Source organism: Quercus lobata, chromosome 12 (genome assembly GCF_001633185.2).
Source record: "Quercus lobata isolate SW786 chromosome 12, ValleyOak3.0 Primary Assembly, whole genome shotgun sequence".
NCBI lineage: Eukaryota > Viridiplantae > Streptophyta > Magnoliopsida > Fagales > Fagaceae > Quercus > Quercus lobata.
Genome location: NC_044915.1, coordinates 19,898,346 through 19,970,434, shown reverse-complemented (window position 1 = coordinate 19,970,434; position 72,089 = coordinate 19,898,346). Strand labels below are relative to the sequence as shown.

At 35.1% G+C, this 72,089-nt stretch overlaps 3 protein-coding genes and 2 pseudogenes across 4 annotated transcripts in view; 2 read left to right on the top strand and 3 right to left on the bottom strand.

Annotated features, from left to right (window-relative positions):
* The window catches only part of LOC115971223 (vacuolar protein sorting-associated protein 51 homolog), a 12,415-nt gene extending 1,834 nt beyond the window's left edge, over window positions 1-10,581 (bottom strand). Inside the window, exons 1-19 of the mRNA XM_031090993.1 lie at window positions 10,238-10,581; window positions 9,942-10,081; window positions 9,743-9,797; window positions 9,552-9,659; window positions 8,907-9,005; window positions 8,680-8,757; window positions 6,795-6,872; window positions 5,598-5,753; window positions 5,159-5,259; window positions 4,961-5,028; window positions 4,195-4,268; window positions 3,986-4,052; window positions 3,600-3,715; window positions 1,524-1,790; window positions 1,289-1,405; window positions 786-857; window positions 653-703; window positions 192-419; window positions 1-106 (exon numbers count right to left, since the gene is read on the bottom strand). The exon at window positions 1-106 is cut by the window's left edge and continues 71 nt beyond it. Of these exons, the coding sequence (XP_030946853.1) occupies window positions 1-106; window positions 192-419; window positions 653-703; window positions 786-857; window positions 1,289-1,405; window positions 1,524-1,790; window positions 3,600-3,715; window positions 3,986-4,052; window positions 4,195-4,268; window positions 4,961-5,028; window positions 5,159-5,259; window positions 5,598-5,753; window positions 6,795-6,872; window positions 8,680-8,757; window positions 8,907-9,005; window positions 9,552-9,659; window positions 9,743-9,797; window positions 9,942-10,081; window positions 10,238-10,423 (2,167 nt within the window). The 5' untranslated portion in view covers window positions 10,424-10,581. The remainder of the gene's footprint in view (window positions 107-191; window positions 420-652; window positions 704-785; window positions 858-1,288; window positions 1,406-1,523; window positions 1,791-3,599; window positions 3,716-3,985; window positions 4,053-4,194; window positions 4,269-4,960; window positions 5,029-5,158; window positions 5,260-5,597; window positions 5,754-6,794; window positions 6,873-8,679; window positions 8,758-8,906; window positions 9,006-9,551; window positions 9,660-9,742; window positions 9,798-9,941; window positions 10,082-10,237) is intronic.
* Window positions 10,582-20,779: 10,198 nt separating this feature from the next.
* Window positions 20,780-21,933, top strand: LOC115969813 (annotated as a pseudogene).
* Window positions 21,934-35,877: 13,944 nt separating this feature from the next.
* LOC115970057 (calvin cycle protein CP12-1, chloroplastic) lies at window positions 35,878-36,554 on the bottom strand. Its single transcript, XM_031089724.1, has one exon. It carries the CDS (start codon window positions 36,461-36,463, stop codon window positions 36,071-36,073), a length of 393 nt encoding a protein of 130 aa, XP_030945584.1. The 5' UTR covers window positions 36,464-36,554; the 3' UTR covers window positions 35,878-36,070.
* A 12,827-nt stretch (window positions 36,555-49,381) lies between these two features.
* LOC115969990 (probable glutamyl endopeptidase, chloroplastic) lies at window positions 49,382-56,777 on the top strand. Of its 2 annotated transcripts, XM_031089634.1 has the most exons (11): window positions 49,383-49,716; window positions 50,605-51,592; window positions 51,844-51,972; window positions 52,584-52,886; window positions 52,972-53,430; window positions 53,575-53,640; window positions 54,387-54,447; window positions 54,544-54,693; window positions 54,857-54,994; window positions 55,251-55,564; window positions 56,414-56,777. In XM_031089634.1, coding segments are annotated over exons 1-11 (2,877 nt in total). In that variant the 5' UTR covers window positions 49,383-49,448; the 3' UTR covers window positions 56,415-56,777. The 2 variants fall into 2 exon arrangements, with proteins under 2 accessions (XP_030945493.1, XP_030945494.1); XM_031089633.1 differs by lacking the exon at window positions 56,414-56,777 and having other exon boundaries at window positions 49,382-49,716; window positions 55,251-55,568.
* A 1,050-nt stretch (window positions 56,778-57,827) lies between these two features.
* Window positions 57,828-63,245, bottom strand: LOC115970362 (annotated as a pseudogene).
* Window positions 63,246-72,089: the final 8,844 nt, after the last annotated feature.

Here is a 72,089-nt window from a genome sequence, read left to right as displayed (position 1 = left end):
TATCCAACTGAATTTGCTGGAATCCACTCCGATTGAAAGTCTGGAGTCGGACAAATTCTTGCAAACTTTTAAGGGACAGTTTTACTATTGTTGATACCACGGACTCCTGCAGTTTACAAGCAAGCACAGTTCATGTTGTTCATATACCACAACGAAAACTTTTTCCCACCAACCCTAAGAGAATTCATTACCTGTGTGTATTCAACTTTTGTGAAAATTTCAACTTTTTGCTTGAACAACTTTGCTAGATGGGTTTCCAAAAGCTGGCTCCTGGCCCTTTGGGTATTGGACTGAGTCAACTTTTCCTCTCGTAATGGATTGCTCCTTGATGAGGCAGTGCTCCCATTGCTGTCATTGCGACGATGCCTTCGCAGCCCTTGAGGCAAAATCTGCTTTACTTCACGTCCTATTGCTCCAAGCTAGTAAAGGAATCAAAGTTAAAGATGTGTCTTTATTTTGCTCTCAATTAATTGGTATGAACAGGTTCATGCAATTCAAATACAAGTGGAAATAATTAGTATTTGTAGGATAGTAACATTTAACAGAAACAGGCGATAAAAGTCTACCAATACATGCTCAGATATCTTAACATTTAATTGGAAAGATATGAACCACAGATGAATAGATGATAAAAGTCTACCAACGTACTGACCTCTTGGAGAAATAAATCAACAAACATATGAACCTCTCTGGGCTCCTTATGCTGTGCAAATCATACAAATATCAGATAGTTCTTATGCTGGTTATTTTCTATAAAATTAATACATAGCAAAAAACAAACACACCTTGATCCAATTTGGTGTTGTAAACCTCTTTTTCAGAAGAAGTGATATCCTCTGAGTTCTCATTTTTATATACTGAAAAGAGAAAATAAGATTATCATATTGCGCAAGAATTTTGGGCAACTGGATATAATATTCAAAACAAACCAAAAAATGACATCACAAGGGAAACATTCTTTGCAAGCTCTTATCAACCCAATTGGAGATAAAGACACATTTACAGTTCCAAAGTGGATTTGCACAGAGGCAGGCTAACATAAAGCGATTTTGCAATCCACCATCTGGGAACTGTCTTTTATTTTCAAAGAGAAACAAAAGGTAATTAAAGTCTAAGTTTCCAAAAAGAGGCTTGTTATTCCTACTTAACAAAATAAATTGAGGAACACAGAAACATGACGAAAAAGAATAAGATGTCATCTACCACATGGCCAAAACCTATTTCTTTGTTCCCTAATCTACTAGCCTAAATGAAAATAGTAACAACTGCAGAAGTCTTTAATTCATACAAGGTTCAGAAACTTCTCTCCAGCTGAACGAAAAATTCGACAAATTTCTCCAGGAACAAAGGCAGGCCCATTTTCATAGCCCCTAACACCACCACCAGAAAAAGAAGCTGCTATTTCCTGAAAAGTAGAAGATGAAACTTCAACACAAGCCCCTGAGGATAAAGAGGGAAATATAATTGCAGTAATTGATGCTTCTAAAAAAAAATTTATATAAAACAATCAGGTGGCTCCTTGCCTCAGTGATTCTTGGGATGGCAGTTTGTTCGATGAAAACAGAAAGTTGAGCAAGCACCAGGACAAGGCCAGCAAAAGCTTTGTCACCTTGTGTTCCCTCTATCAAACCTTGATCTTGACTGGGTGAAATATTTCTTCCTGAAAGCAGAAGGAAGTGATCATCAAGTGCCCTGAAGAAATCTTGAAATCCTTCTTGAACCAAATCAATAATCAAATCTTTCAGGTTGACTAGTAGCTCCAAGTTGTCTTCAAGAATTTGGCGGAAGTCCTGGACAAAAACAAACAGATAAGAGTACAACACCTAAATGGAGTATGCATTTGCAATAAAAGATGAGCTTAACAATAAAAGACGAGCTTATCTAGTCTTCCCACTTATTATTTATCCCTTTTTACCATTCCTATGCATGTGGCCAATAAAATTGAGAGGCTACAAGGGATTTCTTGTGGGGGACTCCAAGACTCATTTGGTGGGATGGGACAAGGTGTGTGCACCTTTGAAAAACGGTGGGTTAGGAGTAAGAAAATTAACTACTTTTAACAAAACCTTACTAGGGAAGTGGTTATGGCGGTATGGGATTGAGGAGACAAGGCTTTGGAGAAGGGTTGTAGCTCTCAAGTTTGCGGAAGAATGGGGGGGATGGACTTCCAAGCTAGGTAGAGGGGTTCATGGGAGTGGCCTGTGGAGAAGTATCCGCATGGGATGGGAGGATTTTAACAAGAATATTCGCTTTGAGGTAGGGGTGGGAGATGGAGTGAATCTTTGGATAGATCAATGGTGTGGGAATTCTCCACTTAAATCGACTTTTTTGAGTGTGTATGGGATTGCATCCAATAAAGAGGCATCGGTGGCCTCTTCTCTCAAACAGTTGGGGATAGAGGATCGGAAAAGCTGGGATGTTCATTTTACTCGGAGACCAAATGATTGGGAAATGGGTGGTGTGGATGATTTTCTTCATACCTTGGGCTCAAATCTACCTCCTACTGAGAACGGAGATTGTATGCGATGAAAGTTGACAAAGAATGGGGATTTTGATGTCCGATCATTCTACAATAAGTTGAGAAGCCCCTTGCCAATCATTTTTCCTTGGAAAGGTGTTTGGAAGGTTAAGGCTCCGCGACGTGTTTCCTTCTTTGTGTGGACTGCTGTATGGGATAGGATCCTTACAGGTGATAATTTGAGGGGTAGAGGGATGGATTTTGTTGACCAATGTATCTTGTGCCGTAGTAATGGGGAGACGGTGGATCATTTGTTACTACATTGTGGTAAGGCTTATCGGTTGTGGAGTTTAGTGTTTAGATCTTTTGGGTTTTCTTGGGTCTTGCCAAGATCGGTTGCGGCTACTCTATTTGGTTGGTGGAATTGGCCTGGAAAGCATTTTTCTAGCATTTGGAATTTAGCTCTTTTATGCTTGATGTGGTGTCTTTGGAGGGAGCGAAATAGGAGGACATTTGAGGACATGGAGAGTTCAGATGACCAGCTTTTGGCTTTTTTCAGTGGCTCTCTGTTTGACTGGTCTAGGGCTTGGGGACTCACCTCTAGTGATTCTATCCCTATGTTCCTTAGCTCTCTCCTGTGTATTTAGCATCTTTTCCTTTCTTTTTCTTTTTTCTCTTTCTTTTCCCTTTGTATTTTTCTCTCTGCCTTATGCTTTTCTGCATAAGGTAGTTTTCTTCAATATATATCTTTTTATTTATCAAAAAAAAAAAAACAATGATGATGTATAAAAAAGTGAAGGTACTCAATAATAAGCCTCACAAAGTTAACATGAACCAAAAACGGGGGAAATTTTCAAGTCACCAAATAGTTAAAACTTAAAATCAATGTTAAAATCCCATAAGGTGCATCATGCACTTCAAATCCACAAATGTTGAAGAAACACTTGCCAAAATAATTTAGGAAGAGAGAGAGACACACACACAACCAAGCACAGACTACATTTTAAAGAAGTACATCTAATAGAAAAAAATCTAAGGTACATGGACATTAATTTGAAATGATATCCTTCACAAGTGGAATAGAAGTACCAATGACAGCTGCTTTCATAAACAGATACATTTTTAAAAGCATATGAATTACCAGTAAGACATCCATGCTGCCTTGAAGCACTGCCTTTTTGCTGGTCTCCAGAACAACCTGCAAGGAATACTCTTTTCCTCCATCCTTTTGTCTAACATGTACTTTTGTAAGGGCATCTGCTAGATTGAACAGAATTTATCTAAGAACTTTGAGCCTCTCTGAGGATAAGATTGAACTCAAGTAACATCTGATGTTCAACATAACATGAAATATGCCAACTCATTATAAACCAGCTGCCAACTAATTGGAAACAGTTTTTTTTTTTTTTTTGCATAACTTGTTGAACACAAATCAATCTATATTCTATGTTTTCCAATTTACTTCCTTTTTGGGTTAAAATGGAACTATAAAGTAAGAACTTGTTGGAAAATGACAGTATAAATAACCTGAGATATCATGTAGAAGATGGGAAAATTTACTGGCAACATACTGTTTGACAGCAACCTTGGCAGCCTGAAACCATGTAGGGGTAGTCAGTGTACTAAAATCAATCCTCAACATGAAATTATAAAGAAAATATGGTAATTAGGGATGTAGATGAAATGCAGCTACATATTAAAATAAATCAATATTCAAATAATTGTCAAAGAAAAACCTCCAAAGAATAATCAGGGAGTGCAGCCTCATGCAACACTTCATCCATCAGAAGCACATCTTTCCAAATAACTCCTGCATGCATTCGTAGGTATTGCAAGAAGTTGCATTCAGGTTGCAAAATGAGAAGGAAATGACTTCTAAATCAAACCCAATATCAAATCATTTTCATTAAAGCTTCAATAAAATTGATAAGAAAGGCTGGGTTGAATTCTTTTGATACTATTTTTTAATAAGTAATGTTCTAAAGCATCATCCTACTTTTCATGGACCATTATTAGGAGGAAACTAAAGAAACTCTCTAATATCCCTAGTGGACTACAAAAGCCAATAGGAAAAAACTACACCTAACATCAAAAGGGAATGACACAAACCCAAACTCCAGTTGGTAGGTATAGCAAATTTGCCCAAAGATGTTTGTAATGCTAACACAAATGGAGCTTCTAGGTAAATATTTTGCAATAATGCTCTTCTCTAGAGCTATGCTGGCAGCTATTGTGCATCAGCAAGGACTTTCAATGGTTGTTCCCTGGTAAGGCAGTCTTACACATACTGCAACAATGGGCATTTGATGTAACTTAGCCTTGACTACATTATTACAGATAAAAAAGAATCAGAAGAGAATTGACTGTATAATTAAAGAACTTGTGCAGCAAGTTTATTAGAAGGATGGATTGCATGGGCAGGCTTAAAAAATTGTTCTAGTATAAGGGCACCAGAGTTATGTAGGGTAAAAGACGATGCAAAAGCACAATTATTCTACTTACGAAGAACACGCAATAGCTCAGCAGAACAAATCCGCTCCTTTACGTATTCTCCAGTTGTTTCAAAATGCCTATGAAACAAAACCCCATTACAGTCCGTGAGCAAAATTCTGCATGCTTCTATGTATTTCAATAAACCAAAAGAAATAATAAGCAGATAACATAAACTAATTGGAAAATTTGATGAAGATACTCACTTACTTGGTAACCAGATCTTGTGCAAGTTTAACTAGTTGGTTTTCTGAATCAGGAAATATCACACAATAAGCACGGAGAGCCTCTGCAAACTCACGAACAGATGCCTACATTTAGAAAATTAATACAAGTGTGGCCTCATTAGTCCAATAATACAGGCAGCTAGGAAAATTAAGACGTAACTACAAGCAAAGAGTCATCATAAACTGCATTAAACAAAGAAGAAAACCTGAAAAATAATATATCAAAAATTATATACACACAAAAAAACACACACCCCTAGATGCTTCAATTAAACAAAGGTAAGAGTTCCTATTCAATGCCCATAAAGTAAGGTCTTTTCCTTTTTCGTTTGGCAAGAGGGAAAGGAAGGAGGAATATGAATCTTCTCATCCCACCTGCCAAAATTAAGAGACAAAAAGGATTCTACTTTTTCACAACTTACCTCATGAGCAGCAGCAGGTTCTGAACAAGGAATGCTTTCTTCTTTAGAAGAATCCTTAGAATCTACTGAAGCATTGCTTAGTTCTTTAGTCTTAAGCTGAAGATCTTCAAGAGATTGTGCCAATTTTTCCAGTAGTCTAGCCTTTAAGCTTTCCACCTGCCAGTATAGGGAAAATTTATCATATGACATTAATATATCAGAAGAATCATGATAAGATATTTGCTTGAAGTAGAATCCACTAGAGCAAATGAAATTTCACATTTATGCAGCACATGCTACAAAATGTAGGCATTATGAGAATAACAGTAATAACAAATGAGGAGAGTCCTCATTTTTTCTTTGATAAGTACCATAACTTTACAAAGGAAAAAAGAAGCCCAAGTACAGAAGAAGTATAATATGGGCAATCAAGCTCTCAAAGCACAATGATCAATCATATTGAAGAGGAGAGTCCTCATTTTTTCACCAATATAATTAGAAAATATGTGTCCTAGGTTCAAATCCAGGAATTAGCCCTCCAAAATTGGAGGTAAGGCTGCATACCAATCACTTCTCCCAGATCCCGCATAAGTGGAATCTTTGTGCAATGCATACTATTTTTTTTCCCTAGCAAATATCCATGCATCAAATATTTTCAATTATTATTATTATTATTTTTTTGATAAATAACGAAAGTTCATTAATCTAAATACCCAGGTACACCGGAAGTGTAAGCTCGTAAATTACAATGATCAAGCATATCTAAAAGATTAGAACATGAAAAAGAATTAAAAACAGCACTCCAATCCAATAAAGAGTAGAGGAGGAAAGATTTAATCTCGAGAATCAAATGTTCCTTTCCCTCAAAGCATCTAGTGTTCCTTTCTCACCAAATACACCATAAAACACAATACGGGGCAGCCCTCCACAAATCTATGTTACAATGTCTACCAAAAGGGCCTTGCCAAGCTGTAAATAAATTTGTAACACTTTGTGGAATAACCCAAATCACACCAAAAAAACCATAGACCATAGCTCAAAAGCAATGGGACAATGAAGAAGAAGAAGATTTACCGATTCCCCACTCCTTTTACACATATAACACTCAAATATTTTCAATGATATATTCAGCACTGTTCCTTTACATAAGTGTAACATGTTAACCCTGTTATGCATAATATGAACCCAAAAAAATCTGTGAACAAGTGCAGTACAAACCGGAAAATCTAACTGCTTAAGAAGCACTGCAGCTTCAGCTCTTGCTTGTATGGATTCAGAATCTGAGAATAGCTTTCCCTAATTTGAAAAATAAATAAATAAATTAGGAGACAAGTTTTGGATATAGCAATGACTGTCAGAAAGTTATACAACATGAAATAGACTTCTATTCATCCATCATCATTTTTTGAGCATTCTATGGCTCCCAACAGAATGAAATGGTTATTTGTGTGGTCCTGTAGTACACAAGTATTCATAAATGTCAATTCTCGAATTTTATTCAACCATCATCATTTTATGCACATTCTATGGCTCCCAACAGAATTAAATAGTTATCTGTGTGGTCCTGTAGTACACAAGTATTCATAAATGTAAATTCTCGGATATTGCAGACTCCAAATTCTATGAAATTTGTCCATAGGTCCTAAAGAACAAGTTGTGGGGAGTAAACATGACATAATGTGAAATTCCTTGGAGGCTCACTTTCAACAGATTCCAAGAGCCCTACATGAGTTTGATGCTACTTAATCATGAAGAGATTCTCAACCTTAAGGCTCAGATTTGAATGTTAAAATGTACATGTGGAATAAATACTCATTCCATGTTTGAAGTACAGGTATCATTATCAATATCTAGCGTAAAAAGCTAAGACTCGTTTCCCCATCATAGTCACTTTATGCTAAAACTTTTTTTTTTATATACTCTTACTGACAATATGGATCAGTGTATGGATTAACAGATGCATGTATGTTTCATATACAGTAGAAATAGAAAGTGGTGATCGTATGAGATGGAAGTTAACGAACAATGGGGATTTTAATATCCACTCGTTTTATCATAAGTTACGTGGTTCCTCTTCCATTGTTTTTTCCTGGATAGGTATTTAGAAGGTCAAGGCATCTAGGCGTGTCTCTTTTTTTGTTTGGATAGTCGCTTGGGATAGGATTCTCACGGGTGATAATTTGCGGAGTAGGGGTTTTGATTTTGTTGACTAGTGCATCATGTGTCGTTTTTGTGGGGAGACATTAGATCATTTGTTGCTTCATTGTGGGAAGGCTCATCGTTTGTGGAGTTCTGTTTTTAGAACTTTTGGGATTCCGTGGGTTCTCTCAAGATCGGTTGCAGATTTCCTTTTTGGTTGGTGGAATTGGTTGGGGAAGCACTCATCTAACATTTGGAATTTAGTTTCGTTGTGTTTGATGTGGTGTATTTGGAAGGAACACAACCGACAGACTTTTGAGGACTTGGATAGATCTGATGACCAGTTGCTTGCTTCCTTTACTGGTTCTTTTTTTGATTGGTTTAGGGTTTGGGGACTCACATCTAGTTTATCTCTCCCTTTGTTCCTTAGCTCTCTTTTTCTTTGTAATTAGTTTCTCTTATCCGTTTTTGCTTTTCTCTCTTTCTTGCAATCTTTGATATGCTTTGTGCTTCTTTGCATAAAGCAGTTTTTTGAATATACATCTTTCGTACTAATTAAAAAAAAAAAAAAATCGAAAACTCACAAGTATATGATACAATCCATATATAGAGTGCATAAACACAATTGAAAATAATTTTACGACAATCCATTACTTAAAATGGGACAGCAGAGTATCATCATAAAACTGTTAAATTAGACGCTAAATAGTGAATTGTTTAATTACCGGTAAAATAAAATAACAATTAATGCAAGTTTGAACAGTAATCCATTTTGATAGTCACAGGTGAGTTTAAATCCAGATATTTTATTTCTGATACCAGAAATCATGGCACCAAGGTGATGTTGCAATGGCATGTAAAGAAGATAATGCCACCAGTCTCCTTTTATAGGGTTTAATTTCACACTTTGACTTGGCATCTCCACCAAGCCAACTTGACTGGTGTAAAATGAAAGGAAATATACCTGCAAGTTCTTTATAATTATAGCCATTGCTTCTTCAGAAGCTTGCTTACAGTCCTGGAATGATGAGTCTCCATATGCCTAATACAGGAAAAATGGAAAAACAATTCACTAATAATGGAGATATTTCAAAGTGACAATAAACGAATGCCCCAATAACAAAATAAACAACAGAGTTGGTAGAAAAATTGACCCAGAAATCAGAACACCGTAATAAAGAAACAAGTAACCTTAAAAATTGGCATAGCTCCAATGTAGAACCTGACTGCATCAGCATAGGCCTCGGATTTGATACACTTTCCAAGTCTCATGGGTAGATCAAAAATGAACTGCTCTTAATAAAAAAGATGAAATCTGTGTAATTCATAAATGACAAACTCCAAAATTTACATATAAGTATCATACATTTATCAGAAATGAATCATGGCCGTCCTGTGAACATAGAGAAAACAATTTTTACCCTTTTACTAAATTAATTTTGGCACAAACCCCCTAAATGAGTAAAAGAACTGCAACTTGATCGCTGAGTGGTAAATAGTTACCCCCCCTCTCCCCCCCCACCAAAAAAAAGAAGAAATTTATATCTACTCTAAATGCACTAACATTGATCAATAAGGTTTACTGCACTTCATCACTGGAGAGCCCACAAGTTCACTACTCAAAAAGCTTGTATGATGCTGGTACAAGGAGTATAATAACTTATATCTACATTTACTTGGCACTAGATGCCGTGGAAGCTTAGGTTCACCTTAAGTGACAGACTCAACTCTCGTTGAGAAAAAACTGGGAGCAACAGACCTTAAGATTCCATTGTTAATAATGCTTCAATACCTGAACTTTTAAAAAAAAAATTTATTTGATAGGTAATTTAATACCTGAACTTTACGAAGAAGGTTATACGTGCGATGCAATTTCTCTATGTGTTCTCTCTTTTCAAATAGTGAAGTGTTCACCCCATCACTTCTAGATTGCACAGACATTATCTGCATCCAAAGGCAACATGAATATAATCTCTACTCCACTCTTCTTTTCCAACAAGATACAAATAAAGCAAAATCCCACATACCTTCTCAAGAAGCCCTTCCATGTTTGACTCCATGCCTACAATGTTAGTTTTCATCCTGTACCCAAAAAAACAACAACAACAACAACATTATACGCCATGATTCTATTCTCGAAAGCATTCAGAAACAGACAACAAAATGCACTAGAAAGATCCACAACAAGCGCGTAAAGAAAGTTCTTCAAAGGTGTTAAATAATTACCTCTTAATCGTATCGGTAGCACTAATAAACTTGTTATAATTTTCATAAACCAACATTTGCAAGTCAGTATCGAGATTCTTAATCTCGGCTGCCATTTCTACATGCCTTTGCAGCAGCCCTTCTAAATTCGACTTTTCCACCTGAACATTCCAAACCAACACAAACATACAAAGAACCAAAAATTTTAATTTTAATTCTCACATCAACTCCAATCTATATAGAATTCAAGTATGCTGCTAAATCGCAATGAGATTTTAAAGGTTTTGATCAAAATTGAAGAAGATAGGGCGGCGTACCAGGAAATTCATGTAGTGATCAGGATCGAAGGAGGTGGAGTTGATGTCGTCGAGGGTGATTTGTTGAGGTCTAGACGACGGCGAATCGGGAGAGGGAGATATTGAAGGATCGGGAGAGTAGAAACTTGAGAGCAGATCTCTCATTCGCTTCGCCTTGTCGTCCATTGGGAGATCGTCGACTCCCATTTTCGCCGATTCGATCTCTTCGGATTCCTTTGCTCTGAACTGAGACTCTTCTCAGTTTTGGACTATTGGAGTTGGAGATGATCATGAAACGGTGGGGACTTTGGGAGAGACACGGTACTCTGAAACGATGTCGTTGAGTGTCTCGTTGGCTCGACGAGTTTAACTACTTGTCGTTGAACAATATCGTTGATTTTCTTCTTTTTCATTTTCAGATTTTCTTTTTTCTTTTTATATAACTACTACTACCACTGCCACTACCATTAAGATGCAACTTATACAATCGCATGCATCTAAAATTAAACATGATTTTTATTATAAAAATATAAATAATTAGTCAAATTATTAAAAAAAATATATGTAACACGTGCATACCGTAAGATACATTTAAAATTAAATAAAATTTTATCATAAAAATATAAATAATTAGTTAAATTTTTTTAAGTAAACGTAATTAGTCATATATTAAAATTCTTACCTAAATTTAATACTACTTATGAGCATTTTTTATTCTTCTAATTTTTAATAAGGTAAAACGTGTGGTGATCTTTGTTGTGCAGTGATTTTTATTGAGTATATGTAATTGGTTTTTTTTTTTTTTTTTAAAAAAAATTACTTCATTAATATTAGATTCTTACTAATTTGCTTTCATTAACTCACTTGACACAAAGATTAAAAAACTTAAGTAGACATATTAAAACTTAAGTGGATAATTATGGAGTGGTCCACACATAAATTTAGATACAAGGCGCAAAATTGGATTCTAATTTCAAATTCTAATTGAACTTTCTCTAAATTTTGCACATATACATATATATATATATATATACACACATAGAGAGAGAGAGAGAGAGAGAGAAATTACAACTTACCTACTTGTGGTTTGATTAAAATTTAAGTTGTCTACATTTGGTTTGAAATTTGATACTTTACCCACTAAGGTTTGACCAAAATTTAAATTACCTATCTGTGGTTTAAAATCTCATGATGCAAGTGTTCCTTTGGATTCTTTTTTATCTTATTTGATCTTATATTTTTTTTATTTTTTGTGTTTTTGGAAGAGAGGGACATAAAAATTGAGTAAATTACATATTTAGCCTTATTTTTAACAGATATGAGTTATGGAAATCTAATTGAGCTAACTTTAAGTAGGTAAAGTGTCAAATTTTAAATCACAGGTAAGCAATTAAAATTTCTACCAAACTACAGGTAGGTAAGTTGTAATTTGCCCTATATATATTGAATTTTCTTTTAATAAGAATATAGTAGTAGATAAGGAGAATGAGAGGCTATCACAAACATTATACACCATAAAAGTATGTAATTACCATTGGACGACCACTATGGTGGTTGTAAATAAACCCCACATCATGGTCATATATAATGAATTAAAAAGACAAAAGTTCCTTGAAAAAAGTACTTATAAAAGTTGTCTTTTCCTTCTATTGATGCCCACTTTAAACAAAAGGACCCAAAAACGGCAGAATAAGCCCAACAATATGAAAAAGATGGAGAGAGAAAATAGTAAAATAAAGATCAGCAAGCTAAAATGGCTGGAATAATGGTCAACATGCCCACAAAAATAATAAGTGGCTTGGAAGAAGCAAATGGGCCGAGGAAATCTGAGGAATGAAATAGTAAACGTATGGGAATAATAAGAGATGGAGAAAAAGTAAAATAGGTTGGGGAAGCCCAAGAAATGAATTAGTAAATTCATAGAGTTGGCATAAAGGCCAATAAACTTGAAAGATAATAAAAGGTAAATATGTGATAATTGGGCCAGGAAAGCCCAAAGGATTTAGCAAAAGCCCGTGAGAGTGAAAGAGGTAAAGAAGAAGAAAATGGGCTGAGGAAGCCTGGGGAATGAAACGGGTCAAGGAAGCCCAAGGAATGAAATGGGCCGAGGAAGCCCAAGGAATGGAATGGGCTGGCCCAGCAGGGGCGTTGGTCAGTAAAACCCAAAAGAAGAAAATATGTAAGAAATTGACTAGCAAAAGCCTCAGTCCGTAAGGCCAGAGGTAACAAGGAAGTAAAAAAACGAGTGATATCATAGTAGGAACAATGCAATGGCTTGGCAAGATTATCAGCTAGCCGACAGATATGGAAAAGAAGAGGACATGGGCTAGGTAGGGGGGAGAGGGCCTGCACTTAAGCAATGCCCAGTCCAAAAAGGAGATGAATGTAGAGAACGAAAGCCCAAAAGCTCATGTATCTTTCACGCCGCAAGAGTTAAGTAGATACCAAAACGTGTAGCAGAATCAAACAAATGCGGAGGCAATGACAAATGTGTGAAGGCCAGAAAAAGTAATGGATTCAGACGAAAGTGGAGCATGCACACAGGGCTCAAACACCACCTACTTGTACCCAGCCAATACAGGGGAGGTGGGCCATGGGTCAAAAGTATGAGAGGGTGTGGTCTGGCAGTGGAGAGATGGGGGAGCCTATTTTGGGGTTCTTGCTCAAACTCTTTTAGGGAGAAATGTCCTACTGGAATGACATCTCACCCAAAAGAAGTAAACATGAGCTAGAATCAGTAGATGCATATCATAGAGGTAGGTAAGGGAGAGGTTTAACCTTTATCCGGGTGAGAGTATTGAAATAAAAGACAAAACAAAAACTATTTTTGTTTCGGAATAAGGTGTGGTGTAGCCAACACAGTGTAATGGTAGTGGCTGGGCAGCTAGCAGACCAGTGGGCAATCTTGGAAGGACGCCCACAATAAGCCAAAAGCGGTTGAAGGGTAAAAATGGTAAATCCTGTAACGATAGACAGTATAAAAGGCCATAGCCGTGAATAGTGAAAAAAGGGGGAAGAAAGAAGAAGAAAAACAATGGCAAGAAACAGAGGTAGTAAGAAAGAAAGAAAAGAAAGTAGAGTAAAAAAAGAAAAAAAGAAAGAAAATATACAGAAATCCCAAAGAAAGAAAGAAACATGAAGGATAGGAATAGAAGCATGCATCAATAGGCTACCAACTTCTCTCCTTCTTAATAAACCCACTCTCTGATAAGCTAAGAATTCAAGTTTAAACCATCTAGGTCCTTTTTTCAAAGTGTGTAATCTCTACAATAGGAGTTCCCTCTGAGGTTACCCATTTTGGAGATCGGCTCCCTTTTTGGGCTTATGTTTGTTGAAGAGCTAAACCCATTTCTTTAGCAAACAAATCCTCATTTTTTGGTTGATAAATGACTAACTCGTTATCTTACTGCTAAACTGTTTGTCGTAATCTTATTATTCGTGATTGTATTACTCTATTCTCCCTTGCTGTGTTATTCATGTATTATTGTTATTAGTAGAAATGTTTTAGTTATCTTGTTGGCTCACTACCAACGAACAGTGAAAGTCTTAAACACTATTCTCAACGGACTCTCTCTCTCTCTCTCTCTCTCTCTCTCTCTCTCTCTCTCGTAACTTTATTCACAAATCACAACTCACTTCTCATTATCTCGGACACTCAGCAACTACAAAAACAAATAACACAGAATCTTATGGTGGCCTTTTTGTTTTGTTAGGCTTTGATCTCTCCTATTGCACTACGACTCCTAGATCAGAGGTAAGGGAGCTGAGATTGGCCTAAATGGGGCTACACTTTAGGCCAGCTTGTGAATAAGTCAAGCCATCCCAATATAGATGCATTCTGACAAGAACATCGCAAGCTGGGTGTATGTCATGGTCTTAGCAGGAATAACTGTTACAAATGTTATAGCAGGAATACAGTACAACAAAATAACTAAAATACTAAACAAAATGAATAATACTAGCACCAATAAGGAAGGTAGCTAATAAAGTTACAATAGAATTATACAACAAATGGAAATAACGCTACAACAAACAACTTAATAACTGAACGGTAAGCTAATCACTCAATAAGCAAAAAAGCAAAAAGAAAACTTGTCTGCCAGAAAAGTAAGCCCAGCTTTTCAGCAGAAGCGAGTCCAAGAAGGGAGCCAATCCCCAACGTAAGTAACCTCAAGGAAGGCTTCTGGTATAGAAGTTACACACTTTGGAAAAATGACCTAAATGGTTTAAACTTCAATTCTCAATCCCTAAGAGAATGGGTCTATCAAGAGAGAAAGAAAGAGTGATCCATTATGCATGCCTCTATTCCTACCACTTATATCTCTCTGGTTTTCTGTATGTTCTTTCTTTTCTTTCTTTCTAACTCTTCTTCCTTTCTTTCCTCCCCCATTTCACTATTCATAGCTACCCCTTTTTATACCATCTGCCATGGTGAGATTTACCATTTTTGCCCCTCAACTACTTTGACTCCTTATGGGTGTCCTTCCAAGACTGCCCATTGGCCTGTCGGCTGTCGAGCCACTACCTCTACTCAGAATGTATTGGTTGCACCACTATCCATTCCCAGACAAAATTGCTTGTCTTGTTTTTTACCTCTCTTCGTTTTCACTTCACTCATCCAGATAAAGATTAAGTTTTCTCATCACCTACCTCTATAGCATGCATTAAGTAGTCCCAGCCCATATTTACCTCTTTTGAGTGAGATGACATCCCAGCAGAACATTGCTCCCCAAAGAAACTTGAGCGGGAACCCTAGAATAGACCCCTTTTTCTCCCACCGCCAAACCACACCCTCTGAAAGCCTTAACCTGTGGCCTACCTCTCATGTATTGGCTGGATACAAGTAGGTGGTGCCCTGACCCTTTATGCATGCTTCACTCCGTCTGAATTTGTTTCTTTCTGGCCTTCACACCATTTTTGCTGCTTCCGTGTTTGTTTGATTCTGCTATATGTGCTGGTTGGTGTTTATCCTTTGTGGTGTGAAGGATGTGTGGGCTTTTGGGCTCATATTCTTTGTCTTTCACTCCTTGGACTAGGTGTTACTTGGACAAAAGCCTTCATTTTCTTGCCGAACTTATGCTTTCCTTTTCTATGTTCGTAGGCCTTTTGGCTACTGATCCTGCCATATCACTTCATCGTGCTTGCTCTAACTTTACCTTTCTTTTTATTTCTTGTTACCCCGTGAGCTTACGGGCTGATGCTCCTGCTGTGCTAGCCCACCTCTTCCTCAATCTTTTGCTCAGGGCTTCCTTAGCCCACTTTCCACATCTTTACCTCTTTTAGGCTTGGTTGGCCAACATTCCTACTATACTAGCCTATTTCACTACTTCATTCCTCAAGCTTCCTCGGCCCATTTACTTCTTCTCTACCTCTTTTACTCCCATGGGCTTTTTGCTAGATTCTTTGGGCTTCCTTGAGTCGATTACCACATCTTTACCTCTTGTTACTATTCGGGCTTATTGGCCTTTAAGCCAACCTATTGAGTTTACTAATTCATTTCCTGGGCTTCCCTAGCCCATTTACTTCCTCTTTACCTCTTATTATTCTCATAGGCTTACTACTTCATTCATTAGGCTTCCTCAGCCCATTTACTTCTTCTTTACCTTTTTTTTTTTTTTTTTTTTTGTGGGCTTGTTAACCATCAATCCTGCCATTTTAGCCTACTAGGCTTATTTTCTTATTCTTGTATCATTTTCTCCTTCTCACCTTCTCTATTGTTGGGCTTCTTTGCTGTTGGGCCCTTTGTCAAAAATGGGCATCAACAACTCTCAAATACAATCACAAATTCACATATTCAATTTCAATTCACAATCACCCTTAACCAAAAAAACAAAAAACAAAAAACAAAAAACACCACAATCATAAACGATAGATTCACAAACGTTATAATTGTATAGAGTGGAGAGAGAAATATCATATCAAGATTCAAAACCAATGTTAGGTTTTGAAGTTGAAGGGAAAAAAATAATACTTGAAGCAGATTGGAGGTTGGAGGTTGTAGCGGCCGACATCGGAGGTTGGGTGGGCAGATTAAGTAGGGTAGCTGCGGTGACTGGAGTTGCATGAACTCTAGGTTAGTCTCTACCTTAGTAGGTTGATCGACTGGTCAGTGGGTGTGGGTCAATGGTAGTGAGGTAAGTCTTGCATGGGTGGACAACAGCTATGGTGGTAGTGGCTTGGATGGCAGAGGCGTGGTTGGCAGAGTCATTTACTCACATCACTCTCTTCTTTACTCTCTCTCTCTCTAAATCCTGTCTTTTTTTTTTTTTTTTTTGAATTAGTTAAGTTGTAATTGTGGGTTTGAATTGGGCTTTAAATTTTTTTGAGTTGGGCTAGCTAGGATGTCTAAGCTGTTAGGGGAGGAGGGGTTAAGGTTTTGGAAAAGAGGGACCCAATCCTAAAAAAGTCTAAAAATACCTAACAAATTTTTTATTTTAGGCCGGGGGGCCTGGCCCCCCCCTAGGTTCATCCCTATGTTTATCATCATAATTAGGTACTATAGGTTTAAATCATGTCTTATCTAAAGAATTCAGATGCTAAATAATAGTGAGGGTTAAATACTTTGTCTCTAAAAAAATACTACTTCTTATAAAATAAAAAATAAAAAAAATACTTGGACAATATAGACTATTGTAATCTATACTAGTATTTAAGGGGCTTCCCTTGTTTGAGATCCTAATTTTTTTTTTTGCTCAAAAGTGCTTCTATACCCCTATGTTTAAGTAGAGACAACACTAAAAGACAATATGGTAAAAATACAACTCTAACTTTCACTAAAATATTGTTTAAAAAATAGGGTCACTTTCCTCTTGATTTTCAAATTACTTTATCTACTTATAATCTCAAAATAAAAAATCATATATTTATTTATTTATTTATGTTGGTATTTGAATTGTTTTCTCTACACATCTGTTTGTATTGCCCTTTTTTTTTTTTTTTTTTTTTTTTTCATTTTAATGAATGTATTTTCATGATATCTCTGCCGTTCTAACTTCTATTTTGACCCATGAATATTCGTTGGAACGAGAATTTGATAATCTCTGCGATGGCGCTAGTTTCAACCCGTTCTGACAGCCGGATCAAAATTAGAGTTTTTAGGCCCATCCAAGATCGACTTCGGGTCAAACTTGGTCAAAGTTGTCAAAATTCTCTGAGGAGCTTAGGTTTGACATAAAACTAAGAAAAATGTTGTTTTGTGAGGGTTTTGACCTTGACCAAGGGCATTTTGGTCATTTTAGTTGAAAAAGTCACTTTGGGTACTCTGGTGCCCTAATGGGTTATGCCACATTATTCTGGATGTTTCTGCGGCCCCACGGAGAGAAAATGATATTTTTGAATTTTTCGAAGTTCGGCACGCAAATCGAAGGTAGACAAAATACGGTATCAACAATAAACCCATTTTTTTTCAAGAATACTGTATACTATAGTGCCCTATCTCAAGGTTGGTGTATGATATTATAAAAAACGACTATGTGTCGGGTGGTTTTTAATTTAACAAACAAATACAAAAGGGGTTAAATAATATTTTTTCAAACCTAAACCCATTAAATATTTTACATATCATATCCATATTTTTTTTAGGGACGTATCATATCCATATTGAACATAATTAAAATCTTATCAATTCTATCATCATCACATCCCATATATATTTTAAAAATCAAAACTATTCTCAAACCTGTGCTAATAATCTTATCATGGATCGATTTGAACAAATTGTCAAATTGAATCAAGATGTGGTATCATAAAATTGAATATCCAAAATACTATTATGCGCGCAGGAAATTAGGCTATTGGGCTTAACCTTACTTGGGCTCACAACTTATTTATAAGGTGGGATTAGGATTTCCTACTTTGGGTCGTTCTCGGCATAGCGACTCAAAGTAATATTTTCTCTCTCTTACTGAATAGCTGTTTTTCTCCCCTTTTTTCTGAACCCCCATTTCTTTCCTAACTTCTCCTATTTCTAGCTCTAAGTTAGTGGGGAGATCATGCTTACTACCATTGTTAGTGCAATTGAAGGTCCAATATTATCTGTTGTAAGTGGATGTTTAGGTGAGAGTGGAGTGTAGCGATTATGGCTTTGGAACTTGGTTCCAACTCAAGCAAATATGCCCGGTAGTGATGTTTCCAGGAAACTGCCGAGTATCCTATGGTATGTTTGGATTTTAGTATTTCTTTATTGTTCGGGCATTTTACGTCGAGCATTGGTTAGGTGACGAGATTTGGACTTGTAGTTTATGAGGGTAGAATAAAAAGGGATTGAAAAACTGGGCCGTGCTATTGGGCTTGAATCTAAGGCCCAATTGGATCTGGGCACCTCGGTGCCGTACAACTATTTAATAGAATTTAAGAATTACTAAGCATTTTTATAAAAAGAAAAAGAAATACACTTACCTTCTTTTATTATAAATTAGTGTGTAACTCCATGCATATGCACGAGTACATTTAAGAACAATCACAATTATATATATATATATATATATAAATTTAAAATCTAATTGGATCTAAATTCTTCGGTTTTTGCACCCAATAATTTACTTACTACAAAAATTAAAAAAAAAATTAGATGGGACATATGGCGCAAAATTGGACTCCAATTAAAATTCAATTTAGAATCTAATTGAATTTAGACTCTTTGATTTTTGCACCAAATAATTCACTTGACACACAAACATGTGGTAAAAAATTAGACTCTGATTTAGAATTTAATTGGATTTTCTCTCAGTTTTTGCTATTAATATATATTAGCATATAACTCATGCAAATGCATGGATGCATTTAAAATTAAACACAATTTTTATTATAGAAATATAAATAATTAACCAAATTATTAAAAAAAAAAAACATGTAACACAAGCATATGTATGGATACATTTAAAATTAAATACAATTTTTATCATAAAAATATAAATAATTAGTCAAATTATATTTTTAAAAAGTAAACGTAATTAGTCACATATTAAAATTTTTACCCAAATTTAATACTACTTATGATTTTTTTTTTTAATTTTTAATACGATAAAAATGTGTGGTGATCTCTGTTGTGTGATGATTTTTATTGAGTATATGTGATTTTTATTATTTTTTTAAAAATTTCATAGTTCATTAATATTAGATTCTTAGTATTTTGTTCTCAAAAAACTCACTTGGCACAAAGATTAAAAAATTTAAATGGACACATGGTACAAACTTAAGTGGATAATTGTTGTGTGTTCTCTACAAACATTTAGACACATGGCGCAAAATTGGATTTTAATTTCAAATTTTAATTAAACTTTCTCTGAGTCTTACCTTCTTTTTTTTTGGAAGGCTCTTTGAGTTTTACCTATTGATATACATCAATATGCATAGTATAATTCTTACACATATAATTTAAATATTATTGATAATCATTCTTATATATTTTTTTAACTCTTTAAAAATTCTTGTAAGAATATCGAGGTAGAAAATGTAAATTGTCAATTTTTTTTTTAAATTTTTGTTAAAATATTTTATGTTCATTAATTCTAAACTCATTACTTTTTGTAAATAATAATTCACTTTGATGGATATTTATAATGTAGTCTCACATTTGACTCAAAAATTAAGAAATAAAATTCTCTCTAAAAATAAATACTTTAAGACATATGATGCAAATTTGGACTTCAATTGTAGAATCTAATTAGATTTTCTCTTAGTTTTACCGATTAATATATATATACACACATACATAGCTTTTGCTTTTGCTAATAAAATATATATAATACAAGTATTTTAGTAATATGTATGTGCATTTTGTTTAATTAATTATTTTCATCTACTCAATTTGTGTGTTTAGTTTATTTATTTATTTAGAGATGTGTGTTTAGAATTTAGATAAACTTTAAATCTAGTTTATTTTTATAAAAAAATTGAATGTATAATTTTTAAAACTTTTGTAATTACAACTGTAATTTTTTATTTATATTTTCAAAATAAAAATAAACACAAAAATTGAGATAAACACATAAATTTCTAGCTTATTTTCTAAATAAGATCATCGCTATCATTATTATTTCTCTATTTAACCTCTCTTAAATTGACAACATTTCTATCTCATAATAGATAATATCGTTGTAATGTTTTTTCAATTAAAAAAAAAAGTAATGATTTGATTTTTTAATGATTAAATTATAATATATAAACAAAAGTAAATAACAAAACTAGATTTGAATCATTCTAAAACCTCACTTAGAAATTTTTTTTTTTTTTTTGAATAGAAAAAAAGAATTTTCATGTATTTGAAAATAACAAAAAGTATTTTTAGTAGAAAGTAAAACTTTATCCAAGGTGAGTTTAAATGCAAAGTTTGACCGAGCAAAAGAATATTCGAACCATAAAAAGCATAAAAAAGAGCTGTCCCGAAGTAAGAAGTGCCTTAAACGTTGCAGCTGGCGTCACCTAGCACGCCAGCCTTGACACCGACACCAATAACCTCAAAATCCGCTCAAACCCACCGTATAAAAACCCCACAAAATTTTATAAAATAATAATACCCACAATAACCCCAACACGTTTTTTTTTTTTCCTCTATAAAACCACAATTCCACGCGTATGTTTATCTTCTTTGCTTTCACTTTTCAACCACTAGTATTCTCCGCCTCCATTGTTATCGTTTTTATCTCTATCTTCAAAAACCCAAAAGCCCTATCAGTTCTAAGCTTTTCAATTTGAAATCTAGGGTATTCGATTCCGATTTTCTCAATGAATTTAGTTTTTCTATGACACACACCATCCTCATGCGTCGAATTCGATTGCTTCATTCGTTTTCCGTTGTATTTCTCTACTGGTTCTACGTGTTTTCATGAACTAGATCTAAATCCCTAAATCTTTGATTTTGATTTTATTTCTCTTTAAGCCTGATCTTTGTTTTTAATTTTGTAGTCTAACTCTTTAGAAACCCTAATTTTCATAGATTTTGACAAATTCGTTCGGAAGAAAAAAAGAATTTGTAATTAATGGCTTCGATTCAACGACCTGCGAGTTCGGGATCCTGGATCTGGATCTGGATCTGGATCGGATGTGGCGATTGACGAGAGGAAGAGGAAGAGGATGTTGTCGAATCGCGAATCGGCGAGGCGATCTCGGATGAGGAAGCAGAAGCAGCTGGAGGATCTGACGGACGAGGTGACTCGGTTGCAGCTCTCGAATCGCGATCTGATGCAGAAGATCAACGCCAAGGAGCAGAACTACGGGGCGATCGAATCCGCCAACAACGTTCTCAGAGCTCAGCATGCGGAACTCACAGATCGCTTGCGATCCTTGAACTCGGTGCTTCAGATGATGGAAGAAATGAGTGGATTCTCCGTGGATATTCCGGAGATTCCTGATTCTATGATGAACCCATGGCAGCTCAACCGTCCGATCCAGCCGATCATGGCTGATATGTTCATGCCTTGATCAATCCATCGGTCTCTGATCTTTCATTGTTAGTAGAAGTCGGTTTTGTGGTGATGAGTCATTGTAATGGTGTTTAATAATTTGGGGTTGTGCTATGTAGAAAAGGCTTGATATGTTAAAATTGTTATGGAAGGTCGTTTGGATTTCTCATTGGGTTTGTATTTTGTAGATGATGTAGTAGTAGTAGTAGTAGTAGTAGTAGTTTGTTTTATCATTTTAATGAATGTGTTTTTATGTTTTATGTACTCCAGTTATTATTATGGATTGTTGGGTTGTGGATGCGTTTTGGATTTCAATCTCTAAAAGCTTTGTATGTTGTTGTTTCAATTTGGTTCGCTTAGCATTTTATTCCTAATGTTTTTTTTTTTATTGTTTTGGAATCTAGGAATGCCCTAAACTGGATTAGGAAGAAAGGGATGAACAAGATCAATGTCATATAAGCTCTTGTAAATCCAATTAGTGATCACAGTGATGGTTATCATGTTCCTGGATTTTCTCTCTTTACTATGTTTTAGGAAACACGTACACTTTTTATTTGGGGTTCTGGTTCTGTGCTTCTTCTTCTTAGATTATGTTCGAATCCGTGCTTCTTAGATTGCAATGCAATTCCTATTCAGTTGGTTGGAGCTTGTAATAATAATACTTTAGTTGATGGGTTTGTTTCTGTTTAACAAAATATGCTCTTCATTCTGAGATTCCCATTTTTGGGGTTGGATGACATTGTCAGGTTTTCTTGTTTCATTAGAGCTATTTTCACTAATTTTGATATACAAGACCCTCAAATTTGGAACCCTCCTCGTAGATCTTGAAATTCTCAAGTAAATGTTTGATGAATGTAATAAATATTTAAGCTTGGAATTTGATAAGGAAATATGGTTTATTGACTTAGTTTCATTCGTCAGTCTTCCTGCTTGATAGGATTCCCCACCTAAAAGTTTTTGACTGCGTTTCAAGTGGATTCAATGTGAGAAAAATGAGACACGGAAAGAATCTTTCTTCCAGGTGTTTATCCGAGAAAATGCGATTATCAAACGCAAGCAAGAAAATTTGGAAAATTCAGCTATTTCGTGATAAGCAATTGCGTAAGCAACCTTCACTTCTAGCTGTAATGTTTCTAGTCTAGTCTATAAAACATATTAACGTCATGATCTCCACCGAAGCCAATTGGAAAATGGCTCATCATCATAATTGAATATTCTCCACAAATCAAATTAAAATATGAATTTCATAGGCAGCCATTGTCGGAGGTGGGAGTGGAATGGATATACCTAACACCTTTCGCATCTTTTCTTAAACATAGAACCATGGTCCGTGACCTATGCCACAGTCTCAACATATTTTGGCAACTTTTAAACATAATTCTGTTGAAGTGTCAAAGTAAACCTTTACTGATGGGTGTGCAATTTGGCGCAAATTCTAGTGGCAACATCTTTTTTCTATGTGCGTGTGCAATTTGGCGCTTTTTTTATAATCCATCTTTTTTTTTTTTTTTTTTTTTTTTTTTTTTTTTTTTTTGTGTGTGTGTGTGTGTGGGGGGGGGGGGGGGGGGGCTGAATAGGCTCTTACAATCTCCTCATACCATACCCCAATCTCCTCCACTCATTTATGAATGAAAATCCTCCGTCCTATATTAAGGATCCGTTTGAATACAACTTATTTTTATTGAAACTAAAAACTGAAAACACGGTAGCAAAATAATTTTTAAATGTGTGAATAGTACCGTGAGACCCATTTTTAATATATATATATATATATATATTTTTTTTTTTCTGATGAACAGTGCACAAACAGTAGTGAACAATGCACAAACAGTACATGAACAGTGCCACTGATGCGCATTGTTGGATCTAGAATGGTCAACAACTGCGGCTGGGAAAAAAGAAAAAAGAGGAAAACGCAAAATAAGAAAACGTAGACGCGCAAACGTGGATCCAAACACACAATAAGAGTTCAATTTTATACTTCAATTATTATAATTTCTCTTTTTCTTTTCTTATAAGATAATTAAAATTTAAAAAAAAAAAATCAAACACACACGAAACTATAACTTATGGAATATAAATTAGAGCACAAAAAATTTGGACATGATTTTTAATCATAACTTTTAATTCTAATTGAAAATTTCAGATATATGATTTATGCTTTAAAAAAAAAAAAAATTGAAACCACACATGTCTATATATTTAGAAATTATACTTCATATTTGTTAGGATATGTGCCCTTTAAATCCTATTGTATAATGTTATGTATGTTATTATGTTGTGATTAATAAAGTTGTTTTATTATTATCTAAAATAATGGTAACATCAATATTTGGACATTATCATATAGTCCATAAGATGTATAGTATGTGATTTAGTCACAGAAGATATAAATCACAAATTCTTTGTAAATTCAGAATTTTAGTTCATAGTCGGGGATGAAATTGGGCATTTCATTTGCGAAAACTATAACATATCAACTAAGATAATTTGTCTTAATCATGAAAGTGGAGATTTCTAGTTGATATGTTTTAAGTGTTAAGACATATTGAACTGGACCGTTGTGAGATTTATTATTCTACTAATGATTGTCAAATGAATAATAAATCTCACAACTTATATTTACATGAACTCTCAATCCTGAGAGAATAATGAACCAGATCATGAAGTGTAGGCTGCTTTGATATATCAGGAGTGAGATTTAAAGTCACGATCAAAACCTCAGTATGTTTGGTAGTCACATTTAATATTGAAGGAACATATATTTTTAAGATGAAATTCATAATCTCTTAATGGAGATATAAAATATTTCCTTGAGATAAGTTTAATGGGTTTGGTTATTTAGAGTGTTAGGTCTAACCACTTAGTAAGAAGTTACTAAAATATATATTTATGAAATTGGATTTCATAAATATATGATGAATAACTTAAAAGATTAAATCGGGTACTCAAGGATTAAGATGTAGTAATCTTTAAAATGACAATCAACATTCATGACTTTGTATTACTACGAATATTTTAATGAAGGGATTGAATGTATAATAAAGTCTTGGGATATAATTTATTAATAAGGCGTAGAGTGCAATTATATTTATATAGTGGTATTAAATATAATTAATGGTAATTTTGGGCTTGTTGAGAGTTGATAAAAAGGCCTAAAACCCATTGGAGTCAGTGTCTTATTTGTCCATTTTGGTTCCACTCCAAGCTACATATTAAAACCCAATTGGAATGACCTAAAAGGTTAGCCAAATTAGATAATCAGTTATATATAATGAGAGAAATATACAGAATTTTGTAATGCATAATAATATATGAAATTGTGTGTATGTGAGTGTAAGCCACTCTCTTATTCTCCCTTGAACACATACGTATAAACTGATTGAGAGACCACACTTCTTGGGTACAAGTGGAATTGGAGTGAAGATTAAAAGTGTTCCTAAGTACTTCTAATCTTTGGTTTTGAATTTCACTGCACCAAGATACGTTCTCTTGTTCTTAAATTCTGAAATTTACGTAGTATATGTTATCAATTGCGAATGAAGTAAATCCATTAATTTTCCACTGTGTATGTTTTGTATGAGATACAAAACTGTATTTTCATGTATTTTTTCAATAATTGGTATCGGAGTGGTCTTCTATTTCAAATTTGTATAACATGTTTTGTGAGTTTTGGAATCAAAGACAGTAATTTCATAATGTTAGAAGATTCTACAATCAATTTTCTGCATGATTATTGAAATTATTGTCTGATAAAATTTGATATTGATGTTATGATGTTGTTTAAGTTTGATATTAAGTATGTTAGATTGAACTTTAAGACTATAGCATCAATGAAATTCAGTTTCAATCTCAATCTCATTCTAATGTGATCAAGAAACTATGTTTTGTTCATGTGAAACGTCAAAAACGATTACCAAAAAAATTTGAAAAATTTTCAGTTTCATGAGTTTTGACTGATCGAGAATTCCCTTCGATCAATCGAATGTTCCTTTTGATCGATCGAACAGGAATCGAGAATCGATCGAGTCAACCCGAGACTTTGTGATAATTTTCTTCAATTTTTCTACCGATTGAAAATTCCTTTCGATTGATCAAATTTGCCTTTCGATCGATCGAATAGGAATTGAGAGTCGATTGAGTCATCCAAAAACTTCGAAATGAATTTGTTGAACATTTTGATCGATCGGGAAATACCTTCGATCGATCGAATGAACTATTTTTTGAAATTTCACTAAGTGTTAAAACATAGATGAAGTGCAAGGCTATGTGTGATAAGATTACACATGATTTCTAATTAAAAAACTTTCTTTTAAAATATCTAGTGGGAGAGAGATACAAGGGTTAGATCTCATGACCTCCATTATCGGTTCATAGTAGTGTGGGTAAGTACCTCGTCTTGCGTATATGCCTCGCGATCCCAAAGGAGGGTGTTTACTTCATAGTACTACAAGATCGAACTTACATGTTTAAAGTAATGTAAACAAGCATCTCGTCTTGGCGTATATGCCTCATGATCCCAAAGGAGGGTGTTTTGTTAAATGGTACTACAAGTTTAAACACAATAAGGTAGATGAAATGTGACTACACATGATTTTAGATAATGGTGTACACTAAACTAAGTGTAATGTTAACCTCCCAAAGGAGCTATGTCATTATTTACTTAGAGGCTAAAGTTAGTACGGCATATTATTAGTGTTTGATAAGAGTTATCATGATAGCACTAATAATGAGAATAGTTCTCAGTCAATCATGATATTTATAATATACTTACTACCAAGGAATTATAGACATGGATTGGGTTGTCGTTGCATATTTTATGTTATGGTTTTATTAAGGTTCCATACTATATGTTTATATGCTAAATTGATAATGTCCGGTTTACTTATTGTTGATGCCCACTTTGGCAAGGAGGCCCAATAACAGGAAGAAGCCTAACAATATGGGAGGAAAAGAGTTAGTAAATTGAGAAGAAAACCTTTAAGCCCAAATGACAGGAATAATAAACCATAGGCCTAAAAATAGCAAAAGGACCTCAAAGAAAGCAGATGAGCCCTCAGGTCATGGCAAACGCATGAACAGTAGACAAGCCATGGACACACATGAAAGTGGAACACGCACAAGGTTTAGGCACCACCAACTTACACCCAGCCAATATAGGAGTGGTGGGCCATGGGTTAGAGGTAAGATAGGGTATGGTCTGGTGGTGGGGAGAAGGGGAGAGCCTATTCTGGGATTCCCACTCAAACTCTTTTGGGGAAAATGTCCTGCTGAGATGACATGCCACCCAAAAAAGGGAAAAATGAGTTGGAATAACTAGGTACATGCCATAAGGGATAGTGAGAGAGAATACCCATTCTTATTCGGATAGGAATGCCATGGTGAACAAGAAAACAAATAAGACTCTTTGTCTGGGAATGGGATATGGCATGGCCAGCACAGGTAAGTGGTGATGGCTGAGCAGTTGACAGACCAGTGGGCGGTCTGGAAAGGACACCCACACCAAGACAAAAGCGGTTAAGGGGTAATATAGTAAAAATTCGACACAGCAGGCAGTATAAAAGGTACCTCAGCCGTGCACAGGGGGATAGAAGGAGGGAACAAGAGAGTGAAAGATAAAGCAGAAAACTTAGAAAGGAAAAAAGGAATTAGAAAGAAAAGAAAAACAGAGAGTAAGCAAGAGTGTGACAGTGGGCATGCACCAATAGGCTATTCTCTTCTCTCCCTCTAAAAGCCTACCTTCTAGTAAGGATTGAGGAATCTAAGGATAAGCCATTTAGGCTCATTCTCTCAAAGTGGGTAATTTCCGTGGTAGGATTTTCCTGTGAGATTGCCCACATTGAAGAGTGGTTCCCTTCCTGGACTTAACTCCGTAGAGAAATCAAGCATGGCAAATTGACCATTTTTACTTTGTTTTATTGATTAAGCATTAATGTGATTTCCTTTCTTTATTGTTATCATTTTATTTATGTTGCATTTATATTATTGCATTGCTTCTTCCTTTATTAAGATCATCATTTAGTATTATTTTTTGTGTTCAGACTGACAGTGAGCATATTCTTTTTATTGCTCATATTACACCTACTTGCCATGACTCTTTTGTAATAGTTTCCTCTGCTATGGGCATGTGACCAAGGTTTTAGCGAAGAGGCTTTAGTTTGTGCACAAGTTGGCTTGGGGTGTGTCGCAGTCAAGCCAGTCCTGACTCTCCTACCCTGAACCATTGGTCCATAGTGTGGCAGAAGGTAGTCTAGCCTGCAGTTGCAAAAAAGGCCCACCACACTTATTATATTCATGTTTGTTATTTTCAGATTTAAATCATGGCATCTTTTAGCCCACTTGTTTCTATTCTTAATCAAAACAAACTGATTGGATCCAACTATGTTGACTGGAAAAGAAACTTGGACATTGTTCTCATTGCTGAAGAGCACAAATTCGTGCTTTATGAACCTTATCCTAACTTCCCATCATTAGATGCTCTTCTTGAGGAAAAACAACGATATAATCGTTGGCAGAAATCTAATGAGATGGCCAAGTGCTATATCCTAGCATCTATCTCAAATGTTTTACAGTATCAAATGCAGGATGTAGAACTAGCTTCAGACATAATGCTAAGTCTAAAGGAGATGTTTGATGAGCAAGACTGTTCTACAAGGCAAGAAATTATGAGGCAGATTTATAATACCAAAATGGCTGAAGGTACTTCAGTAAGGGAGCATTGTCTTAGTATGACCTCTCATCTAAATACATTGGAGGTTTTAGGTGCCGACATTGATGGAGAATCCCAAGCAGATATGATACTCCAATCACTGCCAGAATCATTCAAGGAATTCAGACTTAATTATAACACGAACAAAAAGATTTATACATTGTCTGAATTAATGAATGAGTTGGTGGCAGCAAAAGGCATTCTTGGTACAGCCAGTGTTAATGCTAATATGGTTGAAGTTTCTTCTTCTCAACCTAAGTCGAAAGGCAAGGGTAAAAAGAAGAAGAAGAAGAAGGACTTCACCAAGCAAGATGGTAAACAAATTGCCTTAGGAGTTGCCAACAAGGGAAAGAAAAAGGACTATGCCAAAGGAAAGTGTTTCTATTGTAGCGAGAAAGGTCATTGGAAGAGGAATTGTCCAAAATTCAGAGTTGCCAAGAATAAGGGCATGAAAAGTTCATTCCTTCTTGAAATATGTTTAGTACAAAATCCCACGGATTCCTGGTGTGTGGATTTAGGTTGTACTAATCACATCTACAATTCTTTGCAAGGGTTCTAAGAGACCAGAAAGCTGAATGAGGGGGAAATGTTTATTACTTTGGCTGATGGGAGCAGAATTCCAGTTGTAGCTGTTGGAGTGTTTAATTTATGTTTTGGTTTTAGAGTTTTAATATTGGAAGACTGTTTATATGTACCTAATGTTCGTAGAAATTTAATTTCTGCAATTTATTTAGGTAAACATGGATATTGTGTTATTTTGAAACACAATGTTGTAATAAAGAAGGATAAAATGTTTATTTGTTCTGGTAATGTTGTTGATGGTCTTTATATTATAACTCTTGATAAGCATAAATTATACAATTATGAATTAGATAATAATTCACATGTGAAATCATTAAAGAGAAAGTTTTCTTTTACTAGTGATGCATATCTTTGGCATTTACGTTTAGGTCATATTAATTCAAACTAGATCCAAAGACTGGTTAAAGATGGGCTTTTAGAACCATTAGATTTTAATGAATTTCCAGTTTGCGAATCCTGCTTGGAAGGTAAAATGACTAAAAGGCCTTTTAATGCAAAAGGAAATAGAGCCAAAGATTTCCTAGAACTAGTATATTCAAATGTATGTGGTCCAATGTCTATCCAAGCAAGAGGTGGCTATGAGTATTTCATTACTTTTATTGGTGATTACTCTAGATTTGGTTATGTGTACCTAATGAAACGGAAGTCCGAAGCCTTTGAAAAGTTCAAAGAGTTTAGGATTGAAGTTGAGAATCAATTAGGTAAACGCATAAAGGTCATTCGATCTGATTGTGGTGGCGAATACCTTCTTGGGGATTTCAAGGATTACTTAACTCAAAATGGGATTGTATCCCAATTGACTGCACCTGGAACTCCTCAACAAAATGGTGTAGTAGAGAGAAGGAAAAAGACTCTTTTAGAAATTGTTAGGTCCATGATGAGTTATTCAACTTTACCAATTTCCTTTTGGGGATATGCATTAAAAACTGCAATGCATATTTTAAATTTAGTTCCATCAAAATCAGTTCCTAACACACCTAAGGAATTGTGGAGTGGGCGCAAGCCTAGTATGAAATACCTCCACATTTGGGGATGTCTAACACTTGTGTTGAAAGGGAAGTTTGATAAGTTGGAAGCAAAAACAGAAGTATGCATGTTTTTAGGGTATTCAAAGGAAACTAATGGTTATTTATTCTATAATCATAAAGATAACAAAGTGTTTGTTAGCACCAATGCCAAATTTTTGGAAGATGATTATGTGAATAATTTTAATCCTAGAAGTAAAGTTGTATTGACTGAATAGATGAACCAGTAATTAAACAACCAATGGATGAAACTAGGGATGATGTGGCTGTATTAGATATACCACAAGATTCTACTCATGAGATGATTAGTACACAAGAGCCTCGTTGTAGTGGGAGGATTATAAGGCCACCTGTAAGATTTATAGGTCTGGGAGAAACTTATGAATCTATCTTAGAAGAGGCTGAATTTGATCCTTACACTTATGAAGAGGCAATGAAAAATATAGATGTACATCATTGGATCAAAACTATGAAATCTGAATTGGATTCAATGTATTCCAATCAAGTTTGGGATCTAGTAAAGGTGCCTAACGGCATTAAACGTGTTGGTTGCAAATGGGTTTACAAGAGGAAGAGAGGGATAGATGGAAATGTTGAAACCTTTAGGGCAAAACTAGTGGCGAAAGGGTATACACAAAAAGAAGGTATTGATTATAAAGAAACGTTTTTGCCAGTAGCTATGCTTAAATCTATCAGAATTCTCTTATCCATTGCTACTTATTATGATTATGAGATTTGGCAAATGGATGTCAAGACTGCAATTCTTAATGGCAATCTTGAAGAAGAAATCTATATGATGAAACCAGAAAGTTTCATAGCAAAGAACCAAGAGCATATGGTATGCAAATTGAAAAGGTCCATTTATGGACTTAAGCAAGCATCTAAATCATGGAACATCAGATTTGATCAAGCAATCAAGTCATTTAGTTTTGAACAAAATCTTGATGAACCATGTGTGTATAAAAGACATTAAGATAAAGTAATAATGTTCCTAGTGTTTTATGTTGATAATATTCTACTCTTTGAAAATGATGTAGGGGTAATGTTATTAGTAAAGATTTGGTAGTCAAGCCAATTTGATATGAAGGACCTAGGCGAAGCTAACTTTATTCTAGGGATCAAGTTTTGGCGAGATCGAAAGAATAGAATGATAGGCTTGTCACAAGTTGGATATATAGATAAGGTTTTAGAACAGTTTAGCATGCAAAATTCCAAAAGAGGATTACTCCCTTTCAGACATGGACTTCTTTTATCTGATAATCAAAGGCCTAAGACTCTTGAGAAAGAAAATATGATGAGACAAATTCCCTATGCTTCTGTAGTGGGAAGTCTCATGTATGCCATGCTTTGTACTAGACTAGATATCTGTTATTCAATTGGCATAGTTAGCCGATATCAATCAAATCCAGGACCTAAACATTGGGAGGCTGTAAAGCATATTCTCAAGTATCTAAGGAGAATGAGAGATTATATGTTTGTATATCGGTGTGGGGATTTGATACCTATTGGTTATACAGATTTTGATACCAGTCAGATCTTGATTTCAGAAAGTCCACTTCAGGTTGTGTGTTCACCTTAGGAGTGTTGGAAAATTTGGTTTTGCATCTTATACAAAGCACACAGCGGAAGCAACAAACACATATCTACTTTATTTATGAGAGATAACATGTACTCTTGAATTCTAGAACAAAGAATAGAAAGCATACCTTGATACAGTGAAATTCAAAATCAAGACTTGAGAATACTTCTAATCATCATCTCAATTCCACATGGTGCCCAAGAATTGTGGTCTGTCAATCAGTTTACACGTATGTGTTCAAGAGAGAATAAGAGAGTGGTTTACACTCACATACACACCATTTCCATGATCTACCTTCTAAAAATTCTGCATGTTTCTCTCTTTATACATAACTGTTTATCTAATTGGGCTAGCCTTTTGGGCCTGCCTAATTGGGCTTTAGTTTGTGGCTTGAGATGTGACTAAAGAGAATAAATAAGACTCTAGTTCCAATGAGCCTCGGGCTTTTCTGTCAACTTTTGACAAGTCCAAAGTTACCATTAATTATATTTAATACCACTATATAAATATAATTGCACTCTAGGTCTTATTAATAAATCATATCCCAAGACTCTAATGATATCATTTGACCTCTCCATGAAATATCCATAGTGAACAAAGTCATAATGAACTATCACTTTGTAAACAACTATTTTATCCTTAAGTACCCGGTTTAATCTTTTAGTTATTCACATTTATTGAAATCTGATTTCAATAAATATAAGCTTAAGTAACTCTTTACTAAAGTGGGCGCTTTGAATAACCAGTTCCCACTAAACTTATCTTAAGGGGATATTTCGTGTCTCTATAAAAGAGATTATGGATTCCATCTTGAGAATATGTGTTTTCTCAACACTACGTATGGTTACCCAACATATTAAGATTTTGACCGTGAATATTAGATCTCACTCTTGATATATCAAAGTAACCTAAATTTCATGATTGGGTTCACTATCCTCTTAGGATTGAGAGTCTATGAAATTAGAAGTCGTGAGATTAATTATTCAGGGGACAGTTGTTGATTGAATAATTAATCTCACAGCGGTCCAGTTCAATATGTCTTAACACTTAAGACACATCAACACATCAACTAGAAGTCTCCACTTCCATGATCAAGATAAACCATCTTAGTTGATGTGTTATAGTCTTCACAGATGAAACGCCCAATTTCATCAATGACTACGAACTATATTTTGAGTTTACAAGGAACTTTTAATTTATACCTTCTATGACTAAATCACATACAATGCATCTCAAAGACTATGATAATGTCCCATTAGTTCATTTATAAATAATCTCATATAATTAAACAATTTAATTATTTATGACATGCCAATAAATTGGATTTTATGGCATAAACCCCAACAGGAAGGTGGAGCCAAAAGTTGGAGTGTTAAGCAATCTTGTATTGCCGACTCCACTATGAAAGTTGAATATGTTGCTGCTTGTGAAGCGACAAAGGAAGTTATTTGGCTTAAGAAATTCCTTTTTGATCTTGGTGTTGTGAGAATGGAGCAAGTTCCTATCACATTGTTATGCGACAATAGAGGAGCGGTTGCACAATCCAAGGATCCAAGAAATCACAAGAAAGGAAAGCATATTGAAAGAAAGTACCACATCATTCAAGACATTATTGCTCGAAGAGATGTAATAGTAGCAAAGATTGATAGTGCAAATAATCTAGCAGATCCCTTTACCAAAACCTTGCCCCAAAGGACTTTTAAGTCACATTTAGAGGGAATGGGAGTTAGATTAGTGCACAATAGTCTTTAGGGCAAGTGGGAGATTGTTAGGATATGTGCCCTTTAAATCCTATTGTATGATGTTATGTATGACATTATGTATGTTATTATGTTGTGATTAATAAAGTTGTTTTATTATTATCTAAAATAATGGTAACATGAATATTTAGACATTATCATATAGTCCATGAGATGCATAGTATGTGATTTAGTCACAGAAGATATAAATCATAAGTTCTTTGTAAACCCAGAATTTTAGTTCATAGTCGGTGATGAAATTGGGCATTTCATATGCGAAGACTATATAACATATCAATTAAGATGATTTGTTTTAATCATGGAAGTGAAGACTTTTAGTTGATATGCTGATATGTTTTAAGTGTTAAAACATATTGAACTGGACCCCTGTAAGATTTATTATTTTACTAACGACTGTCAAATGAATAATAAATCTCACGACTTCTATTTACATAAACTCTCAATCTTGAGAGAATAATGAACCTAATCATGAACTGTAAGTTGCTTTAATATATCAGAAGTGAGATCTAAAGTCACGATCAAAACCTTAGTATGTTGGGCAGCCACATTTAATGTTGAAGGAACTTATATTCTCAAGATGAAATTCATAATCTCTTAACAGAGATATAAAATATTCCATTGAGATAAATTTAATGGGTTTGGTTATTCAGAGTGTTAGGTCTAACCACTTTAGTAAGAAGTTACTAAAGTATATATTTATGAAATTGGATTTCATAAATATATGATGAATAACTTAAAGAATTAAACTGAGTACTCAAGAATTAAGATGTAGTAATCTTCAAAGTGGCAATCAATATTCATCACTTTGCATTACTATAAATATTTTAATGAAGGGGTTGAATGTATAATAAAATCTTGGGATATAATTTATTAATAAGGCCTAAAGTGTAATTATATTTATATAGTTGTATTAAATATAATTAATGATAATTTTGGACTTGTCAAGAGTTGATAGAAAGGCCCAAAACGCATTGGAGCTAATGTCCTATTTGTCCCTTTTGGTCCCACTCCATGCCACATACTAAAACCCAATTGGAATGACTCAAAAAGTTAACCCAATTAAATAATCAATTATATATAAGGAGAGAAATATACATAATTTTGTAATGCATAATAATATATTAAATGGTGTGTATGTGAGTGTAAGCCACTCTCTTATTCTCCCTTAAACACATACGTATAAACTGATTGAGAAACTACACTTTTTGGGTATAAGTGGAATTGGAGTGAAGATTAAAAGTTTTCCCAAGTACTTCTAATCTTATGTTTTGAATTTCATTGCACCAAGGTACGCTCTCTTGTTCTTAAATTCTGAAATTTACATAGTACATGTTATCAATTGTAAATGAAATAGGTCCGTTAATTTTCTGTTGCATATGTTTTGTATGAGATACAAAATTGTATTTTCATATGTTTTTTCAACAATATTAGCTCCTACCTTGTCATATTCTTCTCCATGACTATATTTATTTACATGGTTTTCTGCCTCTTACTATCCAAAGTTGTCAAAATCAGGATCCTACGTAAGATCGTTGAAGGTAGGTGAGATCGTAAATCGTAGGATCGAATCGTGAATCGTGAATTGTAAGATTTGCATGATATGATGTAATTTGCATGTCATACATCGCTAAGTCTATACTAATAAAATAAATATATTTAAGCTTTGACCCAATATATCTAAAAAGTTTAATAAATGTTTAATTAGCAACCAAATACCAAAATATTTATCAAAACATATGGAAAACATTTTCCAAGTTCTAAGTTCCAAGTTTGAAATCCAAAATAAGTTAGCAAATGGAAATTAGCTAACTACAATATGAAATCCAAAAGTAAGATGAATATTAAGGTGAAGTGAATATTTAATTATTCTCATTCTAAAGTTTTTATAACAATCGTTCTAAATTCCAAATCATCATCATCCATTTCATCATCTATGTAGACATTATATATTTGTATACTAGAACTGCAAAAGACATCAAAATAGAATTCCACACTCAACTATTCAAGTTATACCACTCAGTAACAATTAAAAAGCATGCTAAAAAAAATCAATCAATCAATATACAAATACAAGCATAGCTGATAAAATTATATATAAAAAAAATATTTTAGTAGTATTAGAACATAAATTAGTATTTAATCAATCAAATTTAACAACAATATAGCTTAAAAGGCAACAAAGCCAACATCAAATTCTTCATTTAGAAATGATGAAGCATTCCTTCATTTTGATTACAAGTGAACTAGAAATTAGAAAACATTTGCTTAGATTAACATAATTAAAAAAAAAAAAAAGTCATAATACCATTACAACATGAAAAATTGAAAACTCTCAAAACTTCATCAAAACCAAAAAATTATCCCGTAAAAAAAAAAATAATAATGTTTTTGGTAGGATCGATAAGATCTCATACGATCCTACACATGATCTTAACACTTTTACAATCCTAATGCGATCTTAAACATTTTGATAAGGTAAAATTGTAAAATCGTATGTTCTTACTATCCAAATTGCAATTTTGACAACCAGACTCCCACCTCATTAAATGATTTGCTACTATTAAGTATCTAACTTCTAAAGCACAAATACTAGAGATAAAGCAATTTAAATTTATAAATCTTTCAAGATAGTATGGTATTAATTAATTAAAAAGGTAAGCAAAGCAATACAAAGTTCCATCATAAACCAGGTTCTAATTAATAATCCCATTCACAGCAAAGGCCAAAGCATTAAAATTAATTAAAACATCTAAAATCTTCATCATCTTCTAAAATAAAGTTAACCCACTTTGAGTCTTCAATCTTCATAGGTGCGGCACTCATCTTTCTCCATGTTATCCTTACAGAACTCCTCCAATGGGTCTGACCCTTTCTTCTTGTCACGTGCATGGCTAGCTGCTGCACTCAGCTCCTCCACACCATCCCATGCTGCAACACACTCACCACTTGCTGGGTCATCAGCACAAGTCTCTTGCGCCTCCTTGATGCTCTCAGCTACCTTGTCTGTTATCTTTTCTGGGGCTGCACTCACTGGTCTAACTTGCATGCGACCAGACCCGAGCTGGGTGTGCCTCTTCCATGGGTGGCTCAGCCAAGGGGACTTGATGGTCTGAGCCTTTGGTGAGTCTGCTCCCTTGGCCATGACTCTAGGGGTTGTGAGGTTTAAACTAGCTGCTGCTATTGTTGCCATTGTTGTTGTTTCTTAGTCTGGTTTGGTTTGGTAATTGGCGATGTAGCTGGATTGTTTGGGAGATATGGTAATGTGAAGCTATATGGTAATGTGAAGCTATATTATTGGGATCCGTAATGTTTTATGTGCACACACTTCTTATCATTTCTGAGCCAATCTTAAACCTCCACGTCTGACCAACTTTGAGATATTTCACGAGAAAATATCACTTTTATGTGTTGTAGAAGAAAAGATCACATTTTTCAAAGTCACAATGAGTTCATGGATAATACGTCGCCTGTTATTCTAATAATGTTGTTTGTATTTTTTAGAGATATGTATGAGTGAAAAAAATATAAAAATATGTGTAATGTTGTTTAAAAATTTAAAAGTATTGCTCAAATAACCATACCAAACAGCCCGGTCTTTAAATTTTGGTATTAGAGAATAATCAAGCCCTTGCAAACTGGTGCTTATTTTGGAGCATGTCTAGAAGTTGAACATTTTCATATCACTGGTACGTTTTTTATCTTTGATTAGTAAATTTCGTAGTCCAAATTATTACAACCGGCAAATAGATCTGATGTTATGGAAGTTACAAGAAAACAACACGTTACTTTTTGAAAGGAAAAAGAAATTAAATACATTAACTTTTGAATGAAAACCTTGAATTCACGAGGGATTCCTTAAATTTACAAGGTGATAGGGTTCTGGAATCCACCAGAGAAAAATAGATAAAGTCTGTACTTTTATAAATATGAAAAACTCTATAAAGTTTGTTTTTATCTTTGTTGGTAGATGATTGCATCTTAATGTATTTAGAAACAATAATTTTGTTTAATTTTTTAATACTATATGGATGCTTAGATTTTTTTTTTCTTTATACTTTAACCCCCGCTAACTTAAAACCCTGAGTCCATCCCTATATGTATTAGTCACTTAACTAACTACTACTCTAATTCCAAAAAAAAAAAAAAAAAAAAAAAAAAAAAAAGCCTTTTCGTCCTTATTATATAGATTGTGTGGTGAGAAAATTGTTCAAATCGATATTAAGGGACTTTCTTCGTTTTAGAGGTTTTGACTGCTTGCCTGTCTGTCTCGTTCAACGCCATTAAAAAAGTCTTTTAACCAGTTATCTTCACGCTAGTCGCTAGCTAAAAGTTAAGAACACCTCCAATGCAAGCCAGCCAAATGCTAATTTAATTGGCCACAAAATATTAAGATGAATAATAAATCAAACGTGCTTTTCATGATAAATACCCTCTCGTCTCTTTTAAGTTATTTCTTAAAGACTTAAACGATTACGTAAACTCTTTTTATAAAACAACGTGTGGCGCAATCTCCTCAACATGTCTCGAGGATATTTTTACAGCCCCCATACAATCTGGCGAGACATACATATTAGAAGTTGAAATCAGCTAGCTTTTGACTGAAAACCCTATCTAACTGCTGCCACTACGTTTTCTTTGGAATTGGGAGGTAGCGTCTAGCATCGCTGATGATTCTCTTGCTAAACTATAAAATAGTTTCAATAGGAGGGTGTTAGGTACGCTCGCAAGAATATGAATTTTCAATAAGGGGGTGTTGTGGCGAAAACTCTTGTATGCGCTGGGCACATAAGATACCTTCTCATATTGTAGCTTTGTAGGCCTTATGCCAGCAAGAATATTGATGGATAGAAGGGCTTTGATCGTCTCACACTCTTTTTATATATTATTAGTACAAAAATTATCTCAATAATGAAAATATATGAATTTTGGGATTAAATTACAAATTACACTCGCTACAAGATATAATTTGTAGTGAATTGGAATCGTATTAACTTATTTTTTGAGAAGAAGATACTTGCATTTAAAGAAAAAAAGCAAAACTAGCCAAAATCTGCTACAAGAATAGAGTTGATTGGTGGTGGAACATCCTCCATCTAACATGTTTAGCATGTTTCGCAAGGTTATGAGTAACATAATGACTCTTTTTATGAATATGAGAAAAACAACAAAAAAAAAAAAGAAAAAAAGAAAAAAAAGAATTAGAACAAACTTTAGGCCTGGTAATAAGGTGACCATATGAGGAGAAAGATTCATCTTGATTACAAAGAGCTTTGATGACTTGATAGTTAATTAAATAATTAGTTAAAATGAAAATAAATAAATAAATTTTTATAAAAATTAGCAATCTTGACTAAAATAATATCTAGAAAGGTTTCACAATTTATTATATATAGAGGTTAGATATACATTTTATTATTACTTCAAATATTTGGTCAAATTTGTAGTTCTGTACAATGCTCAAGAACCCCGAAACTTATGTAATCAAACTTTTTTTTTTTTTTTTGAGAGATGTAATCAAACTTTATTAATATGATATAATCAATATAATAAGACAAAATTCTCACCTGTTATAAGATAATATATTTAAATGTTTATTGAAATAAAAAACCAATATATATTGGTCAAAATTTATGTTTAGGTCCTATATTTTAGGTTTTCAATTTAATATAACCTTGTCCTTATGATTATATTGACCAATAAATTATATGGTTGAATTTAATTATTATTTAAAAATATAAATTTTTATAATATTAATTAATTTAATTAATACAATTATGGCTTAAATTCATTAACAAAAAAAATGTGCTAAAGATTAAAGTATACTTGTATTTTGAATGAGTGATGTTATAAAATAAAAAAATTAAAAAAAAAAAAAAAAAAAAAAAACTAGTCCCAAAACACACATATAGTATTTAGCTTTCTTTTTTGATTGACAATATATGACCGCATCTAGGCCCAATACCATAGTCCCAAAGCTAGTCCCATTCATTAACAATACCGCATCTAAGCCCAATCCCATAGTTTAATAGGCTGATATTTCACTCAACTAAATTTTTTTAGTATCCTTCCTTCCTTTCAAAAAAAAAAAAAAAATTTTAGTATTAGCTAAAACCGGAAATCCTTTAAAAAAAATATAAATAAATAAAAGAAAGAAGGAAAATAAAGGAAGCTAAAGACGAAAATAGCCCAGGTGAAAATACAGCCCAAATCAGAAATAATGGACCATCGTTGGCAACTTTTAGGTTGCCTGACTAGCCTGGTGCGGCCTACTCAAGTACCCAACATGTTGAGTCATGTTAACCGGGTAACCCTTTTGCTCTAAATTTTGGTTTGCTCTCAAAGTGCATAGAACTAATGACATAACTGCCTAAAGATTGCCCAAGGGGATGCTTCTTAGGGATGAAAAAAGGTTTCTGTGCCGCTTAATCCATGCTCCACTCTATCTCAAATAAGTAATGAGACGAGGACGAGTTTTGCTCACTCCATGGTTCACTCTAGCTATTTCACCCTTACCTTACCTAAAATGAGTATATATATGTTTTAATTTAATATATATTTAAATTATTTTATATATATAATTTAATATTTTTCTTAGGTAGATAATAACGAGGCTGCCTAAAATTGTCTTTTTAGGGATGATAAAATTTGTATATCTCATGTAATTCATCTTGCTCTGTCTCATATGATTTTTTTTCCTTGTCTTGAACAGGTGACAAGACAGGGATGAGTTTTGCTCACTCCACCCTATCTCACCCCACCATGATCCAAATGGTTATATGTATGTTGTTGACATAATTCAATTTTTGATACAAAATCCAATTATATGTATGCAGGTATTCTATTACTAGGTTTACCAAAAAAAAAAAAAAAAAAAGTATTCTATTACTATTTCTCAAAACACCTACATCATCTCCCTTTTAACACTCTCATGCTTCCTCAAAAAAAAAAAAAGAACCACTCTCATGACTGTCTATCCCCTTTCACTTCCATCTCTAATTCATTAATGTAGAAATCACTTCGTTATGAACGAAAAAATAGTAAAATATTTCCAATCCACTCCACCCCCACTCCCGCACAAGTTTCACTTACCTAGAAAAGGGAACCGGTGTCCTAATTTACCCGTCACTATCCCTATTGCATTTTAATGATATTTTAGCTTTATTATCATACATTGGGCTGTGAAGTTCAAAAGATAACGATATAAAGTTAAATTTATAGATTATAAATGACAAAATTATAATGAAATAGAATATAATATATTTTTTGTTGGTGCAAAACACAATAATAATGAAAATAACACAAATAGAAACTGAATAATACTTCTGAATATTATTAATTTGAGATTATAAAATACACAATACTATTTAGACTGAGGTGCAACACTCGCTCTCTTTAAAGAAATTCAAGCCCTTCGTTGGCTAATCTTTGTAATCGGTGTAGACATTCTCTGACTTCTCTCTCCCAGGATATAATAGCCCAACAAATGTCGTATGGCTAGAACAACTTCTATAAAAAGTGTTTAAGCCCAAAACTCCACCAGAAATAACACCCTTTTTGCTAATAACCTCTTTATTTTTTAGTGTATAAGTACGAAGATCCAAGAGGCTGATTTATTTCCATTATTGACACCTTTTCCCTTCACCTCTCCCTTGAGCACATATTTAGCCCAATATCTGAATCAATATATATTAGCCTATTAATCACTACAATTAAAAATAATAAAATAGTCATTCTCTTTTTCAATGTGAGATTAAACATTTTCACTAACTCTTTATCTTCCATATTAACTCCCACATTTTTGCATTTATGTTATAATATAAATCCATTTTCATTAATTAATATTAAAATGCTCCAACACTTTTTCTAATGTATTTAAGAGTTTATAAAAGAATAAACATTTATTTTGCTAGTTTATCATTTAGCTTTAATTTGACTTTCCTCAATATATGGATATAAGTTAATATTTTACCTTTATTTCATTAAATGAATGAGTGTTCCTCTCACTTATGGGATTATGGGATGAATGCTTAAGAGGGAATATAATACAATGGACATTTCGTTATAATCCTTCAATTTCTTTCAAATAAACTCCCAGATATAGGAATAAATAGAAAATTATTTTATTATTATTTTATGTTCTATTTCTTTATCCATTTTGATGCAATGAATGTGATGGACTGTTTGTGTATGAGTTAGAAACCATGAAAGGGTTGAGTTACTTAGAACACATTGATAGGAAAACACTTAGACTGCGTTTGGTTCGATGTAAATTGAATTCCGAGTGTAAAATGAATGCAGGGGAAAATATTTTCGGGAAAGGAAAATATTTTCAAGTGTTTGGTTGCATTCCAAAAAATGCTTTGGAAAATATTTTCTAGTGTTTGGTTGTGTTCCTGAAAATACTCTAGAAAACCCATTTTTATCATGTTTCTCACATTTTCTTAGGATCCAAACAAATATTATTACAGAGAATCAAAATATATAAACAATCAAAGAAACAAAAATAAATAAATAAAAAATAAAATCCCAAGACCAATCGTGAGAGAAGGACTTCAGTGAGAGAGAGAGAGATCGGTTTGTGGGTTGCTCACACGGTGGGTCGATCTAAAGGTGGCAGCTTGATCTAGGAGTGGGTCTGGTTCGATCTAGGAATGGGTTGCTCACACGGTGGGCAAATCGGCTTAGGGGTGGGTTGCTTATGGCGATCCGATTGGCTCAGGGGTGGGTCGTTCACTGGGTCGATGACGATGAGGAATGGGTCGGTGGAGTGGGATGGGTCTTCTTTCTTTGGGTGTGAGTCCGGCGATGATGTGCTTCAGGTGGGTCTTCTTTCTCTGTACTCTCTCTTCTTGCTCTTTCTCTCTCTCTCTCTCTCTCTCTCTCTCTCTCTCTCTCTCTCTCTTCGGGTGTCTGTGAGTCTGATGAGCTTTGGGTCAAGAATGAGAACGTCGGTGAGCTTTGGGTCGTGATCTCGGTGGCGCGATCTTGCCAGTGCTAGGGTGCGACGAGACCGGCACGATCTCTTCTTGCTGTTTCTCTCTCTCTCTCTCTCTCTCTCTCTCTCTCTCGGTTCTGGTAGGGTGTAATTAGTTTGAAGGTAAAATAGAAGTGAAATTGATTTTACATCGAAATGCTGGATATTTTATGGTCAACGGAAATCATTTTCCATTTGATTGAATTTTCCAGCTGTTCTTAAACACGCCTCGTGGTGTAAAATATTTTTCGGATTTCTTTTACTGCCGAAACAAATGTAGCCTTAGTTCCAAATAGCATACAAATGCTAACAATTCATTCAATTATCAAAATTGATAATATATTACCCAATTCTTCTCCTTAAGGTAGGAGCCTTTCCCTCTCACCCTAGGTGAGTATTTTTTTCCACTGAGTAGCGCCTCCAGGTGGACCCTCACCCCCTTATTCTAATATTTTCTTCTTTGTTGTCTGCTACCTACAACCCTCTGCTACCTACGACCCTCACCCTCTTTTTTTATTATTTTCTTCTCTGTTTTTCTGCTACCTACGACCCTCTACTACACTCACCATACAAAACATCCGTACACACGCCTATCTACTACTCTCATCACACAAACCAACCATACCCCCACCCACCTCTTTGGTACCCACTTGTGTCAGTTGCTTTGGCTCTTTAGCGGCTTGGGATGGACCCTGACATTTTGGAATGAATCACAAGAATCTCTCTGACAGTGGAGGAGGAGGCATATATTGCAATACAAACAAATAGTTGAGACAGAAGCCTTGAGGAGTGCTCTTTAAGCCTCATAGGGCGCTTCCTCATGGATAGGCCCTTCAACTAGAGGATCGCTAAGAACCTTCTTTGGTCAAGTTGGAAGATGGGAAATGACCTCAAGATTATGGATGTTGGCGATGGCCTCTTCCAGTTCAGATTTAAACTTAAAAGCCAGTTGGAGTGGGTTTTGGAGAAGGGCTCATGGAGCTTTGATAACCACCTGTTGTTAGTTCAACGGTGGGAGAAGGGCTTGACAGCCCATAACATTACTTTCCCTATTGTCTTGTTGTAGGTACAAGTTTGGGGAGTGCCTTTTGAGTTGTTCAATGAAGATGCAACGCGAGATATTGGTAAACACATCGAGACTATGATCGAAGTGGATAGTAAGTCGTTTTCTTCCGAACAAGCACGCTTTCTCAGAATAAGAGTAGAGATACCGTTGAACCAACCACTATGTAGAGGGGGACTAGTGGTGAACCCAGAGGGAGATCATTCATGGGTTATGTTCCAATATGAACGTATAGTTGGACTATGCTTCTTCTGTGGCAGACTAGGCCATGAGGAGAAGGCATGCACACAGTTAAACCCCAATGGGGAAGAGAACCCCTATGGAGAATGGATGAAGGTGGGGGGTAGACAGCACCCAATGGAACGAGACCGATATCTAGAAGCCCACTATGACCATCGGAAAAAGCTACCAAGACCACAAGAGTGGTGCCGCAACAAGCTAGGGCAACACCGTTGACCCCGCTAAGCAAGTCTATTCCAGGAAAAAAACCCCATTAATGTGAGGGGCCCACAAAATACTGAAGTTGAGGAAACTAATGATACTCCTTCCACTTTCATCACACCCATGTCGATACCTGATATGGTAAGTACGATGCATGAAAACTTACCAACCTTGGAAGACATTATTCCCATCGAGGCAACTAAGGAGCGGGATGACAGATGTACTTAGAGAGTGCATGATCCTGTGCATGTGCTGACTACACAAGTTCCACAAATACCATACATGTTGGCAACTTGGAAGAAAATCTCACATCCTTAGTACACGGGGATGGAGGTGGGTGCACTATCTCCCATGTCAGCGGTGGGCCAAAAAAGACACTTTGAAGGTGACAAAGAGGAAAATGGCTCTGAAGGAGATTTAGAATACAATAGGGTTAAGTTTTTGGAGAAGACCAATCATAAGCATACTCTAATGGCAGAGGCTGGTGCCCAGCCACGCTGATCACAATGATCATCATGAGCTAGAACTGCCAAGGGCTTGGAAACCGCCAGGCAGTTTAAGTACTTGTCGACCTGGTGAGATCAAAAGGACCCATAGTTTTGTTTCTCATGGAAACTAAACTGTCAATACAAGAAATGATTCCTATCAATGATGAGCTAGGATATCGTTCTATGTTGGTGGTACCAAGCGTGAGATGAAGTGGGGGGCTAGCCTACTATGGAAGGACGAAGTTACAGTAGCTATTTAGACTTATTCCCTTAATCACATTGACTTAAAAATTATGTGTTCTTTACAGGTGGAGTGGTGCTTGACAGGGGTACATGGCCACCCGGAAAAGCAGAGGAAGAAGGAAACTTGGGCTCTGCTAAGGTCTGTAGCATACTATTGCATTACGATCTAGTGGACTTGGGCTACCAGGGATACAGGTATACATGGAGGAATGGGCGGTTTGAGAATGCGTTCGTGGAGGAATGCTTGGATAGAGCTTGTGCGAATCCGAAGTGAAGGGAGATGTTCCCTACTGCCAAAGTTACACATCTAACGGTTTCGTACTCAGACCAGGACTTTATTATCCTGGCAACAGAAATGGCTCAGATGAGGCATAGGTGAAAGAAGAAGCTTCAACATTTTGAAGAAAAGTGGGTGATACATGCCAAGTGTGAAGAACAAATACGAACTTCATAAAATCGATCCCAATCGACTGGAAGCCCAATGTACTGCCTTTTCGAAAAGATTAAGAAATGCTACATGGACTTGGTAAAGTGGAGCAGGGTGTCTTTTGGTAACACGCGAGATCATTTAAATGCCAAGCAACAAGAACTACAATAAATGGTAACGTCAAACTATGGAATTAACCTAGTCATGATAAACTGGACAAAGAGGGAGGTGAACGAGCTCCTACACAAGGAGGAGGTCTTTTGAAGACAACGATCCTGAGCGATATAGCTCCCAGCTGGCAATAAGAATACCAAATTCTTTCACCAGCGTGTGAGTCAGCGAAGGTAGAAAAACCATATTGAATGCATATGAGTGGAGTGTGGCACATTGAGGAAGACAAGGTGGCAGAGATAGCGGTGGATTACTATAAGGCTTTGTTCTTTGCATTGGCACCCACACATATGACTAAAGTGTTGGACACAGTGGACATGGTAGTGACCAACAACATGAGACATGCGTTACTGCTCCTATACACTGAGAATGAGGTGCAGGTGGCACTGTTTCAGATGCACCCATCAAAGTCTCCCGGCCCCGACGGCATGTCATCATACTTCTTCCAAAAATTCTGGCACATCGTCGGTCCTAATGTCACTTCTATAGTCTTATCTATTTTACACTCTAGACAATAATTACAGAAGATAAACTTAGCATACATTGTACTCATACCAAAGAAAAACAAGCTTGAGCACATGGGTGAGTATCGACCTATCAGTTTGGCGAATGTGGTTTCGAGGATGGTGTCTAAAGTCATTGCAAATTGGCTGAAGATGATCCTACCTAAGGTCATATCAGATGCCCAAAGTGCTTTCGTACCTAATAGACTCATCACCGATAATACTACGGTGGTCTTTGAGATGCTATATCGAATGTGGAATCGACGAAGAGGGAAGATTGGGCACATGGCAGTGAAGTTAGATATAATCAAAGCTTATGACTGTGTGGAATGGAGTTTCCTTAGGCAGATTATGCTCAGAATAGGGCTCCCTGAACAGTGGGTGGACATGGCCATGGAGACGATTCAAACATCCTTTTACTCAGTCCTTATCAACGGTGAGCCTAAGGGACATATCACTCCAACCCATGGGATTAAATAAGGTGACCTCCTCTCCCCTTATCTCTTCTTGTTAAGTGCTAAGGGATTATCTTCGAGCCTAAGGGACATATCACTCCAACCCATGGGATTAAATAAGGTGACCCCCTCTCCCCTTATCTCTTCTTGTTAAGTGCTAAGGGATTATCTTCAATGTTGCGAAAAGCAACAGAAATCGGCCACTTGCATGGGATTACGTCATGTAAGGGTGAAGTTCAGATCTCGCATCTCCTTTTTGTCGATGATAGCTTACTTTTCTGTGAAGCCACTTCGGAGAAATGCCACCGCTTGCTCGATATACTGGCCAAATATGAAGGAGCTTCCAACTAAGCCATTAATTGGCAGAAGACATCCTTGTTCTTTAGCCAAAACACCAGGCAAGAAGTAAAGGAGGAAATCTAGAGTATCTTGGGAGCTCAGATTATGACAGAATGCAAGAGGTATCTGGGACTGCCAATGGTGGGAGGAAAGTCCAAAGTAAGTACATTTAAAGAGTTACATGAAAGAGCAACAAAAAGGGTGATGGGATGGAAGGAAAAGCATATCTCTAAAGCGGGGAGGGAGGTGTTGATTAAAACTGTAGCCCAAGCCATTCCCATGTATTCGATGAGCCTTTTCAAAATCCCCAAGACAATTTGTGATGGCATCAACTCAGCTCTGTCTAAGTATTGGTGGGGATAAACCAAAAATGAGAAGAAAATCCATTGGATTAACTGGGGGCGATTGTGTAACTTGAAGAAAAAGGGTGGAATGGGGTTTAGAGATATCCATGCCTTTAATTTGGCAATGTTGGTGAAGCAGGTGTGGAGGCTTATACACGAGACACATTCGCTGTTTTACCGGGTTTACAAGGCACGCTACTTCCCCTCATGCTTTTTCATGGAAGCTGAACTGGGAACAAACCCATCCTTCGTATGGCGTAGCCTTCTACAAGCTCGAGAAATGATTAGGGAAGGGTTAGTATGGCAAATTGGTAACAGACAACATATCAGCATCAACACTCATAAGTGGCTTTTTAGGCCACCCGTGTTCAGGGAAGGGGCTGATCAAAGCTTAAAAGTGGTTGACCTCATTGATACCAATACGAAAGAATGGAATAGGATGTAGGTGCGTGCCATGTTTGCTTGGGGCACAAGCGAAGACATTCTATGGCTTAAACTAGGCAATTTAAGCTCGAGGGACAAGCTGGTCTAGAAGGAGAATAAGGCTAAGGTGTTCTCCATAAAAATGGCCTACCAGGTGGCGCTTCGGTTCCATCACCCACATGCAGGGGAACATTCTTTGGCAACTATGGACCAGAAGATATGGAAGAGGATTTGGTCCATAAACGTTCCTCCTAAGGTTAGGACCTTTGTTTGGCGAGCCTGCTCTCATATCCTCCCGACTAAGGCTAACCTCTTTCATAAGAAGGTGCTAGTAGATCCACTTTGTTCGGCATGTGGTCAGGCTGACGAAACAATGGCCCACATCCTCTGGGAATGCCCATTAGCACGCAACGTTTGGGTGTTAGTATGAGGAAGGATACAAAAAACAAACTCCTCAACAACAAGCTTCTTTCTTCTCACACGACAAATGATGGAGAGACTATCCAAGAAGGAGTTTGAGACGTGGACCATGGTGGCATGGTCACTTTGGAACGCATGTAATAGGATGCACTTTAGAAAGTCACAACCCCATCGCAAAGAGATTCTTAAACAGGCAATAGATTTAATAGAGGAGTATTAGAAACTGATTAAGGACCTTGTACACCAGCAATGGACCTGAGACTCTCATTTCCAGGACCCGTTTTTTATACTTCTTATACTTTGTTTTTTTTCTTCTTTGTTTACCTAGGTCCTCATAGAAGCTGTAGGCCATTATTCATGTTAGTGCATGGTTGTTTGTGTAATACAGCTTTCTCAACCTAGGTTTTTGTGCTTTGTACGTTTTCCACTTTTCATACTTTAATATACTTCTATCTTTGGATGTCAAAAAAAAAAAAAAAAAAAAAAAAACTGATTTACAAAAAACCTTACATTTCTACTACTTATACTAGTTGTTTGGCATTCACAGCCTCTAGGTGGTTGACTAGTATCTAAATTCTATTGACTAATGCTTAAGAAATCATCTAACTAACTAACTAACTAATTAGCTATAACAAGACTATGATATATCTACTTGAAATTGCCCTACATCACATTCCCAAATAAATTGTTGAGTTCTCCTTTTTTATATCTAATTAATGTCGATGATGGGTTGATTGTAGCTTTTTATAATCGATGTTTATGATGTTTGTTAAAATTCTTACCTTCATAGTCTAGTCATGATTTGATTTTGAAAAAAAAGTAATACTACAACCACAAATTATTTCACAATATTTTTACAAATTGTTGATGTGACTAATTTTTTACTGGTTTTCATCTAAACCCACCATTAACATCATTTTTTCATTTATCAATAACCACTCACCACATCACCAATTTGTAAAATTTTTTGTAAAAAAGTTTGTATCTCTAGCATTACTCTTGAAGAAAATATATTAGGTCATTATGGTCCAAAACCCTCCCCAAAATTGGCTGCATTGATTGATGAACACCTTTATTTATGGGTAAACTCTATTTAGATGAAAAATATCTATCAATCCAAGAGAGAGACAGATAGATAAATAATTTCCTAGCAACTTCGTAGTAACTCCTTGTCTTGTACTCTTTTATTTAAGAAGAAAAAAAATCCAATCACAAGTTAACTTTAGAGTAACACTTGTTTAGGTGAGAACATTATAAGACAATTGACCTAGGGAATCTTATGTCACATTCATTCAATAAAAAACAAAACATTTTAGAGTTATAAAATTGTTCAATATATTTTCTTACTATATGTTGATACAATTTGTTATGATTAGTTTATAATAAAAATGATGTTTGTAGTATATTTATATAAAAATGATATTATCTCAATCTCCTTTTAACCAATTAAAAAAACCAAAATAAAGAGAAACATTGTGATAGCATTGATGGTAAAAATGATCCATTTTTAGAAAAAAAAAAAGTCCATCTTGAAAGTAGTCTACTAGTCTTTGAATTACACTATTTTATCAAAAATTGAAAGAGAAAAAAGAAAAAAGAAAAAAGAAAAAAAAAAGAGCATCTTTTGGCATGCAGTTTCGTACCACAACTTTTTTTTTTTTTTTTTGAGAAGGACGTACCACAATTTAACCCGGAGCTCAAAGATTTTTATTTTCTCACTGGACCATGAACTGATAACCAAAAAAAAAAAGATTCTAATTCCTTCCTTGCACTTTATTAAATCTAATTGGATTTGGATATGCACTACTACACTAGTACTACACCACACCAAACCAAAAAGTAGTACTACACAGCACTAAAATAAAAAAATAAAAATTGAAGCCAATGATGCGCCTTCACAAAGTCTATCATCGTCTCTCTCTCCTCTCTGTCTCCGCTCGCTCTTCACCTTCCATTTTCTCTCTCTCTCCTCCCGTTATCCTCAAACTCCGTCCCGTTAACGCCGTTAGGTCCCTCAACTCCACCTCCATGTCTGCCTCTAAATTCCGTTATCTTGTCCCTATAAACGCCGTCGCCGCCGAAGACAGCGGTGGAGCTTCTAACGGCCCCGTTTCTTCTTCTTCTTCTACTCCTCCTCCAACTGAAAGTGAAGGTAAATTTAAAAATTAAAAGCACTTTTTCAATTTTTTTTTTTAAAATTTGATTGGAAATTGGAATTGCTTTCGAAAAGTGTTTCTGTAAAACAGTTTTATTCAATTAAAAAATAGTTGAATTGTAATTGTAGTGTATTGAGAAAGAATCGGAAAGCTTGTGAATTAGATGAGGAGAAAAGGAATTTTTATTTTTATTATTCGAATTGGTTTCTGAAAGCGGTGGAAGTGTTTCCGAAATGCGAAGTTGAATTGTAAGTAATTAGCTATCCTGGACAGAAATTGCTGTGTTCCGCTAAAGATTCAGAGGTCGATTTTTGAAAGCAAGTGCCATGTGTTTTTAAGCTTGTGATTTGAATTAAAAGAAAAAGGAACTTTGCTTTATTTGAAACTGCTTTCATTTGAATTGGTTTTGAAAGCAGTGTGGAAGTGTTTAGCTTTGGTCTGGTTAGTATATTTAGCTTTAGTGGTTTAATCAAAAAAGAAGTTGAGTTTTAATATTAGCGGAATTATATTCAAGTTATACTGAGTGTAACTCTTACTTAATATATTAGATTAGTGTTTTGAAAATCTCAAAATTTCATTTCGATCGGACTTTTTTTCTTACTATTTGATCCTTAAACTCATGTAAATTCAAAAAACTACTTTAAGCATTTGATAAATGAGATAGTTATTGATCTTTAATCATCTTGATATCCAACGTAGGAATTGTTTAAAAAAAAAAAAAACTCTTCCAATAGAAAGTTTTTTAGCAGACAAAAGTTACACCTGATATAACTTGAACTTGAATCCAACCCATATGTACAATCATTGCATGGAATGCTGCTTTTAAATTTTATTTGGGGTACTGTGAGAGTTAGTGACTTCTATTTTTGATTCACATTATCTAGATGATTTGACGTTGGGAGTTGGATATCGTCTTCCTCCACCGGAGATTAGAGATATTGTTGATGCTCCACCGCTTCCTGCACTGTCATTTTCACCACACAGGGATAAAATACTATTTCTTAAGCGGAGATCTTTGCCTCCATTGGCAGAACTAGCAAGACCGGAGGAAAAACTGGCTGGTATTCGTATTGATGGAAAATGTAATACTAGAAGTCGGATGTCATTCTACACTGGTATTGGGATTCATCAATTGATGCCTGATGGTACCCTAGCGCCAGAGAAAGAGCTACATGGCTACCCTGACGGTGCTAAGATCAATTTTGTGACCTGGTCCCAAGATGGTCGGCATTTAGCATTCAGCATCCGAGTTGAAGAGGAAGAAAACAGTAGCAGTAAGCTTAGAGTGTGGGTTGCTGATGTGGAAACAGGGAACGCTAGACCTTTGTTTCAGTCACCCGATATCTGTCTGAATGCGGTTTTTGACAATTTTGTTTGGGTTTATAATTCTACTCTGTTAGTTTCCACCATCCCCTTATCCCGTGGAGACCCGCCAAAGAAACCTTTGGTTCCATCTGGCCCAAAGATACAGACCAATGAGCAGAAAAATATTATTCAAGTTAGAACCTTCCAGGATTTGCTTAAAGATGAGTATGATGAAGATTTATTTGACTACTATGCCACTACACAACTTGTATTGGCTTCTTTAGATGGGACGGTGAAGGAAATTGGCCCACCAGCTGTGTATACATCATTAGACCCCTCCCCCGATGGGAAGTACCTTTTAATTAGTTCAATTCATAGACCATACTCTTTCATTGTACCGTGTGGAAGATTTCCCAAGAAGGTAGATTTGTGGACAAGTGATGGGCAATTTGTTAGGGAAATTTGTGATTTGCCCCTTGCTGAGGACATTCCTATTGCATTCAATAGTGTGCGGAAAGGGATGCGCTCTATCAATTGGAGAGCAGATAAGCCATCAGCACTCTACTGGTATATATCTGAGATTCTACTCATGTTTTTCTGTGGATGACGTAGCTATTTTATACTGGGTCCTCACTATATCTGGAAACTGTTATTAATTATAAAATTTTTAATTGGAGTGTCTTTTTCGAATTGTATAAGATAATGCAGAATGAGTCGATACAGAGATTGGTTCTGTATCATTGTAAACATTCCATTACTTGTTGACATATATAACAATATAAAAATGCTTGGATTGCTCTGACTGTTGAGGTCTTTAGGGTAGAGACACAAGATGGAGGTGATGCGAAAGTGGAAGTTTCTCCACGTGATATAGTTTATACAGAGCCTGCTGAGGCACTAGAAGGTGAACAGCCAGCAATCTTACATCAACTTGATCTCCGTTATGGGTATGAATATGAACTATATGATTAATATCTTACACATAATTATGTTCTGATTAACATCTAAACCTGAATGTGTTTGGAAGAAGTATGACAATATTTCACCTTTCTTTTATCTGTATGGCAATGAAGTTTTCCAAGAACTTTGTCTTATAAGACTTGCTAACCTCAAGAAGGTACTAATGTAGCACTGGATACTTTGATGATGGTCTAATGCCTGCTGGAGTTGGATTATGGTCCACACTTAGTGAACTTAACTAGTACAAATGTTTGATAACCATGCCTCTAGTGCTCATTTCAATTCAAATTCTGGATCTTTAACCTTCTTGCCAGGAAGATTTGCATAATATTGTATGTACATAAGTAAATGGTTGGTTGCATGCCTTTGACACTTATATAATTCCCTAAATTCCTGGACCTCATAATATTCTCCAAATCCAACATATTACTAGATGTCAGAGATGGTTGCCTTTCATGTCCATGGTCAAAGCTGCTCTCAGGCATGTTAAACACAAAATGTGTCATCTTAAAGCCATCTGTAGCTTTGTTTGCAAATATGCAGGAGAATTTAACCTAAAATCTTGTTTTAATGTATTTGACCTTTTCTATCACCACAGAGGTATTTCTTGGTGTGATGATTCACTGGCTCTAGTTTATGAATCTTGGTACAAAACGCGGCGAACAAGAACCTGGGTGATTTCTCCTGGATCTAAAGATTCTAGTCCACGCATCCTATTTGATAGGTCATCAGAAGATGTATACTCTGATCCTGGCTCTCCAATGTTTCGGAGAACTCCTACTGGAACTTATGTGATTGCAAAGATAAAGAAGGGACATGATGATGAAAGCTATTATATTATACTGAATGGAAGCGGTGCAACACCAGAAGGGAACATTCCATTCCTTGATTTGTTTGACATGTAAGTGTTTCAAATCATCTTTTTCAGGTGTGTTCCTTCCCAAATGCTCATTGCTGCCATATGGTCCTAAACCAACTTCTTTCAGAAATACAGGCAGCAAAGAAAGAATATGGCAAAGCGACAAAGAAAAGTATTATGAGAGTGTTGTTGCTTTAATGTCTGATCAGGAAAAAGGGGATTTGTGTCTGGATCAGTTGAAAATACTGACCTCCAAAGAGTCAAAAACTGAGAACACCCAATACTATATCCTGAGCTGGCCAGATAAGCAAGCATGTCAAATTACGAATTTCCCTCATCCGTACCCACAGCTGGAAACATTGCAGAAAGAGATGATCAAGTATCAGAGAAAAGATGGGGTTCAAATGACTGCAACACTATACCTGCCACCAGGCTATGATCCATCAAAAGATGGACCTCTTCCATGTCTGGTTTGGTCTTACCCTGGTGAATTTAAAAGCAAAGATGCTGCTGGACAAGTTCGTGGTTCTCCTAATGAATTTCCTGGAATAGGTGCTACATCAGCCCTTCTTTGGCTGGCTAGAAGGCATGAATTACCTCTTCCCATTGTTTGTTTATACTCTCTTTTAAAATCTTTGGCATGTCATCATTATTCCCCTACCTATTGCATCTATCTTCTGGTTTGCTGTGAACATAATGGACCAATTTTCAATTGCTTTGATACTTGCAGGTTTGCTATTCTAAGCGGACCAACGATTCCTATTATTGGTGAGGGTGATGAGGAGGCAAATGACAGGTAGCTTGATACAATTTTTTTAAAGAATGTACTGATAGTTTCAAGGATATGGGAATTTTTATTTATAAAAAAATAAAAATAAAAAGGGATATGGGACTTTCATCCTAGTCATATGATAAAGTAAAATGCCTATAAGCACATATTAGATATTTTCATATGATTGATGACATAAGGAAGTTCATCCCATTCTTAACCAAAAAAGAGAGTGTGTGAAGTGCATATCCCAACAAGGATGGCAAGTTTGTGAAAAGGAAGTTGTGAAATGTGTGTGAAAAGACTTTACCACAACGGGGAAATACTTGAAAATGCGCATTAAACTTGAAGACACAAAGCTAGTAGGTAAATGACATTTGAGATGTCCAAAAATGTGTGGAAACAGAAAAATAGAAATGAAATTTCTTTCATGATTGCGGTTTGATACCCCCCCCCCCCCCCAAAAAAAAAAAAAAAAAAAACTAAAAATTACTAGCCATGTATTATCCTCAATTAATCTATGTTTCTGCAAAGAACCCCAGATTATACTAGGAAATGTAACATGGGGCCTTCTCTTCCCTACTCCTTTCTTCACTTCACAGTGAAGTTTCAACTTTTTCAGCTTTCATATGAGGCTTGACTTGTCAAAAAGAAAAAAAGCTCTCATATGAGGTTTGGTTTATTTGATTTTATTCCTCAGCTATTTGAAAGTTTCACAAAAGAAACTATGCAACATAGAGTTTCAGGATCTATATCTGAAATGCCTTGACCAGGTATGTAGAGCAGTTGGTTGCGAGTGCAGAGGCTGCAGTTGAGGAAGTTATCCGACGTGGAGTAAGCTGCTTTGTTCTTTTCCATCTAAATTTTTTTTGCATATCTCTTGAGTGTGAACTTTTGGCTCAACAGTAGTCTGATATTGCCCTTGTTAAGGTGGCCCATCCAAACAAAATTGCTGTTGGGGGACATTCCTATGGGGCATTCATGACAGCAAACCTCCTAGCACATGCTCCTCATCTTTTCTGTTGTGGAGTTGCTCGCTCTGGTGCTTACAACAGAACACTTACTCCTTTTGGTTTTCAGGTAAGACAATAATGGAATAATTTTGTACTTAACCAACCAGTTGCTTACACTAGTTTAACTTTCTCCCTCATTTTTTTCTTTACCTCTCTTCCCAATAGTCATTGTCCCTAGTGTCATATCTTACCTCTTGATGGTTAATGACCTTTTTGTTATACTGGTGTAGAATGAAGACAGAACTCTTTGGGAGGCAACAAGTACTTATGTAGAGATGAGTCCTTTCATGTCAGCTAATAAAATTAAGAAGCCAATATTGCTTATCCATGGAGAAGAAGACAATAATCCTGGAACTTTAACAATGCAGGTGAAGGAGGAATTTTTTTTCCTGTTTAATTTGTTATGTCTCCCATTTAGTGCAACCTTTTTCCTGTGTTCCCATTAACTAATGACTTGTTAAAACATCTTCCTATAGATTTAAACTTACCCCTCTCATTAGTTTCACTTTTGAAAATAGTTTTTCCATGGGCTGAGCTTGAAGCTATGTAGTGTTTAGTGGCTAGCTCCTTTCTTCTTTACCTAGTTGTTCACTTGCCACTTATTTGTGTTTGCATGCCCTGCAGTCAGATCGTTTTTTCAATGCCTTAAAAGGTCATGGTGCTCTTTGTCGCCTTGTGATTCTTCCATATGAGAGCCATGGATATGCTGCACGTGAGAGTATCATGCATGTACTCTGGGAAACTGATAGATGGCTTCAGAAGCATTGTGTGTCAAACACTTCTGATGTAAAAGCAGATCTTGATGCATCTAAAGATGATCTAAGCAAAGGGACTACAGATTCAGAAAGCAAAGCAGTTGCGTCTAGTGGAGGCGGTGGTGCTGAGATGTCAGATCATGAATGTGAAGGATTTCACTCAATAACAAGGTCATCATTATGGTAATTTCTTCACCATTTTTTTTTTGGATAGGTTTTGTTTTAATGGAATCACTAGCTGCTTAAAAATAAGTTATGTTTAGGACAAGTATTTTTGTGGTAGAATTGGAGAAACAGATAGTTAATTTGGGTACAAACAGATTCTGTCAGAATGGGGCAATGAGATGCATGTGATATAAAGAGAAGCATTTAGCATTTCATCTTTGTTATTGCATCTACCTCTATATATGCCCATTCCCCCTCAACCCAAGGAAACTTCAGCATTTGACTATTGGGAAAAAAAGGAAAAAAGAAAGAGATGGGTGGAGTGTTGACTTGTGCACCAGATGAGTGCTATCCTTACCTAAACAAGGATCCTGTCCATTTGAAATGGATCCTTTATGGATTAAATTAAATATTACAAATCTAAAAGTGTACATCTAAAATGGATCCTTTATGGATTAAATTAAATATTACAAATCTAAAAGTGTATATCGCCATATATTTCTAAATTTTAAATGATGTAATATCAAATGCACTGTTAGATACAAAATTTTAAATCTTAGCCATGAAATTTATTATCATTCTATTCAGTCATTCATTCCAACCTCTTGATCTTAGCTGCCCTTATCTAGCTTCCACTTATTTAACCCAGGGTATCAGCTTTCCCACTAAAGATTACTATGGCATCAATAATATGTAGCTCAGTCACAAAAAATTTTCCTCCAATACTTGCATTCTCAGATCTCCCCCCTCCCCTACTAACATAAACCTCAAATATACAAGCATTACATGTTTGCTATTCATGTTCAACTTCTTAATTTCTAATCATGTATCTTTTCCATTATATTTATCTTGAGCTATGTGGTGTAGATTGAATTGCTGATCATTGGTCATTGGGGAATGAAGTTGAAGCGTGAATGGTGCACAAATCAAATTCAGAACAACGCAGATATACATCAATTTTACAATATTGAATCCTGCTTCCAAACTGTCATTCATAATTGGGACCCAAAATGTCTCAAATCAAATTCAGAACAGCACAGATATACATCAATTTTATGATATTTGAACGTTGCTTCCAAAGTATAATTCATAATTGAGGCCCAAAAAATGTCACTGATCCAAAATTTACATCAATGCATATGGCAGGTTGCCGACGACCACTTATGGATTTATTCGGATCCGTGTTTCCTGTATTGATTGCTAGTGTTAATAAAGCTTTTACTCGAAATAATTTGTATTGTCTAGTGTGGGATGAAGGTATTTTTTTTTTTCCTCACCCCACCCCCCTTCCCCTGGAAGAAATTAAATGATTATCTGTGGGATGGTGGTGGTGTGTTCCATTCCATCTGTGAATTTACTCTTAATCTGGCACAAGCAGTAGTTTTGTCTTGCCCTGTTCATTTTTTTGTGAGCTATCTTTTTATTTAGCAGACTACGGGGGTGTAGAATATGGATCCTCAAATAAATTGAGGGTCTTGTTTTCCTCACTTTTGTGAAGGATCATGATGTGATTAATAGTAGCAAATTAATGAAATCATCTTGATCTCTGAATCAGTTGTAAGAAAGCTGTTTCTCAAAAAAAAAAAAGTTGTAAGAAAGCTGAGGGATTTGATGTCAGCTTCCAGACCCCAGTGTTACGTAAGTTGCACCATCAAAACGATGTCAGCAAATTACATCGTTTTGATGGTGCAACATATGTAACACTCAAAATGACACTGCAAAGAAGTCAAAAGCCGTGACTTTGTAGTCCGCTCATGTAAAATTATTTAACATATTTATTGCCAGCCGTTTGTGATTGTCATCTAGAAGGAAAGGAGGAAAAAAAAAAAAAAAACGTGTAGAGCCATTTAAGGATTTTTTATCCCACATGCCACGCTAAAGGGAAAAAAAGAAGGATGCTAATGCATGTAATGATATACATTAACTTCTCCAGGCAGCCTACTAAGTACTAACTCAAAATCAGTAGTTAAATAAAAAATATTGTGGTAGTTGTAATGAAATAATTTAACAATCAACTTGCCACTATCAAAGCCAAAATGAGCAGAATGATACAAATTTTCTTTTAGGATCTGAGCTAGAAATGCTATGTTCACATCATTTTTATAACAAATTCTATATAGCAGGTTATTACTTGCTATTACTAATGGACTAGAAAGTAATTTCAGTGATAGATTCAAAATTAAAAACTACTAACTAAGATTTGTTGTGAAAATATTGTGGACGTAATACTTATCTTTAAAATATAATAATGTCATTTACAACTAAATTAACAGAAGGGCATCAAATAACTGTAATTATTTGGGTTTAAAATTTTAACAAAATAGATATATGAAATTTTATACATACATGTTCCGTTACAAACGTTTAGTATTCTTTCAGCCTCAAATTAACGCGTACAGTTCTCATTGCCAATATTACGGACGTACGCGATTTATTTAAACGCATATATGGTTTGTTACGCGAAATGCCTAGTACAAACGCTTCCGACAGTTAGCTGCACCACAATAGCATGGGAATTCCTTTATCTTTCCATCAGGACCAACAACGCTATCAAGTTGGTATCCATAGTCATAAGTAAGCTCCTCCTGTTTATAGCATTAAACACTGTTATGAAGTTGATCTATCAAAAGCTAAAACATTAATATTCTCAGGACAAACCTTAACCAGTGTAGTAAGAATACTAGCCAAAACAAAACATAAACTTACATTACCTACATTAATTTGCCACAACAGACATATAATAACGTGATAGTGAACACTGAACAAGGCTAAACTTGCTACTCGGACACATTACATCATTATGCCATTACCTCACTAGTACATTTTGTTAACCATTTTATATATATACAGGTTATATTATTAATTCTAGAGGTGGAGGCCCCCATATTTCTTTTACATCTGTTTGCAAGCCTCTTCAACAGTCTTCTCCAAAGTGGATTCTTTTTTAAGAAAACAATTAAAGAAAAAAGAGTATTATTAACAAAACATGAATCCAAGTACACTGGAAGTATATACAATAGAAACACAAATAAATCCTCTCCAGCGTAGATATTGGTATTAGGATAACAAAAGCAATGAAGTTGCAACCATCAAATATAAAAGATTTATAGTTATGATGTATTATCACAGACCTAGCTTATTAGAGCGTTTACCTTTCAGTTATAGTATTCATAAAAATTGGTTAAGAATCACCCTGTTACGGTGTGCTTCCTAGCATACAATTTCCAATCCCTTTTCAGATTTAAAACGTGTCATTAAAACTACTGGAAGAAAACATTGGGAAGACAAACCTCAATGTCCAAGCAAATCAAAGCAGGAATTATCTGAATTCACTACTTTCATTATGCTTTGGAGGCATTAATAAAAGGAGGTGGGGGGAACTATAGACGAGCAACAAAGAAGCTTTACCTTCATAGGGAATATGTTATCTGCAGCAAATAACACCACTCGCGCAAGTCTAGCATCATGGTGGGAACTCAAAACACACTGAACATAGAGGTTAGGCTCACAACTGTGATTAATAAATCTGGCAACATTACCACAAGTACCTGCATCTATACAAAACTCAGGCCCAGTTTCTGATATATGGTCATCTCTTTTCTTATCATGATTGCTTGAGGGTATAGATACATTGCGAAACCGCCTCTGCATTAACAAAAAAAAAAAAAAAAAAATCAGAGGAATAGTTGAAATTAGATTAAGAGTGACCTTACACGATCGTTTCTGTACAAGATTGCTTTACAATCAATAGAATGACAACAATTTATTCTCATTCCTTTGAGAGAGAGAGAGAGAGAGAGAGAGAGAGAGAGAGAGAGAGAGAGAGAGAGAGAATAAATTGTCGTTTAACTATTTAATTATAGAGCAATCTTATACTATTTCCCTTAAGTATAGAGATTAAAGACAATTTAGTGAAAATTTGTGGTGAACAACAAAGCAATAAAAAGTTGCTGCAACAGGGTAAAAAATTTGCAAGTTGCATACTTCCAATATTTAAGCAGTTCAATACACCCTAACAAAACAGTACAGATGTCACATAGCCACAAATTTGAGTTCATGCATAACTATTGGTACCTCTCTCCCTCCTATTCCTCTCATCGTTTGCAAGCAATCAATGTCAAATATATAGTCATTCTCTGAGACATTGTCTAATTCATCACTCTTCCTGAGAATTCCACTGTACTCACAAACTGGTGCACCAGAAGGAATAAAGTCTCTAGACCTAACAGCCCAGCCTTTATCCTTGGTACGATAGACCTGTTCACAGAAAAATGATTTAATCATCTGTTGCATAAGTGATATACTCAGAAAACATTACTACTTAACCCAAAAAAGAAAGAGAAAACATTACTATTTGATTTAATTACAGGACCTCAAGTTCATAATTCAGTCCCTGCTGGGATCTACGATTCAGGCAACTATGTCCACAGCAACAATTTGGACCACATTCAAACATAACATCCCTTGGTTCACCTAATCTGAAAAAGGGAAACAAGATACCAAACTTTCAAGACAAACACACACAGAGGATAAAGACCAATAAATCTCAAATAGATACCTCAGAAACAAGATACCAAGCTTTAAAGACAGAAGAAAAGAAAAGAAAAGTAAACATAATAGAAACCAGAAAACAAAATTTGAAAATTCAAACAACACGCTAACTAACAGGGTATTTTCCAACTAGCTGAAAAAGCAAGCTAAATAAAAACATATAGACATAAAATGTGCATAACATTAATTAAGACTACTCTGCTTCATGGGTAATATCTAATCTAACATAGGTTACGAAACATAGTTAGTAATATACATGATGAATATATTCAGTACAGAATACTTAAACAATTTCATAGGCCGAGTCCAAAGTACTCAGGCAGAGTATACAGAGAACACTCAAAAAAGAAAAAGAAGACAAGACAAACAGGCAGCACAAGAATCAAACCATTAATAATCCTGCCAGAAACTCTAGGAGATCCATCTCATAAGCTTGCCGTTGCCGCCATTCAAATAAAGAACACAACAGCTGAGATTTAAGTTGAATAATCGAGCGTTCCTTCCCTTCAAAATGCCGCGCGCAGATTCCTTTACCACCACATAAACACGTAGGAATAACCCCCCAAGTACTGGAAACCATCCTCTTACCACACAACCCCAACCAACAGGTGCATATCAGTAGTCCTTCTAGCATCACCCAGTTAAGACCCACAAGAGTGAGAGAAAATTTAAGACTTCAATAATGGCAATACATTTAAATTATTATATTTTTATTATTCTCCAATTTAGTACCAGACTTACGCTATCTCAGTATAATTTCACAAAATATTATAAAAAATAATTAAGTAGTTAATATACATATATATATATATTTTAAATTTTGGACGTGTTTTCAAGCAAAATTATAAACAAAAAAAATTATGTTCCCTCATAAATTTATAATGTTATGATTTCGAATAATTTGAGTATTTTTAATTTAATACAATATAAATATGTGCGCACACACATATATTAAGATCTAATCATTGAAATTATAGAAAATTAGTGTTTAACTCTGTGCATATGTACAGTACAATTAAAAACAATCATAATTATACAGTTTAAATTATACATTTTTTTAAGAAGATGTTCAAATTATATATGATATTAGCTTACACTTTTTTTAAATCATACATTTATAAAATATATAATGATTTAGAATTTAATTAGTTTTAGATTCTTCGGTTTTTGCATTCAATAATTCAATTGCCAAAAAAATTACTGTAAAATCTTAGATGGATACATGGTGGAAAATTGGACTCCAATTACTATAAAACTTTGTTTCATATTATAAAAGGAGAGTTTTTATAAGAATATATGCATTTGTGTAATAAAGTATAATATGTGTTGTGGGTCCGAGAGGTCTGCAATCCGGCCCAAACTCTATCTGGGCTCAGAGCCCGTTCCGAGGAGGTCTCTTGCCGAGGACGAATGATCAATAGCCGGGGTAGCAAAGGGAACGGCTGAGAAACTACCCTGTCCTCGGCATTCCAGAGCTTCAATGGGAAGACCAACATCATGGTGGAGGCAATCCCCAAACAGCCCCCTCAAGGGGATGTGAACGGAATGGGGCCCACAGGGAAGCAGGGTGTGAAATTGGACCAAGGAAAATGCGTCCCCTCTTCAGTAAATGCACCTGCCAATACCCAGAGCTGATTAATGAGAAAAGACGTTTGGACGGTGTAAACTTCGATCCATGCAACTAATAGAAAGTAAAAGAGGACGTTGATGGGATGGATACAGAAATAAGCACCTGCCTGGCCAACAAGTGGAGAGCCAGGATCAACCAAGACAGACTATATAATAAAAAGGTAGGTGCACCAAAAGAAGGGGCTGGGAAAAATGGCCAAAAACCAGAGCCTCCCAGCCCACCTCCAGGAGAAAGGTTCCAGGGGTGAAGAAAACTTAACCACGCATGACCACCACGAAAAACCCACCACCAGGTGACTAAGGCCTAGCCTTCCAAACCCACGCTCTACAAATGATATTGTTTGGACCTTTTTACGCGCGAACCCAACACTACTACGGTTCGTTACGAATCGAGTCCTTACATGTGTATTTTACAAACTATGTCACTAAGCAATCAATTTTTGCTGACCAACCATCGTTCACATCCCTTTGAGCCTCTCTCTCTCTCTCTCTCTCTCTCTCTCTCTCTCTCTCTCTCTCTATATATATATATATATATATATATATATTCCATGATTAACACTATGTCAATGCCAGCAGTTGAGTTGTAAATTGTGGAAGATTAGGATTAGATGCATTAAAAGAGGGAGAGAAGAGTGAGCAGAGAAAGGGTATAAGAAAATAGGTTTGGGACTAAAATTGATTAGTCCCAATATCATGTATATTCTATTGAAATGAAATGACATGATTACAAGAAACCCTTACACTAATATAAAATAATAAGCTAATACAAAGATAGCAAGAAGTATAACTCTAACATCCTCAAACCAACAGTGCAAACCTCACCTGCCACCATCATCGTGCACGTATGGGAAGTCATTGCCATTAAGTCGAGCACAAGAACACTTCTCAGCCTTAGTGCATTTTCCTTCGCAATTGCATCCAGGAGCATTTGGGGGGATACTTAACATTTTCTGCAACTTCAACAGACTTGACATATTTAAAACCTACAATTCCAATAATGTCAGTAGTACTGGCATCCATAGATATACTACCAGCAAAGTCAACCCAAAAAAAAAAAATAGATAAATAAAAACAAGAAGAAGAAGAAATAAAATATATATCAAAAACAGGAGGGAGACCTAAAGAATAAAAATGATTTTTATTGTCATTTGCCATTCAAGGAACAGAAACTGCAAATAATGCCTTTATGATGGAGTAAAATTTATGTAGAAACGTATAATTGCATATATATTGCTACTAAAAAAAAATTAGATGGGAGAATTTACCTGAAGGTGCAATAGGAGGAACATCACATACATTTGTAGCAGCAATACGTATTTTTTCTTCACCACCAGAGATATCCATACACACCAATCTAGAAAACTAACTGACATAAGTTATGTAAAAATATTTTTCATTAGTGGTTTTTTTTCCTTTTTTGTTTTTCTATGGAAAGACAGAAAAACAAAAGGGCATAACTCAAGTAGAGAGGAATTATTTTTTCATTAATGTGGCAGCTTACAGAATTCATACCCATTTAATTCAGAATGACCTTTAGAGACTTTCTTCCGAGCAAAATCTACCTAATTTATAAAATCAAACTAAGAGTAAGAATAGTACTATGAGCAAGAAAGAGGTATGTGTAATCAGTCAAAAAGACCAGAAAAGCCAGATCAAGTATTAAAATATGACTTATATGCAGCCTAGAAGACCATCAAAATGCAAAAGAAGAGTCAAAACAAAAAACCTAATTAACTACTAATACCTAAAATAAAATTCAATGGACCAATAAAAATACAATAGACTAGCAAAATTAAATAAGACTAAATTAAAGAAAATATTTTCATGCGCTTCCTGCACCACATGGTAAACGCTAAGAAAAATAATCATTTGAAATCAAGATATGGACACAGAAAGAGTTTAACAAAATCTACAGAAATATTCAATAAATACATATCTATAAATGTATAAAATCAACTACAGAAATAAGAAAACTAGGATGCATAATAAAAATACTTAATCAGCTATAAGACAGGCCACAAGCTCTCAATAATTTGCAATTGAATTTTTTTTTTTCTTTCTATTTTTGGATAAGACAAGTTATCAAGTGTCCGTCTGAAACTGAAAACTTTTGACTGAAAGTATTGTAGATAAAGTTGAAAACTAATTGAAATAGTATAGTAGGACCTATGAATAGTATTAAAAAGTGTAATGGAACTTCTAAATAGTAAAAAAAATAAACTGAATAGTAGTAAAAATAAACTAAATAGTAAAAAAAGCTGGCTTTTCAGCCAATGCCGAACGCACCCCAAGTAAGTTTCCTCCCAACTACTTTTTTTTACTTATATTTTTTTAATAAGTAAAGAAATCATTATTAGTATAAAGAGAAAATTCAAATGAACAGGAAGAGTTTAACAAAATCTACAGAAATACTCAATAAATACATTTCTATAAATGTATAAAATCAACTACAGAAATAAGAAAACTAGGATGCATAATAAAAATACTTATGATCAGCTACAAGACAGGCCACAAGCTCTCAATAGTTAGCAAATGAAAAAAAAATTTTCTTTCAATTTTCGGATAAGACAAGTTATCAAGTAAGTTTCCTCCCAACAACCTTTTTTTATTCATATTTTTTAATAATTAAGTAAAGAAATCATTATTAGTATAAAGAGAAAATTCCTCCCAACAACCTTTATTTATTTATTATGGAATTGTAGAGGTGCTTTGAATGTTGATTTCATAAGAAGAATTTTTGAAATGGCAATTAATCATCGCCCTTCAATTATGGTTGTTATGGAGACGAGGGTTGAAGGAGATAGAGCAAGAAAAATTATTGAAGGATTGCCTTTTGATGGGTACATCACTACAGATACCGTTGGCTACGCTGGGGGTTTGTGGATCCTTTGGAAGACAGAGGATGTTGAAGTGTCTCATCTCTCAAGCACAGAACAAGAAATTCATGCCTCTATTAAAGGTGCACTCTTCTAACCTAACCTGGCTTATTTCTGCAATTTATGCTAGTCCTAGGTTAGCCGAAAGAAGAATTTTATGGAATAATCTAAAAATTGTAGCTCAACTCCATAATTTACCTTGGCTGATGCTGGGGGACTTTAATGAAGTTTTGTGCGGAAAAGATAAGTTTGGGGGAAATCAAGTGAATCTGAATAGAACTCTTGAATTTAAAGAGTGTTTGGATGAATGTAATATGCTAGATTTGGGTTTTGCGGGTCCTAAATACACATGGAAGAATCGTAGGCCCATCACAAGTCTTATTTTGGAAAGAATTGATAGGTGTTTTGCTAACTCGGGGTGGAGACTCCTTTACTTAGAAGCTATAGTTACCCATTTGCCTAGAACATTTTCGGACCACTATCCAGTACTTTTGGAATTATGTAAATCTAGTACCAATAATTTTAATAAACTGTTTCGTTTCCAAACGATGTGGCTTCTTCACCCGGATTTTTATAGAGTAGTGTAGCAAGCCTGGGTTGAGAATAGAGCACTACAAAGAGCAGTGGCAAATTTTGTTGATAGAGTTAAAAAATGGAATGTGGAAGTATTCGGCAACATTTTTGCAAAGAAGAGAAGGGTGTTAGCTAGACTGAATGGTGCACAGAAAGCCATTGCAGAGAACCCTAATAATTTTCTATTAAATTTGGAAAATCAGCTTTTGTCAGAATATTCCCTTATTTTAATGCAAGAGGAAGAATTTTAGGCCCTTAAGTCCAGACTAAATGCAGCCTCTTTTGGGGACCGAAACACGTCCTTTTTCCATGTCTCCATTGTGGTGAGGCGACATAGAAACAAAATAAGGTGTATCAAGGATGCAGTTGGGAATTGGTTAACTAAGGATAATGAGGTAAAGGAGCATATAAGGAGTGGTTTTATAAATTTGTACACCACGGAGCTGAGGTAGTTTACTAAATCCTCGGATGTCTCTAATTTCTCTTGCTGCTACTTCTCAGATGAGGTTAGAGCTAGGATTCATTGTGATGTTACAGTGGAGGAAATTAGAGCAAGTCTTTGGGCTCTCAAACCGTTCAAAGCTCCAAGTCCCGATGGTCTACATGCGGGATTCTACCAACATTTTTGGATGGAGGTTAAAAATTCTATTTGCGAGGAGATTAAAGAAATTTTTATGCATGGTGTTGTGTCGAGTTATCTAAATGAGACATTGATAGCCTTGATTCCGAAATTCCAAAATCCAGAATCACTGAGCAACTATAGGCCCATCAACTTGTGTAACTTAATTTATAAAGTTATTTCGAAGATCATTGTGGCCCGAATCAGACCCCATCTCAGCAGCTTGATATCTCCTGTGCAGACTGCTTTTGTACTTGGCCGAAGAGGAACTGATAATGTTATCATTGCCCAAGAACTCTTTCATACCTTGGACAAAAAAAAGAAGGGAAGAGTCGGTTACATGGCTATCAAGTTGGACTTAGAAAAAGAATACGATAGGCTTGAATGGAGTTTTGTGCATAAAGTTTTAGAAGCCTTTCGTTTCCCTCCAAAACTCACTAAGATCATAATGAGCTGTATTGTGACTACTAGCATTTCCGTTTTGGTTAATGGGGGTGCTTTACAATCATTTGAGCCTTCAAGGGTTTTAGACAGGGAGACCCCTTATCCCCGTATATTTTTATATTATGCACGAAATATTTGGGTCACCTTATTGAGCAAAAGTGTGTTGATGGAGGTTGAAACCCTTTGAAGGCTTCCAAGAATAATGTAGGAATCTCCCACCTTCTTTTTGTGGATGATATCTTATTGTTTGGAAAGGTTGATCCCGCTGCCTGTGAAGCAATATTGGAAGTGCTTGGGAAATTTTGTGTTGAATCAGGCCAAAAAATCAGTTTGGAAAAGTCTCGTGTTTATTTTTCCCCAAATGTTAGTGAAAGTTTAAAGGAGGAAGTCTGTGGTAAATTGGGCATTAGGGTAATGCATGATATTGGAAATTACCTTGGATTCCCGTTTAGACATAGAGGGGCTGCTCGTAATCCATATAAGTTCATAGTGGAAAAGGTCATGAGCAAGCTTGTAGGGTGGAAGGCAAAGTATTTATCCTTTGCTGGATGAACGGTTTTAGTTAAATCTGTGATGTCTACCATTCCCAACTATGTGATGCAAGGGGTGGCTCTACCAGTCCATGTTTGTGATAAATTGGATAAAATTAACCGGGACTTTTTATGGGGTTCCACAAGTGAGAAAAGGAGGATGCACATGGTTGGGTGGAGCAAAGTTATAAAGTCCAAGGAAGATGGGGGTTTAGGAATACAAGCGGCTAGGGCGAAAAATATTGCGCTGCTCTCTAAACTAAATTGGAGAATGTACCATGAACAAGATGCTTTATGGACCAAGGTGTTGCTTAAAAAGTATTGTTCCATTTCAAGAGCAAGGTCGAGGGATCCGGTAAAACTCCCTTCTTCTCCTAATTGGAAAGCCATAAACCTGGGGTTTCCTATCTTCAAGAAAGGTATCTGGTGGGGTATTGGAAATGGTCATGGAGTGAGAGTTTGGTTGGACAGCTGGATTAATGGTGAGTCTCTTCGTGGCATGATAGAGGGACCCTTAAAGCAAGAGGATGCTGAGTTGACTGTGGCTGCCTTGTGTCGTGATTATGATTGGAGATGGGAAATCCTATCCTTTGATCTACCAGATTCAATTAAGAATAAAGTTAAAGCTATCCCACTCCAACTCTTTGGAAGTAGGGAAGACTCTATCATGTGGAAATATTCCAAAGATGGTGAATTCTCCACTAATTCAGCCTACCAATTAGCCAACCAACCTGATTCAGCAGAAAATCCTTTTACAGAGCAGTGGATTTGGAAATTGGATATGTTACCAAAGATAATAAGTTTTCTCTGGCTTTGTGTACATGGTAGCATACCTGTGAAGAGTGTTCTGGTAGCTAGGGGTATTAATTGTGATAAGGTGTGTCCTATGTGCAAGCGGCATGAGGAAACTATTGTACATTTGCTGCGAGATTGTGAGGTTGCGCGTGATTTGGGATGTAAGTTGGGAGTTCCTTATTCTCATATAAAGTCCTTTAATGAAAATTTCGCTAATTGGCTTAGAATTAATAGTTTGAGTACTGTTAGACACAACACACATATTCCTTGGTGCATGGTGTTTTTATATGCGGTTTAGTGTTTGTGGAAAAATAGGAATATTGTGATGTTTGAAAATGGTATACCAAATCCTAAGCTAGATAAAGTCTACCTTGGTCAAGCTAGGGAATTTCACTTTTGTGTGAGTAAGATCAACCAAGTAACCTCCAAAATACCCTTCCCTGTCAGTTGGAATAAACCATCATTTGGCTGGCACAAATTAAACACTGATGGTGCTTCCATTGGAAATTCGGGTAAGGTGGGAGGTGAAGGAGTAATTAGGGACTGCCATGGTGATTGGGTCAAGGGGTACTCAAGATCAATTGGGTATACCACTAGTGTGCTAACTGAATGGTGGGCATTGTGGGATAGGCTGATCTTGGCCATTCAATTGGGCATAAACCAGCTAGAGGTGGCACTTGATGCTAAGGTGATTGTGGAGTTGCTCAATGGTGCTGTGGCATATAGGTGTCATAAAAATTAACAATTTAATACCACTGTTAGCCACCCAAGAGAAGGACAAACAAAACTACTAAGAGACAACGCGTGACCTAAAAGTAGAGAGAAAGGACCGACGATATAGGTGGGGAGAGGAGCGCCGCTCACTAGAGCATAGATGGTATCTTTCTCTACAGTAATTGAATATGGAAGGAACTAGGAAGAGGAAGACGATACTGAAGTTCTTGAAATGAATAGTTACATTTTGATCTAACTGAATTCTTTGTTTTAGAATACTGATTTGATTTTGTGTCCTTGAAGTATATTTTTTTTATTACTCGGTCGGTGATGGTATCTAGATTTGGATTGTATTGTGACTAAAGATGCTTTAGTGAGTTTAATGTAGTGGTTTAGTTTTAGTCTTTAAATAGTAAAGTTTTTCAGATTTGAAATCAGACTTGTAATTCAAGTGAAAAGAAAAAGTGAATTGTTTTTGTTATTTTTTAATTAAAAAAATGTAGTTTTTTAAATAGCCCATGTGACATATAGGTGCCATAAAAATTAACAATTTAATACCATTGTTGGCCACATAAATATTTTCTATTAATCACTTAACGGTAAAAACTATTTTGACTTAAATATCAAAAGATTAGATACTATTTTGACATATTTGAAATATTAGGGACCAAATTAAAATATAGTGTAAACATTAAAGACCAAATATATAATTTACCCTATTAAATAGGCTAAATTCATAATGGGGAACCTCAACATCCACATGATATAATAATCGCAATCAGTTCTAAAGACAGGGTTTTAATGTTTGACTTCAATTAAACAAACCGCAATTTCTTTCCACGACCAATTTGTTAAAGCCATGTAGTTTGAATGTCATTGTTAAAAATGAGTCGTGTTCCACATTGTGGAGTATTTATTATTGTCCTTTTTCTACAAAATCAAGTCAAGGATTGCAGGTGGCTGGCAAATGAAATTGTCAATGCATACTACAAAGACCAGTGGCCCGTCCCAGCAATCCTAATTGAATTACTGGTTCCTTTCTTATCACACTTTATCATGAAAATTTTCAAGTTAATGTGCAGGTGGCAGGGTTATTAATTATTATACAATTGTTGCTATTATTTTTTAAATGAATAAAAAGTTTTCTTCCGAACTAATATGGACCACCAAATTAGAGGAATTACCTTTAATCTAAATATCTAATACGGATTCTCAAAAAAAAAAAAATAATAATCTATATATATAATAATAGGTGAAGCAGAGAGAAAATCCAATTAGATTTCAATTGGATTCTCAATTTTGCGCCACTTGTCCTAACCAAAACTCAAAAAAAAAATTTAATTAGATTATAAATTTGACTTCAATTTTGTGTCATGTATCTTATCTAAATTTTCTAATTTTTGTGCCCAAATAAATGATGCATTAACATTTAACACATAACCAATAAAACCACAATAATAATGCTCATTGGCCTCAGCAAAAACATCTTACCTGCACACTTTCATGGAGATTATAAATTGGACTCCAATTTTGTGTCATGTATCTTATCTAAATTTTCTAATTTTTGTGCCCAAATGAATGATGCATTAACATTTAACACGGAAGCCAAGAAAACCACAATAATAATACTCATTGGCCTAAGCAAGAACATCTCACCTGCACACTTTTATGGGTGATCTCAATAGAGTCTGGAGCTCTTCTAATCCCACAACCAGAACCAAGGAGTCCAACGAGAAAGACTATAAAAGTAAAACATCATCTCCTCCTAATTCCATATCTTCATCCCATGTCTCCTCCTTTCTCAACCTCTACCAACTAGATCCACACACTGCCCTCTCCTCCTCCTTACGGATTTTTTAGAGCAAGGCCGGGTTCAAACACAATGTTCAATCCCACTCTTCCTTGCTTCACACTCTCATACATTAGCGCTTCATTGGCGCCTCCAAGAAGATTCCAAGCTCAATGATTAGTTCTTATTTTTTAATAGTTTTTTGTGTGTCTGGATTAAGATTTTGTTAATTTGTTAAAAGTGACAAAAATATAATCATATATATTATATTAAGTTGAAGTTCAATTTTAAAATTCAAATTGAATCAAATTGATTTCTAATTGTAGTTTAATTTTGTGCTATGTGTCCAATTTGATTTTTAAATGTTGGTGTTAAGTTACTTCCATTCATAATGCTCAATGTGGAAATTGAATCTACTAAGATAAACATCTTATCATCACAATTGTTAATATTTCTGTGCGTAAGCACGGACTACATGCTAGTAATAATAATAATACGTGATCATAATATGACTATCCTCATGTGTTTTAGTTTCAAATGATTTAAAAATTCACACGACTATTAAATAAGTTATGATTTTTTTATTTTTTAAAATAAGTAATGGCATATATATATATATATATATTTTATATAAAAAATTGATAATCACAAGTCACAACAATGATAATGAGATTTGCATCACGATTCTATAAACTATATCACTAAGTTATGACACTCTTGACAAAATACAGTATGCTCTAATCTCATTTGAGAATTAAGGAAAAAATCCCCCCTCCCCCCCGCCCTCCCCCCCACAAAAAAAAGTGAGAAATATTTTTTTATCAAATGATACTATTTTGTATCAAAATCTAATAAAAGAGAGACACGTGTATAAAAATAACTATTTATTTGTTAGTAGATTAGTTATTTTTTTTCAGACATATCTCTCAGTTATTAGATTTTGATATCGTGGTATCATTTGATACAAAATACCTTCCGTATGATATATCCTTATACTTAAACACGGTTTATTTTCTAACAAAATATTTATTTATTAAATTATTTTCTTATATTAAATCAACTTTATTCCCAACTATGATTAGATATATAACTATTACTGTACTTTGCTGAGAGAGTAAATTGGAAATCAATAGTTTATAGATTATAGACAAAATTAAATTCTGATAAATGATTTGGGTACCAAAATAATAGTTTGTGCTTTAGTGTATATGTCTGCGTGTTTATAACCATATATAAACCGATGATAATTTTTCTCAAAAGAATGTTATTACTGTTATTTATTTATCTATTATATTTAAAAAAAAATCAGTTTTTATACATTATTTAAGATGTTATTGATATTTGGTGAAATTATATTATTAGTCCTTGAAGTTTATCTCGTGAATGCAATTAGTCCCTTAAGTTTCAAGTGAGTGCTATTGGTCCTTCAAGTATAAAAAATGAGTGCTTTTAGTCCTTTTATTAACTACGGTTAATATTAATGTCTATGTGGCTAACAAAATAATGACATGACATCTACTTAATTGATGTGGCATTCTTTTGATAAAAATATTATAAAATTGAATTTACATGTTATAATCCCTACAGCTAATTGAATCAACTATTTCTCTGAAAACTAGAGCATAGCTCGCCTAGCTTTCTCTTCTTTCCTCTTGTTTCTTTCCCTCTTCTCACTAGTAGGTAACTGTTTTTCTTCCACGAAATGTCTTCAACTTAAAATACAATGATGGGTTTTTGCTTGTTTGTTTTGGGTATTTTTAAATAATAAAAAAAAAATGAAAAATAAAAACAAGCTTTTCACTTTCTTTAGCATTTTCATGCATTTGCTTCAAAACTCAAAACAACTTCATTATTTTCATTTTTTCTTTTAAATTTCTACTTCAGCAACAAAGGTGGTGTCCCTTCTCAAATCTCAGGGTCTAAACCTGGGCCAAAATTGGCAATTAACCCCAATTGCCAAACTATATAGTTAGTAGGCAACGTTTTGAAAATATATACCAAACTAACATCTTGAGTTTTA

Coding starts and splice junctions, on each gene's coding strand:
- LOC115970057 (XM_031089724.1), bottom strand. CDS start 36,463: ATGGCAACAATAGCAGCAGCTAGTTTAAACCTCACAACCCCTAGAGTC.
- LOC115969990 (XM_031089633.1), top strand. CDS start 49,449: ATGATGCGCCTTCACAAAGTCTATCATCGTCTCTCTCTCCTCTCTGTC. Junction 51,593..51,843: donor AAGCCATCAGCACTCTACTG/GTATATATCTGA, acceptor TGAGGTCTTTAG/GGTAGAGACACAAGATGGAG. Junction 53,431..53,574: donor CTTCTTTGGCTGGCTAGAAG/GCATGAATTACC, acceptor TGATACTTGCAG/GTTTGCTATTCTAAGCGGAC.